Source organism: Hibiscus syriacus, unplaced genomic scaffold, assembly GCF_006381635.1.
Source record: "Hibiscus syriacus cultivar Baekdansim isolate YM2019G1 unplaced genomic scaffold, ASM638163v2 tig00110782_pilon, whole genome shotgun sequence".
Classification (NCBI taxonomy): Eukaryota; Viridiplantae; Streptophyta; class Magnoliopsida; order Malvales; family Malvaceae; genus Hibiscus; species Hibiscus syriacus.
In genome coordinates this window covers 92,825-164,913 of record NW_024062860.1, presented here as the reverse complement: position 1 = coordinate 164,913, position 72,089 = coordinate 92,825, and the positions used below count along the sequence as shown (strand labels likewise).

General features: G+C 34.5%; 6 protein-coding genes across 8 annotated transcripts; 5 read left to right on the top strand and 1 right to left on the bottom strand.

The window, feature by feature from the left end:
- The first annotated feature begins 21,176 nt into the window (after positions 1-21,176).
- On the top strand, positions 21,177-22,001 carry LOC120140177 (ethylene-responsive transcription factor ERF105-like). Its single transcript, XM_039155195.1, has one exon. It carries the CDS (start codon positions 21,208-21,210, stop codon positions 21,817-21,819), a length of 612 nt encoding a protein of 203 aa, XP_039011126.1. The 5' UTR covers positions 21,177-21,207; the 3' UTR covers positions 21,820-22,001.
- A 1,351-nt stretch (positions 22,002-23,352) lies between these two features.
- Positions 23,353-24,201, top strand: LOC120140112 (ethylene-responsive transcription factor ERF106-like). Its single transcript, XM_039155148.1, has one exon. The coding sequence runs from the start codon at positions 23,377-23,379 to the stop codon at positions 23,965-23,967; it is 591 nt and encodes a 196-aa protein (XP_039011079.1). The 5' UTR covers positions 23,353-23,376; the 3' UTR covers positions 23,968-24,201.
- A 5,508-nt stretch (positions 24,202-29,709) lies between these two features.
- On the top strand, positions 29,710-33,836 carry LOC120140118. Its single transcript, XM_039155152.1, has 8 exons — positions 29,710-30,004; positions 30,843-30,923; positions 32,254-32,430; positions 32,526-32,692; positions 32,818-32,942; positions 33,220-33,280; positions 33,518-33,566; positions 33,706-33,836. The coding sequence occupies exons 1-8, from the start codon at positions 29,710-29,712 to the stop codon at positions 33,750-33,752; spliced, it is 1,002 nt and encodes a 333-aa protein (XP_039011083.1). The 3' UTR covers positions 33,753-33,836.
- Positions 33,837-35,830: 1,994 nt separating this feature from the next.
- LOC120140116 (F-box protein At5g07610-like) lies at positions 35,831-36,988 on the top strand. The gene has a single exon (XM_039155151.1). The coding sequence runs from the start codon at positions 35,831-35,833 to the stop codon at positions 36,986-36,988; it is 1,158 nt and encodes a 385-aa protein (XP_039011082.1).
- A 637-nt stretch (positions 36,989-37,625) lies between these two features.
- LOC120140165 (acid phosphatase 1-like) lies at positions 37,626-63,485 on the bottom strand. 3 transcript variants are annotated; one of them, XM_039155186.1, is made up of 4 exons: positions 63,217-63,485; positions 62,775-62,938; positions 62,139-62,348; positions 37,626-37,825 (listed from the first exon to the last, which is right to left on the bottom strand). In XM_039155186.1, the coding sequence occupies exons 2-4, from the start codon at positions 62,936-62,938 to the stop codon at positions 37,648-37,650; spliced, it is 552 nt and encodes a 183-aa protein (XP_039011117.1). In that variant the 5' UTR covers positions 63,217-63,485; the 3' UTR covers positions 37,626-37,647. The 3 variants fall into 3 exon arrangements, with proteins under 3 accessions (XP_039011117.1, XP_039011116.1, XP_039011115.1); XM_039155185.1 differs by having other exon boundaries at positions 62,775-62,961; positions 63,240-63,485; XM_039155184.1 differs by lacking the exon at positions 63,217-63,485 and having other exon boundaries at positions 62,775-63,184.
- A 1,471-nt stretch (positions 63,486-64,956) lies between these two features.
- On the top strand, positions 64,957-68,255 carry LOC120140164 (quinone oxidoreductase-like). Its single transcript, XM_039155183.1, has 5 exons — positions 64,957-65,226; positions 66,264-66,405; positions 67,171-67,397; positions 67,517-67,774; positions 67,910-68,255. Exons 1-5 carry the CDS (start codon positions 64,972-64,974, stop codon positions 68,213-68,215), a joined length of 1,188 nt encoding a protein of 395 aa, XP_039011114.1. The 5' UTR covers positions 64,957-64,971; the 3' UTR covers positions 68,216-68,255.
- Positions 68,256-72,089: the final 3,834 nt, after the last annotated feature.

Sequence of the window (72,089 nt, the reverse complement as noted above, 5' to 3'; positions counted from 1 at the left end):
AAAATTGGGCTAAAATCGCAACCATAGGAATTCGATCCTATCTTCTAGGAAATTTCTTTTATATTGACCCGGAATATATAACCAACGCATTAGGATTTGGTAATGAAGGCTTAGACAATGAAAAACAAACGGTAGGTTCTCATTAAAAGAAGGGATAGTGCGAGTGTATTAGATCTCCATGAACGTTTCCTTCATTAATGATCTCTTGGTGGTTTCGACCATCCGGAGGTAGATACTCTACTCTTCGAGCCTTGGATTTTGGTGGATAAATTGTATCCAAAATAATCTTAAAATAAACCTACCCCAGATTATCTTTGCAAAAGTTTTCGAAACCGTAAACCTTGTTCCTAATAAAAAATATGTTCATCTCTAGTGTTACGGTTGTATTCTGAGTAATATGTTTTCTAAAGTCGAGCTTAGGGTTGGCCTTAATGCCTTTTTTCCTCTAAAAAATCAAATCAATCTCTTTTCCTTAACAAAATCGGGATGAAAGATAAGTGAAGAAACTGGTCAATGGGTTCGTACCAGTGAGCAAACTCTGGGAGCTACTTCGTCATGAGATATTGACGAAGTCGACGATGAGCCAGAGCAGCACGAGGAACAAGCACAACAAGAAGATCAAGTACCTCCACACTTCTGATCATTTTTGGAGAATTTTGATATGAGGTTTGCATCCATCGAATCACATCTAACTGCTAACAACAAAACGATGAATAGTCGTTTCGACACTTTGGATGAGAGGGTCGATGCACTTTCACGTGATGTGGCCAACATTTGGACATGTTTATCTCCTCTTGATCCACCGATGGACGATTAGACCTTATTTCTTGCTTAGCTTTAATAGATATAACTTCGAACTTATTGTTTTAACATTTTGGATGTTTGTGAATGCTTGAATTTGTGGATGTTTAGATTTATTTTGAATATTTTGGATGATTTGAACTTATCTATATATGTGGATTTGCTTAAATTTTTCATTTTGTGCATCATTTACATCATTTTAGATATATGACCAATTTTGTCATTTCACATTATTTTAGAATATTGAATTATGAACTAATGGCTAACGTCTTCTCTTGATTGTGATCTTAGTAGCTTACGCTTTATATATATATATATATATATATATATATATATATATATATATATATATATATATATATAATTGGCTTAAATTTCTAAAACCTTTTTTAAAAACATTTTAGGGTCTTTTTGATTTAACAAAAAGGGGAGAAGTGATAGAGTAAGGGGAGTAATTTTTCAAAACTTAATTTCAATTATAAAATCTTAAAATTACTAAAATGTTTTGTTATATCAAAAAGGGGGAGATTGTTGAAAATATTTTGATGTTTCGATATAACAAATTAAATGTTTTTAGATTTCAAGATTTTATAATCATTTTTTAATATTATTCGATTAAACTATTCGAATATCAAAATATTACTCCAAGTTTTTCAAATGTCAATTTTTGTAACATCCTCAATACCGGGTTAGTGACTAAATTGTAAGGTTTCAAAATTTGGTTATTTAAATTAGAATAATTGAGTGGTTTAAAGACTTATATGAGAAATGAGGTGTAAGATCAAATTGAAAAGAATGAGGAATGAAAGGATAGTATGGTCATTTGTAAAGAAAGAAAAATAATAATAATATATGGTATATATAGATACACGTGGAAGGAAGGAAACAAAGTTTAGAGGTTTCCAGAGTTCCCTTCTTTTTCTTCTTCTTCTTCTTCTTCTTCTTCACGTGTGAAGCCAAGCAAAGGTGAGTTTTCTCTTGAGCTGATTATGTGCTGAAATTTAAGTTTAGTTTTGATTATTAGATGCTAAGTAAGATTACGGAAAGATTAATTTGCTTTAAAACAACAAAATGAAGAGTTTATGAGGATTTAAAGATTTGAAGTTTTTGAATGAAATATTGAAATAAAGTTTATATTGAGAATTGGAAGTTGAATTTGACTTGTCATCAAGTTAATTAAGGGATAGGAAGTGTTAGAATAGGAATTTGAACATGTTGCAAAACTAGTATAATTTTTGCAATTATATAGGAATGACTAGATTTGAAGTTAAAGAAGTGATTAGGGAATAGAAATAAGTTTAAGTATGTGTATTAAAGTTAGGAGTATTAAAGGAAGTCAAATAGGAAGGTTTAAGCTGAAATAAGGTGATTTTCGAGCTCAAAATAGGATTTCTGGGCTAGGGGAATCGGTACCCATTCAAAGGGAATCGATTCCCCCTCAAATGAATATGAATTTCCAGAATGCTAGAGGGGAATCGATACCCCCAGGGGGGAACCGATTCCCCCATAATGAAAAAAAATGAAGAAGAAAGAAGAGAGACTAAACTATTAATCCCTTAAATTGGTAGGCTATTAGAGGTTAATTTCAAGACTTAGGCATCTGATAATCATCTTGAAAATTATGCTTATGTAGATATTGAATGTGACTTTGCTTCAAAGTAATCGAAGGGTTAGAATTGATTCAATTCAAACAAGGCTAAGGTGAGTGCATGTGCATAACATGATTATGTTAGTATATTCAGTTTTAGACTTGCGATAAGTCTAGATTTAATATCTTGATACATGATTCATTCAATATTATTAAATATGATATGAATTCATACCATATACATTATGGGATATACTATGCAGATTGTGGTAAGTCTATTTTCCATATTAGAGCTTATATATGAATGAGTTACGAGATATCTATATTAGGTATATGAAGTGTGTGTGCTGTGTTTGTTATGGTTTATATGTATGAATGAGCATATGTATTGACATGTTACAGTATATATATATTATATGAGTTGTGTAAATATGTAGATAAATGTGTTAAATATGTGAAATAGTTAAAATGATCAATATGATTTCATAAGAATATGAAATAAGAAGTATGAAAAGGACATAAGAAAGAATATGAAAAATATGCTAGTGTGATGGGACCTAGGAACTAGTATACGTGATATATATACATTTATATAAGTTATTGGATGAAAAATGAACAAGAGATAAAAGAGATGAAGGATAATACTATAGGATTATGATAAAAACATAAATGATGACATGTATGTATGTATGTATGTATGTAATGGTTATATGAAAAGGTATAGGTAATAAGATGATCATATGAACATGTGATAAAGAGCTATAGAAAATAAAAATGTGATATGATGTATGAATATGTAATAAGGTAAAAGATAATGCCATGATATGAGTTATGAGAACTGTAAGTATAGTTGGTATGCCAAGAGTCAAAGAACTACCTATGTCTTTCGAGACATATGGACAGTATACCTATGTTCTAAGGAACATATGGATAGTTTACCTAGGTTCTTCGGGACCTATGGATAGTTACCGAGGATCTTTATGACCTCTGGATAGTTACCGAGGATCTTTATGACCTCTGGATAGGTCCTTCGGAACATTCATTGAGCTGTGGTGACAGAATACGTGTGCAAAACCTCATAATACTCGTATCCCTTGGGTTCTCAATAGTATATATGGGCTTAAATAAGACATAACGAGGATGTATATAATTGTATCTTAATATGGTATTATTATGATTTATATTGGCTCATATGTGGTATAATACATGATGGTATGATAGTATAATTGTGTTTGGATAGTAGACGACCTATTTATATTTTAGTAATTCTTTATTATGTAATTATGCCTCACTAAGTCTATGACTTAGCGTGTAAGTGTTTTTACACGTAGGTTTCGAAGAGCAGGAGAATCAAGAATAGGAATTTGCAGATCAACCTATCTCTACTCAGCGATCAGATCAGAAGTAAAGTCACAGTAGGTATTTTGTTGTATGTAGTGTGTTGGCATGAAAGAAAAGTGGTAGTTACAAATGCTCTGATTAGTTTTGTCTTGTTTTGGTTAACTCGTGTACAGTGACAATGTTATTTTAATAGAAGCTTTAAATTTCATTGGTTTTCGTTAAAAGTTAAAAGTTAGAAAAGTCAATGTGACACCTCAGACTTGTATCCGGGTCGGATACGGGTTGAGGGTGTTACAATTTTAATCCTTACTCAAGTTTAAAAGTATGTTTTAATCTTTTAAACAAATTTACAAAGTATTTTGAGCCTTAATTGAGCCAAAAACCTTTTCTTAATAAATCTTAAAACAAAGAAGACAGATCCATCAGAGGGTACCGATTCCCCCCAAGGAGGGAACCGATCCCTGAATGGTTTTGGCTCCAAGAAATAACAGATTACTCAGAGGGTATCGATTCCCCCCAGGGGTACCAATTCCCCCATCTCATAACGGTCGAAATATTTGAATTTTACACTGCAATAATCGATTCCCTATGAAGGGGTACTGATTCCCCTCACGCTCCAAGCTGTTTTATTAATTGTTTTCACACAATAATGGCTCTATTAACTCCACTAATGATCCCCAACGTTCAGAATCAATTGAAAGAGTATTTAAATAGGATTAGAAGTCATTGATCAACAAGAAGAAACAATAAGAATCAAAGAGAAAACATCAAACCTCAAGTTTATGCATTTTTAAGTCTATTTCATTCAATATTCATCTTTGCTTTGAAGAACACTTATTGTACTCAATTGTATCATTCTTGAGTGTTCTTTCTTTATTCTATAATTGTGCAAACATATTTCCTTTTGAGGATTTTCTTGTAAGTTTTCAAAATTTGTATTATTCTTTTTGGGAGAGTGTGTTCTCAAGAATTTGGGGTATAATTCTTGAGGGATTTGTAAGGTTACTCTTTATCCTCAAAAGAAAGACAAATTAGTGAATTTGTGGAAAATCCTTAGTGTGGATAGCTAAGGTAGTGGACGTAGGCTTTGGTTGAGAAAGTCGAACCACTCTAAATCACTGTGCAAATATTTTCAAATTTTTGCAAAAGCTTCCACCAAAATTTTTATTCCCAATTCAGCCCCCTCTTAGCATATTCCGTCGATCGATTAACTCAACAAATATACACAAACTTTCCGTGAAAAATCGTCAATAAAAGTAACATAATACCTAGATCCACCCAAAGACAATATCGTGGAAGGCCCCCATACATCAGAATGCACATAATCAAGAATCCCTTCAGTTATGTGTTTCCCAGTCTTGAAACGAACTTTAGTCTGTTTACCAATAACACAATACTTGCAAAAATTGAGCTTACAACTTTTAACACCATGCAACATATTTCTTTTATATAATTCAGCCATACCACGTTCACTAAGATGAGCAAGACGCATATGCCACAGTTTGGTAGTATTATCACAGGACTCAACAGAATGAACTCCACATACAACAATACTCCCTAACAATCTGTAAATATTCTCTGTAGTCATCTTTCCTTTCATCACAGTCAAAGCTCCTTTAACAATCCGAATGGTTTCTCTATCCTCAGCAGCCTTAGGGATAAAACCATTCTTATGCAAAGTGCTCAAAAAAATCAAATTCTTCTTCAAATCTGGGATATACCGAACTCCATAAACGTCCTAACAAAACCATCATACATCTTAATTCTGACATCACCAATACCAACAATATTGTAACATCGATCATCACCCAAATAAACAGAACCAGAATTAACCGACCTATATGTTGAAAACCATTACCTATTTGTCTCCAGAATCAATAATTCAAGCATCCATCAATTGAGTCGTTGAAATATAGAGCATATCAACCTCACTGCAATCAGAATTATCATCCTCGACCACATTCACAGACTTGGATGAGTCATCATGCTTCTCATCAGTCTGCTTTTTCAACTTCGGACAATCTCGCTTCATATGTCATGCCTCCTTGCAATTGTAATAGTGAATTGTCTTCTTATCCCTAGATTTGGATCTGAAATTCCGCTTCACAGACCCTGCCTTCTCTGGCTTCCATCCACGGTCTCGATTAGCCTTGACATATAAGCTATCAGCTTGAGAGCTTTCCCCTGCATTCTCCTTCCGCTGGTTGTGAGCCAACAAGGTTGCAGTAATCTCCTCAACTTTGATAGTCTCTTTCCCATATGTAAGAGTAGTCACCATGTGTTCGTAAGAAGGAGGTAAATAACACAACAAAATCATCGCTTTGTCTTCATCCTCAATTTTTACATCAAGTCGAGCCAAATCAGAAACGATTTGATTGAAGGCATTCACATGTTGCGCCAAATCATGATCATCCTGCATCTTCACCCCATACAGCCGCTTCTTTAGATACAGTTTAGTTGTTAAGGATTTGGACATAAACTAACTTTCCAATTTCTTCCAAATTTCATCTAGGGACTGACCCATCCCGGGATGACCGGCCACACATGCACGAACGACCAACAAATCCCAACCTTTTCGGGATTCACAACGGCCGGTGGGGGTTATAAAAACCCACGGCCAACATAGATCAGGGGGGACACGGCGGACAGATATCATCGGCCAAAACAGAGCCAAACAACTATCAACCATACCGAGAAACGATCAACACAGCCAACATCATCGAGCCAAAAAATCACAAATCGGTCACAAAAATAGAGAACCACAGTACACCAAAAAAACACCATCACAACCAGAGATCAGTGAACCAACGAGAACAGAAACGACAAACTAAACGGCCAGAAGCCGAAACACAAGTAACCCAAAAACAAAACCATCCACACTGAATCCATCACAGAACCACAACAACCACAAGAAAGCAAAAAAAAAACCAAAACAATCTACAAATACCAAAACAACCAAAGCGAAGCGACCGCAAGACCAAGCCAACGGTCACCGGAAAACCAAGGTCACCGGTTAAAAAGGGTAAAAACCGGAGCTTTGAACTTAGATATACTCCGATCGGTGGGGTTTTTGGGGGTATAGGCTTCGGGTTAGTGTTCACGGCGTGGAGGGGTCATTTTGGTATTCTCAGATTTATTTCGGCCTCCGACGGTAGTGGCCGGCGCGGAGGAGAAACCATCAGGCGGTGGCCGGCTATCGGGGCCTGATTGGGTGAGTTGAGAGAATCTGGTAAGAGAAGAGAGATTATGATATCAGGAAATGGGGAGGAATGAAATGGTAAAGGGTGTTTTGGCCCATTTATATATGAGGGACCATTTTGCAAATATAAGATTTTAAAATCCTCTCCACCGTCCCTCGTACTTTAATTCGCTTTGCAATTCGGTCACCAGTTATAATTTGGCCACTGGATTTTCAATTGATTCAATTTGATCCCCCATTTATATTTCACATTTTTTGCAATCTAACCCCAAAGTCTTATTTTATTTATTATTAGCATGTTTTAATTAGTACTAACATTGTTTATTTTTACTTCATATCGTTTTTATTTTATTACTTTTGAAATAATTTATTTATTTATTTTATATTTTTTTTATTTCTTTTCTTTTTCTTTTATTTCTTTGATTTACTTTTTTAATCTTTATTTCTTGTTTCCCTTTTATTCATTTTTATGTTTTTATTACTATTATATATATATATATTATGTTTTTGCCTTTTTATATTCCTTTTTTTTTATTTTTCTATCTAATATTTTTTCTTTTTCAGTGGCGACTCCAATTCACTCTAACCCAAATTATTCAAGTCGAAGCCCGATTCCGGTGCCCAACCGAAAGACGGTTCCGACAGCTTGGCGACTCCACTGGGGACAAGTAAGTGAGTCAGGTCGAAATTAATTTTCGGTTGTCTTTTTATGCGAAAATGGTAAATTTAAATTTATTTATTCGATTCCAATTATTTATCTTCGATTATTTTTCAAATAAATAGTTGTACTGACTTTTTTTTAATGATTTCAGTGTTTTTCAAAATTGTCATCTCTATGCACTAAACCCGAGCTCCGAACCCGTTTTAAGTGGGGGTGAAAGCGACACATTCGTGTGAATTTATTCACCGCATATGCCTAGCAAGTAGCCTTCGGGATTCATATACCTTATGTCTTCGTGTGAATTTATTCACCGTGCGGGCATAAGGGAATGTTTCCTCTCGAGTTTAACTTAGTCCACACAAGCTTGTAATGAGCTTAGGACTAAGGGTCTGGCAAGCCCAAAGGGGAACCAACAAGGAGAACTCGAGTACCTTTTTAGAACCTAAACCGGGAGAGTATAAGGAATTAGAGCCCACCCCAAAACCTCATTCCAAACCCTAGGCTGCTTTGTTTCCTGCTTTATTTTCTGTTCAAAGCATGCGAACTAGACAAATATGCGGTTAAGATTTGTTTGAAATTAGCATGCGGGATAGAGATCATGTCCGGGTAGGAATTAAAGCATGCGGGGTAGATATCATGTAGAGTAGGATTTTTCATTTTTTTCATTATTTTGATTTACCTCACCAACCCTTTTATTTTTTGTTCTCTTTTATTTTGTGTTCATCATTTGCATCATTTAAAACGATGTGTTGATCCGCCAAAAATGTGTTTGTTAAACATGAATAATCTGCATTAATGGACAAAGGGGTTATAATACAAAGAGATAAAAAGCTCAGAAGTCCAGCCGTGGTCAAAGAATACTCAGAGGCAAAGGTTGCAGGGGCAAGACGAGGAAAATATTGCTGACCCAGATGCTCCTTTTGAAAACTACGATAACAAGTGGCGAAACCCCAGCTAAGCTGCAGACCATTATTGACGAATTCTAGAAACAAGTCGATAAACTTCGGATAGAGGGTTCAAATGGAACTTTCGTTTGGATCAAGCTCGACATAGAGTGAAAGCCGGAGATGCAGTCCTTCGAGACCCCTTTTGGGGCAAGCAGCCCATCACCTGCACAAGTTTAGCCAAAGGAGCCAGAATGGTTCGACAGGATATTCAACCAGTGAAAAAGACGAATCAACTTGTCAGAAGCTATGCAGGATCTGTACCATCAAAAAAGTTTTTTGTCTCTTCAGCCGTAACACTTTTGTCACCAATAAGGGTTATTCAGAATAACAGGCACATTTTTGGATCAATGCCTCGGACATTTCATGCATCATACATTTAGACATTTTGCATTTTTTATTTTCTTTGCATTTTGTTATTTTCTTTGCATTCACATTAACTAACATAAACATGTCTCATCAAAAAAGGGAGCAAATACTGGATACACCGCCTCAAGCGTTGGACACACCCCATCCACATAACACTCGTTTGAAGAAGAAGATGATGGAAGCCAGAATTACACAAATCAAGGAGAATATGTTGAAACTACAGAAAGAGCTAGAAGACAAGATAAACCAAAATAGTCGAAATACTCTAGAAACAATCACAAAGAACCAAGAGTCCTTGGTTGATCAGATCGTTGCCAAGTTAGTTGGCCTACAACAGACAATTGCGCCTGGGGCAGGTTCACCGGAAGGGGTAACTATACAACTTACCCCGCAAGTGGTTATCTCACCTGAAATCTTACCAGAACTTCGAGGGGACTCATCTGCTACAAAAGCAAAGCCCTCGTCCTCTGTATTTAACCCTAAGAACAATCCGGGTTATTACCATGTACCGGATTTGGACGAAGAGGACAAAGCGAGGAAGATGGAGGAAAAAATCAAACAATTGGAGGACCAAATAAAGGTAGTCAAAGGAGACCATGACTACCATGAAATCGATGTCGCAGAACTCAGTCTAGTCCTAGACTTGGTTCTTCCTCCGAAATTTAAGTCCCCGGAATTCGAGAAGTTTGACGGGAACAGTTGTCCATCCGCTCACATCACCATGTTCTGCCGAAAGATGACAGGATATGGAGGAAACGACCAGCTCCTGATTCACTGCTTCCAGGAGAGTCTGTCGGGCTCAGCCATTCAGTGGTACAACCAGCTAAGCCGATCAAATATCAAGACCTGGAAGGACCTGACTAAGTCATTCTTGGAACAATATAAACATGTCAATGACATAAGGCCATATCGAGTTATGCTACAAAGCATGGAAAAGAAGCATAACGAAAGTTTCAGGCAGTACGCACAAAAATGGAGGGACTTGGCTGTGCAAGTTCATCCACCTTTAGATGAAAAGGAAACTAGAAAGTTGTTTGTACAAACCCTGAAAGCACCTTACTTCGGGCATTTGGTAGCAATCACGTCAGGAAGTTTCTCAAATTTAGTCATGGCCGGTGAAATGGTTAAACTGGCCATAAAACAAGGAAAGATTGAAGGAGGTGACTCTAGTAGAAAGCCTCCCATGAATAACAAGGACTGCGAGATCAATAATGTCAACACCTACAACGCTAGCAAAGGTGTTACGATCTCAAAAACAACTGCAGCTGTACCATCTAGTACTTCTAACCAATCTCAGAGAGAACCCAGGAAGGAAAGGGAACATTTCGACCCTATTCTGATGACATACAAGGAACTCTATCAGCAACTTCTTGACCACGTAGTGTCACCATATCCGGTGGAACCCATGAAGCCCCCATACCCCAAGTGGTATGATGAGAATGCACATTGTGAATATCACAGCGGTGTCCCAGGGCACACAATTGAGAACTGTTACGCATTCAAGAGAATCGTACAGAAGATGCGTAACCAGAACTGGATCGACTTCAACAACTTGTGGGCATCCAAGTGAGGAAGATCATTTCATCATTTGAGGCATTCTGTTTGAACTTGTTTTTTTCTCACTTTTTCAAGTTTTGTAAGAACATTTATGTTATTTTAATGATGACGAGCAATGAGTCACATTTTCAAACTTGCAATTCTTTGAATATCATTTGAATTAAGAAACTCTGTGAATAGTTCAAAGTTATGGATCTTTGACAAAGTAACATGTTTTAAAACAAGGACCTTGACCTTACCCAGAATATACCCTCAAACACAGTACCCTGCTCTTACAATTAACCAATACAACCTTTTCCTTTCATAAGGTACGGACAACATGGGGCATCATTTGCATATGAAAATTACTATGTTTTTTTATTTAAGATGTTCAATGACGATGATGATCTTTACAAATGAAAGAGTCGAGTAGGTGAATCTAGTTTAGGTCAATTGCTTGAAAATTGAACTCTAAAGATGAAATTTTTGACTTTCAACAAACACCTAGGCTATAACAGGTTCTTCTTGACAATCTTAAGAAATTAAATCCGTAAAGCTGAGCTATTCCACTAAGGCAATTGGTTATAGAGGAAACTTGAAAGCCTTGGTCTTATGAGTAGATTACGTTCAAACCATGACATTGCTCGGACACTTGGCAATTCGGTGTTTGCTCCACTGCTCTTGTCAGGCTGAAGACTCTGTGATGAAATGAACCCTTCAGTGAACTTGATAAAACTGATTATAATGTTAAGTGGTCCCTCTAAAGCAATTGGTTAAACGCCCCGGCTTTATGGTTCCAGCTTGCCAGATAACGGCAAATTAAATCAAATTTATCTAAGCAAGAAATTTTCGGTAATGTTGGACTAAAGGAGTTAAGGAACACCTGTTATAGTCGACTACACACGAGCACTCAAGAATTTCATTTTTAGACCGATATTTTTTGCACTTCCTTTGTTGGAGGAGCCTACAAAGCTTGAACAAATGGAAGATTTTCGAGGACCGAAATAAAAGGTATAATAATTGATCATGCTAGTTGTGTCATTTTGTCCGCACCCAAATGAAATGCCAAAGCATATTTCGATATTTAAAAAAAATGACATTTTGGGTTACCAAAACCTTAGAAAAGAGGCCAACCTAAAGCCAACTCATCCATTTGAACATTTGTCAAAGATTTGTAACTCTGAAAGCATTAAAAGAGCTTTTGATTCCTTTGATATTTTTTGAACTCACATTTACAATTTGATTCAATTGCGAACAATATTTTACAACATTTTTATCATTTTTCTCTCCTAAAATAAGAAAAAGGAGAAAAACATTTTCAAGCAGAACAGTCTCAGATATGAAAGGTCTGTAAAGCCAAAGCTCGGGAAGCAAATGGGGCACAATCCATTCCAAGGACCAGATTGACAGGCCAAACATGAGACCCCATCCAAGAAATAACACATAATTCATTCATGTTGCATGCATCTTAGACATACTTAGGTGCATCACATTCGTCATTTCGGCATACATGGTTTTTTGCAGCTTTTAGAATCAAGTTTCAACCTCAGGATGAAGGATACTCGATTCATAAGCGTCTTTGAAGAATGATGGTGGTTGCTTAACTCAGTAGTGAGAAGCTACACCTTAACCGACTTGACATATCTACAGATCTCAGAAACAAATTTAGATAGGTTCGAGAACCAATTCAGACCAAATCCAGTTCAACAACTCAACAAAGAACAACATATTTCAAGTTAATGTCTTCAAGCCAGATTTCAATTCCACGATGGAAGATATTCGGCTGACAGAATTCATCAGTGGGCTTTCCCGTAAAAGGGGAGTCATTCAAAGATCGTCTCATTTGGTTCAGACTCGCTCAGAGGAACCACCTGAAGAACTACGACCGACTTAGACCTGTGAAGAGAAGCCATTCTTTTTAAGACAACATTTGTAATATAGCTCAAGACAAGAAGGGCTATTTTCCAACCAAAGACCTTCGAGTTCGACTACGCTCAGCTCAAAGGCACATCATTTGCAGCATAGCTTAAGTCGAGAAGGGCTATCTGCCAAAGACCCCCGAGTTCGATTACACTCAGCTTCGAGGGCATATCATTCACATCATAACTCAAGTCTAGAAGGGTTATCTGTCACCAAAGACCTTCGAGTTCGACTACGCTCAGCTCTAAGGCATATCATTTGCAGTACAACTTAAGTCTAGAAGGGTTGTCTGCCAACAAAAGACCTTTGAGTTCGACTACGCTCAGCTCAACAACACATCATTTGCAGCATAGCTTAAGTCGAGAAGAGCTATCTGCCAAAGACCCCCAAGTTCGATTACACTCAGCTTCGAGGGCATATCATTCACAGCATAACTCAAGTCTAGAAGGGTTATCTGTCACCAAAGACCTTCGAGTTCGACTACGCTCAGCTCTAAGGCATATCATTTGCAGCACAACTTAAGTCTAGAAGGGTTGTCTGCCAACAAAAAACCTTTGAGTTCGACTACGCTCAGCTCAACGACACATCATTTGTAGCATAGCTTAAGTCGAGAAGAGCTATCTGCCAAAGACCCCCAAGTTTGATTACACTCAGCTTCGAGGGCATATAATTTGCAGCACAACTTAAGTCTAGAAGGGTTGTCTGCCAACAAAAGACCTTTGAGTTCGACTACGCTAAGCTCAACGGCACATCATTTGCAGCATAGCTTAAGTCGAGAAGAGCTATCTGCCAAAGACCCCCGAGTTCGATTACACTCAGCTTCGAGGGCATATCATTCACAACATAACTCAAGTCTAGAAGGGTTATCTGTCACCAAAGACCTTCGAGTTCGACTACGCTCAGCTCCAAGGCATATCATTTGCAGCATAACTTAAGTCTAGAAGGGTTGTCTGCCAACAAAAGACCTTTGAGTTCGACTACGCTCAGCTCAACGGCACATCATTTGTAGCATAACTTAAGTCGAGAATGGCTATCTGCCAAAGACCCCCAAGTTCGATTACACTCAGCTTCGAGGGCATATCATTTACAACATAACTCAAGTTTAGGAGGGTTATCTGTCACCAAAGACCTTTGAGTTCGACTACGCTCAGCTCCAAGGCACATCATTTACAACATAGCCCAAAGCAAGAAGCTTTATATGTCAATAAAATAATCGAGTTTGATTCCATTCAGCTCGATGACACATCATTCACTACTGTTCAGCTGCATTCGAGGCTTTCAAGTCGAGAATAAGACTCAGGTTAGCCGTGCCTTAGTGGCAATAAACCGCTTTCCGACAGTATAGCTTAAGTCGATAAAAGCTATCTGTCAACGAATACCTTTCGAGTTCGATTTCATTCAGCTCGAAATCAACCACTGGGTAGAGTCCAGGTACTATTTTCCATTCGAGTTTTAACCAAGGTCTTTAAACTAGGAAGAAGACCGAGGTTGACTGCAATTTGGCAACGAGAAGCCACGTTCTGATTCCGAACTATGACTTCAATTCCATATCATTTCAAGATGGACTGGACTTCACAACGGAGGAGCCATCTGCAACCTAATTCGACAGGGAGTTATTCTTCAACTCCAGCGAGCGAAAATTTGTGTCATTTTATCTTCGTCCTATTTTTTGTTCCACGAAAAAGGACAAAGAGGGGCATCTGTAAACACTTATTTTCGCCCGAAGTTATTTTGTTTTTTTATATATTTTTTGTTATATATATATATGTATATAGTAATATAGTTTGTGAAAATGTTTTTGACAAAATATAATATATAATTTTCAGAAAATGATTTTTGAAAGTTTGTATATTATACGGTTTTTGAAAATATTTTAAAATATATATAATATATAGTTTTGAAAACATTTTGAGAACATTTATATATTATATAGTTTTTAAAATATTTTGAAAACTTATATAATATATAGTTTTTAACACATTTTGAAAACTTATATAGTATATAGTTTTTTAAAAATTTTGGAAAATTATATAATATATAATTTTAAAAACATTTTTTTTGAAAAATTATATTACATATAGTTTTAAAAACATTTTTGAAAAATTATATAATATATAATTTTAAAAAAACATTTTTTTAACTAATATAATATTTTAAAATAAATTTTGAAAACTATATAATATAGTTTTGGAAATTTTTTAATATAATATATAGTTTAAAAAATGTTTTTGAAATATATATATTATATATTTTATGATACATTATTATTATTATTTATCATTATTATTATTATTATTATTTATTTTTTTTTATTTTTTTTTATTTCAGGGTCCACTGTCCAGGTTTAATAGCAGTCCAACAGTTGGGGTCTGAACCAACCCAACAAAGTTAGGGTATTCACATTCAGTTAACACAGGTGCAGCACGACTGGGAAATAAGGAGCCAAACGCGAAACGGCCGACCGACATCCCGGGACTGACCCATCCCGGGATGACCGACCACACATTCACGAACGACCAACAAATCCCAACCTTTTCGGGATTCACAACGGCCGGTGGGGGTTATAAAAACCCACGGCCAACATAGATCAGGGGGGACACAGCGGACATATATCATCGGCCAAAACAGAGCCAAACAACTATCAACCATACCGAGAAACGATCAACACAGCCAACATCATCGAGCCAAAAAATCACCAATCGGTCACAAAAATAGAGAACCACAGTACACCGAAAAAATACCATCACAACCAGAGATCAGTGAACCAACGAGAACAGAAACGAAAAACTAAACGGCCAGAAGCCGAAACACAAGCAACCCAAAAACAAAACCATCCACACTGAATCCATCACAGAACCACAACAACCACAAGAAAGCAAAAAAAAACCAAAATAGTCTACAAATATAGGATGAGTTGAGAGAATCTGGTAAGAGAAGAGAGATGATGATATCAGGAAATGGGGAGGAATGAAATGGTAAAGGGTGTTTTGGCCCATTTATATACGAGGGACCATTTTGCAAATATAGGATTTTAAAATCCTCTCCGTCGTCCCTCGTACTTTGATTCGCTTTGCAATTCGGTCACCAGTTGTAATTTGGCCACTGGATTTTCAATTGATTCAATTTGATCCCCCATTTATATTTCACATTTTTTGCAATCTAACCCCAAAGTCTTATTTTATTTATTATTAGCATGTTTTTATTAGTACTAACATTGTTTATTTTTACTTCATATCGTTTTTATTTTATTACTTTTGAAATAATTTATTTATTTATTTATTTATTTTATATTTTTTTATTTCTTTTCTTTTTCTTTTTCTTTTATTTCTTTGATTTACTTTTTAAATCTTTATTTCTTGTTTCCCTTTTATTCATTTTTATGTTTTTATTACTATTATATATATATTATGTTTTTGCCTTTTTATATTCCTTTTTTTATTTTTCTATCTAATATTTTTTCTTTTTCAGTAATAATCTCAGTCGATCAAAGGTAAATTATTCGAATCGAATGTTTTAAATTTCGATTTAAAATTTCAATTTTCGCACTCAAAGACAACCGGAAAATTAATTGGTACCGAAAAGGCGGTTCAAGGGTGCTAATCCTTCCTTGACCGTAACCTACTCCCGAGCCCGACATGTTTCTGGTAAAACACAGATCATGTAAGATGGTGTCCAACCCACCTAAATTCGTTTTAAAATGGTTGGTAGCGACTCCAATTCACTCTAACCCAAATTATTCAAGTCGAAGCCCAATTCCGGTGCCCAACCGAAAGACGGTTCTGACAATAGGTTTAGGTTACATCTCCTTTTATAATAAATAAACCCTGATACATATTTACAAAAATAACCCTGTACCATACCGCAGAGCCACGACCCCCGCACCCCCAACCCACATAATCGTAACCCCTTTTACGAGACTTTCCTTTACCGGTATATTTATGAGCCAAACCTAATATTTACAAAAATAACCCTGTACCATACCACAGAGCCACGACCCCCTCACTCTCAACCCACATAATCGTAACCACATTGTTAAATATCACTCATTTATAATATTAAGATTGTATTAATATTACGACCGATGTTATATGAACTTATAAGATTATACTTTATGATTGAGTAAAATGATTTATAGTGTACATATTTATAAAAAATAGTCACATCTATATAAATACAAAAATGAAAATGAGACATATAAAGAACCTTTTTATGTAAGGGACTTATTCTTAAGTTGACATGGAGTTTAAGTATATGAATATTGTGATTAATGGGAGGATATGATATCTTTAGTGTCATATTTTAAATTTGTTTTGATTACTTAAAATTAACGATGACAATGATATATTATCGCAAGAAAATATTATATTATCATTGAAAAATAAAAAAATATCATATCAGAATTATTACTGAATAATTAATGAATGATGATTAAAATTAAATTAATATTTTTTTGAAAAATAATTGTTGAATGATTAAAAATTAAACAATTGGAGAATGACCAAATAGATAATTTAACCAAAATATTATTATAACCTTAGTTTGGACCCCCATGGTGACTTCCAGTGCGTATCCAGAAAGCTCGTGTGAAATCTCCATGGCTTCTTCAACTTGCCTTCTTCTTCGTCTTTATATACTCTCTCCTCTCCACTGATGGAATCATCAACCCACAAACAACATTATTCTAATGGCTTCCTTGGAAGAAACATCGGCCTTGGAACTCATCAGCCAATACCTCCTCTATAACACCCCAATTTAGGGGCTAAATTTTAGGAATTATAAAGTATTGGATTTAATTGGTATTTTGAAAGAAATGGTGGATTAAATTGTAAAATTTCAAAGTTGGCATACCATTTTAAGAAGTGAATAAAGTTCAGTGGCTAAACTCATAGTTTAACCATTTTTCTTTAGGAGATAATTATAAACTCTCTCCCTATGTTGGAGATTGCATTTTTCCAGTTTTCCTCTTCCCCTCAACCCCTTTTTGAACTCCGATCTACTCACCGTCTGGCGTCCGATCGATGAACCGAAACACCATCGTGTTCGTTGTCGACCGAGGAACAAAACTCCTTAAACCTTTTGTCGTCAATCAGTGTCGTTCGTTGTTAATTTCAGTCGGAAGTATCGTCAGTAATAATTCGATTTCAGTTGGTTTTTCGTCGATTCACGACGATCTGAAGATCCGTTTTCGACACCTCCCGCACCATCGTGTTCCTTGCATCATTCCGAGTTCATCGGTGTTCTCCGTTTCTCCGTCGTCGCCAGCGCGTGGAGGGGTGAGACCGTCAAAGTTTCCGACGTTTCAGAATCGAGCTCTCCGTCGTTCAAAATTGTGAACCGAGCTTGGTAAGTGTATCAAAATGCCTTAAAATAATTTTTAGCAATTTTTTCGGGAATTTTCCGACACCGTATCACTGTTCACGTGCCCCACGCGCCACCCCCGAGAGTGGGCATCGTTTGGTTGTAATTAATTTATGTTTGGGTGCTATTTGTGTAAAATTCGGGTGTTAGTTTCGTAAATATTTGTAGAAGGTGGCTAATTTTGTAATTAATTTCTGTTAGGGCAATATTTGTATAAAATAGTCGACTGTTGACCGTTGACTTGCATTGACCGTTGACTTGCATTGACCGTTGACCACAGTTGATCAGAACTTAGATCAGCGTTGAATGGGCATTAAACAACCTTTGACTTTGACTGAGTATACCTATCCTGACATTTTTCGACATTCCAAATTCGATTATGCAGTCTGTTTTTCGAAATTCGGACCCGAAGGCCTCGAAATTGCCAGTCAAACCCATTGACTTTGACTTTGACTAAAAATTCCAAATTTTCGAAAAGTCATATTTTATGTTTTCGACGTCCTGAATCCGAATCCGAAGTCTGTTTTGCCAAATTCAAACCCAATAAGCTATTTTTCACTGATTTATCATCTGATTCGATCCGTTTTTCAAAATTAAGCTCCGTTTTATATGTAATTTCTGTTGATATGGATCCGAGGAAATATTGGAAGATGATTTCAAGATTGAGGGCGTTTGAATAGACTTTAATGGTCGATCAGTATTGCACGGAAATCGAGGTAATATTTTACTACCTCTTTATGCTTTATGGAACATGTGAATATTGGTAAATGCATGAATAAGATAATGTTGATCTCATTTGGGTAGTTAATGAATTTCTACACTCGATCCAAACACAGTAGGAATTTGGTAACTGATTATGGTTCAGAGAACTTTTATAAGAAATTGAGGAATTGTTAGAATTAAATTACAAGTTTATGATTAGTGATAAAGAAATCAGTCATGGATTTGTAACTTATATTTTATATCATCAAAGGTCAAATGTTAAAGGTACTCGGATGGGAAATTATGAGAATACTCCGGTAGGGTAAAATTAAGAAAATACCCTTAAGTTGTAAGATGTCAAGAATTGTCTCTAGAAGTTGATTAATAACTCTGAAAGGATATATTGATATGATAAAACTACAAATGTGCATAAGAAATGCTAGTTTGCTTAGAAAATTTGGATAATCGGTTTTCAACCCCAAGAGGGTTTATGCACGATACTAGAAGTCTGTTAAGGAATCATTTCAAGATTTGAGAATGTTCTGAAAAGAAATTAACCATAGGATCTTTGAATTATAGTTATTTTCTTAAAGAGTTAATACTGAAATTATCTGGTAAAGAAATTACGAAAATGCCCTTCAGAGGTAAAATAGTGAATTATAGTTATTTTGAGGATTCGTATTTAACTCGATTAAGTACGGATTTGGTTGTTAAGATCTTGACTTAGTGAATAAAAATTCTTGATATTCCGTTGGTCAAAATCTGAGAAGGCACTTGACCCGAAAATATCCGAGTTTTGAGTAAATACCTGAAGAACAGATTATCGGGGGTGTTCTTTTGTCAGAATTGTTCGAATGGACTGATATAAATGATAAGTTTGAATTCAATAATAAGATCGGACAGAAGAAAATGATTGTAATACGTTGGATCTGTAAAATGACCAAAATACCTATAATGGAAATAACCCAAGAATATCACCAAGCTCAGGAATGATTGGATATCTTCGAGCTCTAAGATGATTGGAATAAAACTGAGCACCAGAATTACTAAAATACCCTTATGGCCTAGACTAAGTAAATGTTTTGGATTAATTAAGGAATCCAAGTAAATATAGGTATTGTATTACCCTTAAAAGTTATTGATCACAAATTAAGTGAGTTAATCAACCTTAATGATATGTCAGTACCTGATTTGCACAGATATTACTTGAATGAGTGTTCATCTATTCAAGTTTGGCTCGATGATAATTTTTGGAAGTATTCCGCTCAGCTCAACTCTAAATCGCGTTAAGCACTAAGAATTGAATATTTGTTCGACAAATCAACCACGAAGACCGAACTCAACAGAAGTACAATATGTATCCGAAATTTAGAGACGTCTAAATTAATCTGAAAAACTCTGAAGTAACTGGAATGGATTTGACTACTAAGTGAAATAATTAACCTCAATAACTAAGATTTTAATAAGTGATTTGGATGAGTCTAGAAACGTAAATGAACATACACGATGTATTGTTCTTCTGAATCATGAACTACAAATCAAGCACGTCAGTATTTCATGATATAGTGGAAGCGTAAAAATGAAATAAAGACATTGGAAGATCTATTCAGTGATGATTCCGAAGATGATCTATGGATAAGCATTTTTGGTATTAAAGTGTAAATACCCTAGAAGGACAACGAAATGACCAGTCGATAAGTATTAGTTCTGGGAACTATTCATCTATGAGTTGTTCGATAATCCGATCAATCGACATAGATTGTAAATGTCTTGAACTTTCAATTCTTTCTTATCAGTCCGTTAGTTATTGAACTATTCCTCTAGTGATTCTAAATTCTGACATTCTATCGGTAAACTGAAGATCCTTATTTCTTTGCACAATAAGATTATCCAGTATCTCTGAAGAATATCTGATAAATATTATGATCCTCTAGTGTGTTCCACATGTACTACATGACAGTTTTATATGTTTCAAATGAGTTTAACGAAAGTATTTATTTATTGGTTTATGAACCATGGCAACATGGTATGTGATCTCCGATTATGGTTTTCATCGAAAAGTATGAATTGTACATGATTTATGAAATAATGAAATTTACTGGTTTATGAATTATGGTTACCTGAAATGTGTTATCTGGTTTCCTGTTTTCACTGGAAAATATGAATTGTTCCTTATTTATGGAATCATGGAATTTAGTAGGTGTGCAGGTGGGTGTAAGGTTCTGTGGAACCTACACATTACGGAGTGTTGGTTGGAGGGAATAATATGGTTTTTAATAAACGTTTTATGGGAGGGTGTTGTTGGAGGAAGTTATCGTTACTGCAGGCTCCTCTGCTTTGTGCTCAGGGTAAATCCTTATTTGGTGTGTAGGTGGGCGTATGGTTATGGGGAACCTACACATTATGGAGAGTTTGGTTGGAGGGATTAATATGATTTTTGAATAAAAATATGTTTTTAAACTACTACCGTTATATTATCATTGAAAAATAAAAAATATCATATCAGAATTATTACTGAATAATTAATGGATGATGATTAAAATTAAATTAATATTTTTTTGAAAAATAATTGTTGAATGATTAAAATAAAAATTAAACAATAAGAGAATGACCAAATAGATAATTTAACCAAAATATTATTATAACCTTAGTTTGGACCCCCATGGTGACTTCCAGTGCGTATCCAGGAAGCTCGTGTGAAATCTCCATGGCTTCTTCAACTCTTCGTCTTTATATACTATCTCCTCTCCACTGATGGAATCATCAACCCACAAACAACATTATTCTAATGGCTTCTTTGGAAGAAACATCGGCCTTGGAACTCATCAGCCAACACCTCCTCTCTGATTTTGCTCACCCCCATAAGTCTTCTCTCAGCCAACGCCGTCCTTCTCTCAACGTCACCATCCCTCCGCCCACACAGGTTAACGTGGCTGCTGACAAGAAAAGGCAGCACTACAGGGGTGTGAGGAGACGGCCGCGGGGCAAGTTCGCCGCTGAAATCAGAGACCCTAACAGAAAAGGCTCCAGGCTTTGGCTTGGAACTTTCGACACCGCCCTTGAAGCTGCTAAAGCTTATGATAGAGCTGCTTTTAAGCTGCGTGGAAGCAAGGCCATTTTGAACTTCCCTCTCGAAGCAGGCGAATCGAACTCGACTCAGTCTGAATCAACTGATGACTCGTTCTCTAAGAAAACAAAAAGAGAGGAATACGGAGAGAAGAGCGTGGAGGGTAAAGCAGTGAAGATAGAAGAGGTGACGGAGATGGAGACGGGAAGTGTGACGACGTCAGCGGTATGTTTAACGCCGTCAAATTGGAATGGGGTTTGGGATTGTGTAGATATGATCATACCTCCGTTATCACCTTTGTCTCCGTTTGGGTATGGACTAACCGTTATCTAGCCGTTACTACATCGCGATAGACATGCTGACGTGGCTGGTTGAATTATCCACCGTATACATGAAGAGGAGTGTAGGGTTCAAAAGCACTGCTGAAACCTAATCTTTTTTGTTGAATTAAAAATTGTTGTATTTGTTTCTCTATTCGTTTATTTAATGAAATTATTATGTTTTGATTTCAAAAATATCTAAATAGATATTATTATTTGAATTCTTATTGAGTTGCTGTAGTGAATCGATGGTATTAATTTGAAATTGGTTTTTAATAATATAAATATTATCATATGAATGTTTTTTCCGTATTATTTTATAATATTTAAATAAGATAACAAAAAATATCTCTTGTTAGGATAAAATACATTCCTCATAAAAATCTATACAAATATTAAGAATAAATTTAAATGAATATAATTTTATAATTTTATAATGACGTGTTAATATCAAAATTATTGATAGTGTGTAAAATTATCTATAATTAATAAAAATATATTAAATTTAAAATTTAGTAAGACGTATTTGAGCATTGAAGCTCATATATATATATAGTTCACTAGTGGGGTGGTGCTGAGGCTGATCATTATTGGCAACAAATACAATCTTGATAACTTGGCACTTTGGGAGAAGATGCATGCATGCATGCATTAATATATGATTTGGAATATGAACGGAAGTAAATTTTATGTTAGGGATATAAATCTTTAAAAGTAATATATTAAAAATTTAAATATATATATAATTATAAATTTCAAAGCAATATAAAACTAAATTATAAAATATATAATAAATACTTAGAAATTAGGATGAAGCTGTCAGATAAAACGACAATCAACTTAATGAGTTGGTTGGGTGTGGATCCCTCCAACTAGTCAATCCATTTGCAAAGAGTTTTACTTTTGTCTCTTGCATGTCGACATCCATATGGCTTGCACAAGTTGGAAGGTCCCAGCAGCCACCGGGTCGAATTGAATTTTGTACGGGTGAGATCATATACGGTAAGTTAATTTTGAGTTTAAAACAAATTTTTTTTGACTTAATTCCATTCGAGTAATAGTATTATTATTTTATATATTTAGAGATAATTCATATAATATTTTTTTTTATATTTTTTAGTAAGATCTCTATTTTATCTAATAAAAATAATTATATATATTAATGTTGAGTTGAATATAAGTTTTAATTAAAAAATTTAGATTGAATCAAGTTTAGTTGAAAAAATATGTACTTCGAGTTAGTTTTGATAAGGTGAAGCATATATATTTTTGAATTAGATTAAATCAGTTTTAAATGATGAATATATGATTTTCAAATTAAATTAATAAAATATCAGATCCTACCGGAACAGTTGTGATCTGTAAGGAGTAAAACACAATCTTTTTCACATATGTTGTGTCTAGTGCCAACTTGAACAACCCTACCCCATCTTGCCCTAGTTTTATTTGTCAATGGATAAGATCATCCTTTCCCAGCACATGATGTTGTGTGAAAACCGTGTGCTCCAACAGTACAACTTCATATATATATGCAGATTGATGCACCAGAGATTGTTGAGGACCTTTAAAAATGGCTACCCTGGAGGAATCAACAACAATCGAGTTCATCCGGCAGCACCTGCTCGGCGACTTTGCCTCTGCCGATGCTTTTATAAACACCCTGGACTTCGGTCTATCTCAGCTACACGAAGCTGCTGAGTTAGAGTCTCCGGGTTCCGTGATTTCGGACTCAATGAGGAACGAGCCGAAGGTGTCGCTTTCCGAAGAGAGGAGGCGCTATCGAGGCGTACGGAGACGGCCGTGGGGAAAGTTTGTGGCGGAGATTCGAGACCCCAACCGGAAGGGAAGTAGGGTCTGGTTAGGTACATTCGATAGCGACGTCAACGCTGCCAAGGCTTATGATTGTGCGGCGTTTAAGATGAGGGGTCAGAAAGCTATATTGAATTTTCCACTCGAAGCCGGGGAGGGTAGCCTGCCACCAGCTGCTACGGGGAGAAAAAGGAGAAGAGGGAAGGGAATTCAGTTGCAGGAAATTGACGTCACGTCGCCGGATAGTATGGCTTGGGATGTGAAGGAAGAAGAGGGTGAGGTAGATGATGATGATGATGATCAGAATGGACTGTCATTATTAACCAGAAAACGTGTTATGGTGACATGTTAATGTGAGCTCTGTGATTTGAGTTAGATTAGAGAAAAATACATCTAGTGAAGTTATAGTATCCCCCACCCCCTTTCCTGGGAAAAGAATCCCAATCAAATGTTTTAGATTAAGTGAAAACCCCCATATTTTTTAGGATGAAATGATGTAAGAATTCAATAACACATTGTACATGAATTGTATGTAAAATTGCAGTTAAAATTTTATGGGAAAGTAATATATGAGTTCGATTTTAGATATAGATATATTTATTATGCATATGTGTATATTAGATTGTTTGAATTGAATTATTTAAAGAATACATGTCATCTTATATCTCTAGGTCTATAAATAAGATGAGACAGATCTTAAGTCATGTTCTTGAGTTTGACTCGATCAAAGCTCTGTCAATATCCAAATCAAATAGACTTGGTTCGAATTTGAACTTGACTCGAGTTTTTAATGAGCTGAAACGAGTTACTTAATACATGACTCAAAAAACTCACGAGCATCTCGAAAAAAGAATATATTAAATTTTTATTTTTTAAAATTAAAATATTAATAATGTTAATATTTATATGTTATTTTAAAAAAATGCAATATAAGATTTTCATGTACTTAAGATTCAAATTTGAGCTTGAATCAAATTCGAGTTCAAGCTTCAATCAAGTTAAGCCTCATATTATTTCAAGTTCAAGTAGAGACCCTTCAGATTCAAATAGAATCATGTTTTTTTACCAACTTAACGGTGATGTTGACGTGACACTATAAGGTAATATCACATCATGTTGACGTGGCACTATAAGGTAATATCACATCATCTTTAAAAAAAATCACATCAGTAGTTTTGTTATTTTTTTAACTGTAGGAACCAAATTGAAACCTAAACTAAACATTAGGTATGATTATGAAAATAAATAAAGTTTAAATACCAAAATGGAACAAAAGTAATATTTTATATACTAGACATGTAGTTTACATAAATTGTAAGGTGACGTGGATAAATCTGGTGCTTGTATTGTGATTGTTTGATCAGTTAATATGCACCGCAAGATCTTCTGACTTCCCCCTCTATGGTTTCTGAGTGTGGTTCAGGGTTTAGGGCTTTGAAAGCTGAAGCAATACTATTTACTACTCAGTATTGTAAAAGGAATCTGATTTTGTTTCTCGATAAAGGATGTTGCCTCGATGGAGCAGAGCTTTAACCCATTTCTCAAAGCTACCATCATTCAATTCATTTGGATCAGGCAAAGATTTTAGTGTGTCGCCAAAGCTATGCTGTTGTGGAACCTGCTGGCTGCTGCTGTTGCTGATTCAATTGGCAAATCTTTGCCTAACAAATCATCGGTAATTTATTGTCTTTTCAAAAACCCAATAAGAATTTATATGTAACATCTCAAACTACGAGTTAATGATTAAATTATAAAATTTTAGAATTTAATGATTAAAATAAAATAATTGAATAGCTCAAGAATTTATTTAGATATATTTGATGAAGGGTTGTTAGTAATTATTAAAGGAAATAAAGGACAAAATGATCATTTGACTTGAAAATGATAAGATAATGATATATATGTATGAGGATAAGGATAAGGAGATATTTTCTCCACTTCTTCATATTCTTTCTTCTTCTCTAACGTGAAGCACCCAAAATGAATGTAAGTTTTCTGATTAGTTGATTATTTGTTGATTTTAAGTATGTGTTTTGATCATTAATTGATACTTAAGCTTAAGGAAAGTTTAAGTTGTCTTAAAATCAAAAGATGAAGAAGTTATGAAAGATTAAAGAGAATGTGTTTTTAAGTTAATTTCTGGAAAAGAGTTGATAAGTTGAATTTGAAACTAAATTTTACTTGTCATCAACTTAATTAAGAGATATGAAGTGATAAAATTGGATTTAGAGTATCTTGAAAATTTGGTATGATTATTGATTTCCATATGAAATATGGAATTTTGAGGTTAAGGATGTATTGAATGAGTAGAAATTAGTTTAAGTATATATATTTGAGTTAAGAACAAAAAGGGAATGAAACATGAAGAATTTTAATAAAAAGTTGTGGAATTTTCGGGTGAAACCAATTTATTATTGACAGGTGCATCGGTACACTATGAATGGGTACCGATGCACTAAGACTAATTTTGAAGGCACATCGATACACACTAGCAGGCATCGATGCATGAAAATTTCAAAGTTATTTTGGGTATCAGTACACTTCTAAAGGAAAAGTTAAAGTTGGTTTATTAAATTAACCTAAGTTATTAATACCAAGTTATAAGGTTTAGGCTTCTGATAATCGTCTCAGAAATTATGTTTATGTAGATATTGAGCCTAAACGAGTTCCGGAACAATTGAAGAATTATGATCGAATCAAAACAAGCAAGGCTAAGGTGAGTGCAATTTAAGTTGTATTTATGTTATTGATCAAACATTGGCTTGCGATGAGCCAGTGACAGAGTTACTATGGTAAGAAGTAACTTCTAAAATGTTATTTGATTTGTAATTGATATGATGCTTATGTATGCATGAGTACATGGAAATGCGTATAGTTGTCATATGTTATTATATGTGACATGATTTACATGATTACGTGTATATGCGATATGTGATACTGAACTAAATGAATATATGAAAAATATGATATCAACTATGTAATATGTCTAATATGTTATTATATGTGCTATGTGATGTATATATGAATAGGATATGACATACGTACATGAACAAATGAGAAATGATATAAGCCATATGAAACGATCTACGTGATTATATGTAATACGTGATTACATGCACTTGTAATACATGTTATATGACATGATATATATGTTTACACATACATGTAATATGTGACAGAAGAGAAGGAACATGTGATTATAAAAGAAACGATATGAATATAAGAATGTTATACTATGATCTATGAGATCATATAAAAATGATACAAGTGATATGAAATGTTATAAATGATAATGCCCATGTTATATGGTAAGAGAGCCATAGGTATAGTTGGCATGCCAAGAGTCGAGGGTCTACGCAGTCCTTCGGGACATATACAATATACAGAGGTCCTTCGGGACAAATACATAGGTCACTCAAGACAAATTTCACATGCCCCGAGTGAGACCCCATACGAGCTGTGATGACAGCAATAGTGCACAACCTCAATGTACTCGAATACATTGAGTTCTCAGTAATATACATAGGCCTATAAAAGATATCAAAAGTGTATGTATTATTATATGTGTTATATGATATACCGAAATGATAAGTACAAGATCATATGATAAATGGGTTAATGATAATGGTAGAGATCGTGATAATGATGATATATATGCATGTATGCATAATGTTATATGAAATGTTCTATAGTTTTATTATATGTTTTATATGCCTCTCTAAGTCAACGACTTAGCGTGTGATTATTTCACACGTAGGTTTCGAGAAGAGGAAGATTGATAAAAGTTATGCAAGACAGGTCAGTTTCTCCTTTCCAAAGATCATATCAGAAAAGAAATGAATAATCTGTATTTTGTAATACTAATTATGGTTGGCATGTAAATAAAGGTTTGAATCCAATATGTTCTAATCGGTTTTGTAAAATCATATGATCGAGTTTCGTAATGTTTTAAACGTATATATGTAAATGTTAAATGTATAGTGATGAAAGTTTAATTTTTTATGAGTTTTATATAATTTAAGCTGAAATTACTGTAGCAGTGCATCGGTACACTGTAGCAGTGTATCGGTACACTGTAGCAGTGCATCGATACACAATTTATATTCACTATTTTTGTGTATCGGTACACTGTAGCAGTGCATCGGTACACTGTAGCACTGTTTACGGTACTGTTCATACCATATATTATTGTTCATAAAACGTTTTTGCCTTAAATTTTTATAATGAAACATAATTCAATAGTATATTATTGTATTTTCTTAATATAAGTCCAAATTTTCTATTATTTTGTAAGAATATTGTTTCAAAAAGTCAATGTGACATCTCGAACTCGTATCCGGGTCGGGTACGGGTTGGGGGTGTTACATTATACGAATATATATCTGGAAGATCTTGTTTTTGGGTGGCTGATGATCTGGGTTTTTGATTTCGAGTAGGTGAATTTGGATAAAATGTTCAGGTAAAAGTAAGACGAGACTAGGAGTAGTTAGAAAGAGAAGCTCCTACTTCTCTCTAAAAGGTTGGGTGTTTTTGGGGATCCCATTAGTTCTCAGGTATGCGTTCTGCCGTCCGCCAATGCTATTCATCGTTGATCGTCGTCCGTCGCCATACTCCGACCATCTTTCGTCGCCATTTTTCTCAGGAAGTCCATCTCGTCATTGTGATTCTACTTTCGAACTTAGTTCTGCGAAAAATCCTTCAAACGACGCAAATCTACCTTTGAAGGTCGTTTCTTCATTTTTGTCGGGGACTTTTGGAGACCGTTTTCTCAACACCGGTGGCACCGAAAGGTACACCGTTCGCCGATCTGCCGATCTAGAAAGCTCGATCACCATTCACCCAGCACGTGGATAACCATTTCCAGTGCCAATTTTCTTGCTGCTGTCTCTGGAGTATTCCGATCATACCCTACTGGAAATTCTACAAAATCCCGCTTTTCAGTTCTAGGAGATTTCAACTTCGTTAGTCCGATAGTACTAAAAGGTTAAGTTTGAATCTGTTTTGTCTTTGTTTTAAAGTTGATTTGTGAAATATGAGTGATCATTTCAATGGGTTTTGGGCTGAAATCAAAAATAATGACGGGAGGAATGACAGTAGTGTCTGGAGGAAGGTTAACAGTTCACGGGAGAAGGAAAAATACATACCAACAAAAAAAGGAAATTAGGGATGGATGTTATACGCTATTTGATGAAAATATTCCTGAGAATCTTCATTGGAAAAAGCTTAGCTCTCTTTCTTGCATCCATGGAAAGGTGATTGATGCTTTCATTTATTCTAAAAAATATATACGAGGGATTCGTTTTGGATTTATCAGATTTTCTTCATTTGAAGAATCCAAGAAAACAATTGTTAAGATGTATGACTCTTTTATTTTTGGACGCAAGATTGGAGTTTCGATGACAAAATATAAGCCCAGGCAATCCTTTTTAGAGAAGAACTAATACATCCTTTCAGCGGAATGATAGGGAGGTAGCTGACAAGAAGAGTTACCTATCCTCGATTAAAGGGGTGGTTGATGAAGATAAATTATGAGTACTATAAAATTGCCTTGTGAGTTGGTGTAGAAATTTTGTCTCAATCTCGAACCTTGCAAGACAAATGCATGAAAAAGGCCTTAAGGGTTTTTCGTTGATAAGAGCTACTGGAAATGTTGTCCTAATGTGTTTTGAATCCTCGATGTTACTGAATAAAATAAAGGTAGAGAATTCGGAGTCTCTGGTAGTGTGGTTTGACAGGGTTGAATCATGGTCAAAAAACTTGATAGTAGAGAGTCGACATATATGGTTTGTTTGCGAAGGTATTCCTTTTCATGCTTGGAGTTGGGATACCTTTACAAACATTGCATCAAAGTGGGGGGGGGAATTATTGCAATAGATGACAAATCCCAATATCTATCGTCATTTGATCGGGTGAAAATCCAAATCTTCAATAATATCATCTCTAGAATTGATGAGGTAGTCCGATTGAAGGTTGAAAGTCAATCGTTTAACGTCCTGGTTCGCGAGATCGTTCCGAGTTTCAAGATTATTCCTTGGGTTCCCGAGAAAGATGAAGAAGACACGATTGTCCCTGACAACGACGAATCAAAAATCCAATGGTGAGTCAAATTGAAGCTCCTCCCACTGGTCGATGTTCCCTTGAGGCTATATCGGGTTCCTCTCCACTTGGATTGATGAAAAACTTTTCGAATCAGATGGGGAAAGAAGTTGTTCCTAGATATGATACCAATGGTGGTGAGATAGGTTTAGCTTCAAGGTCATGTTCAGTTTTGGAGTCTTCCTTATCTTGTGCTCTCGATCGATCAGATCAGAATGTTGGTGAGTCTCATGCCTTGGAAGACGGTGTCAGTAGTGGGGCAATAGGTGATTCTAATTGGTTGCAGGGAGAGGGTCTTCGGAAGGGGTCAAAATACATAAAGAAAAAAAAAACCTCGTTAATCTAAAAGTAGCAAGCAAAAGGCTAAAGTGGCTTAACTGTCTCGGACGAATATTGAGTTTTAGTCTATTAGCGATTTTGGAAGGAGTTTTAATTGATTCGAGTGTGTTGCTTCTCCAAGATATAGATGGTTAGCCATTAGGATTCGGTTGTGTTTTAATCATATTAATGGATTTATGTACTGCTTTTGAAAATTTTTGGTTTTTAGTTATGTGAGGCTTGGGATTTGTGTGAGCGAGTATCATATAGGGTTGACCTTGTAATATTTGAATGTTTAAAGGGGATTTAGAGATTTTATGTTTAGATGTGGTGCATGTATCTTATTAGGGTGTTTTTTCATACAAGGTGTAATGGCTTTATTATTTAATAAATCACGAGGTACTCTTTTCCTCCTTCCAATTTTCGTTGACATACGTTTTAGTAATGTTATCAAAACCGGACCGGACCGACCTGTTCGACCTGTTGCCTGTTCGGTCCGATTAGCCTCCAAAACCAGTTTTGCAATGAACCGCTAAAGAACCAGTAGAACTGGTTGGGAACCAATAAAACCGGTGTGAACCGACGGTTCTATTTTTTTAATTAAACCAAACAACGTCGTTTGTTATGATTTTTTTCAGCCCCAATTTATTTTAGTTTTATAATTATCATAAAAAATGAAGGTTAATTTTTGCTTGTTTATTTTAGTTATATAATTATATTTATTATTTAACATGTTTTACACTTTAACTTTTAATTATTAAGTATTGTTTGAGAATTTAAATTTAACTTTGTATTTATTTATCATATTGTTAGGTGATGAAGATTTTGATCCTGTGGACTTTCAAATTCAAAGTGATGCTATGGAGTTTCAAGTTCAAAGTGGTGATGACGATGGTAGTTCAACTAATGAAGAAGCTTTTCCTAATATTTTGAAATTTGAGGGAATAAATTTCAATGAATATTATAATGATTGATACTTGTATCAATTATGTACTTTTTTTATTTAGTTGTTGATGAATTTCATTAGGTATTGACCTTACATATTATGTTGTAGTTGATTTGAATCATTTTGTTTCACTTGCTATTATGATATTTAACTTATATATGTTATGACTTGTAATATTTTTATAGCTTTTAATATTGTGAACTTAAAAAGAGTGTTATATATATATATATATATATGTTAATATTGTTTTGAATATTATATAAAATCTTAAAAAAAATTATTTTATATAAACCGGTTTAACCCGGATGAATCATTGAACCTACCTTCACCGATTTAAAATCTGGTCCGATTTTAAAATCATTACATTTTAGTATATTGATGATTATGAAGGAGATTTTTAACGAGGCCGGATGGGATAAAGCGAGTGACTAGAGCTCAGAGGCTAGGGGTGTTCATTCGGTTAAAACGGTGGCTGACCGAACCGAATTAACCATAACCGAATTAACCAAACTTTTTTTTTACTTTAACCGTTAACCGAACCGAATTTTTTTTCGAACATATTAACCGAACCGAATAAATTTCGGTTAATTTCGAATTAACCGAATTTTTTTTAAAATTTTCTAATTTATATAAAAATTAAATATTTTTTAATTCAAAAAAAGTTTATAATTAATTTAAATAATAAATAATTATAAAATAAAAATTTTAGATAAAATTTTTAATTAATTAATATTGATTTAAGTTTAAAAGTTATTGGATCTTAAATTATTAATTGATTTTAAATGGTTTAGGCTTAACCCATATGTTATATATAATATATTTAATATTTTTTAATTAAAAAACAGTTTACAATTAATTTAAATAATATATAATTATAAAATAAAAAATTTATATAATTTTTTAATTAATTAATATTGATTTAAGTTTAAAAGTTATTGGATCTTAAATTATTAATTGGGTTTTTAATGATTTGGGTTGAGCCCATATGTTATATATAATATATTTAATATTTAAAATTTAATTTCGATTAATTCGGTTAATTAACCGAATTCGAACCGAATTAACCGTTAACCAAATTCTAAAATTTTTCTTAATCGTTAACCGACCGAATTAATTCGATAACCGAACCGAATTAACCGAATTAATTCAATTCGATCGATTAACCGAATTAATTCAATTCGATCGATTAACCGAATTAATTCGATTATTTGAACACCCCTGCCAGAGGCCTCGCGTTCTTATAAAATAAAATAAAATAAAATGTTCAGGTCCCTTGATCATTGGCTTTACCCCCAGACTCTCCCCTTAGAGTTGGAGACCCAAATTTTGAAGGCCTTAAGCGTATTATTCTCAAGATGATGCTTTTCTATAGTAAACAAAGCAAGTCGATTCGAGGGGCTAATGTGATCTATAGGCGTGTCCTCTCACAATTTGATAAACCTGCTATATATGAAGGTCTCTCTGCTTTATGTTTCGGATTTTCCCTTTGTCGGTAGTAACATCGGCTTTTCGATTGATGTAAATTGAATCCTGTGTCTTTGTTTGTACAGTGTTTAACCTGGAGAAGACCTTACAGACCACGTTTTCTCTGCTTGTACTTCATATGTGGCTCTCTTTACGTCGATTGAAAGCCGAAGGAAAAGAGGGTGTTGAATTAGGACAATATGTGTACGAGATTTACAATCATGATGTTGAGCTCAGAGTATCTAAAGCTGGGGTAAGTCGATATGCTGCTATGGATGAATTAGGATGATAGTTTATGAGGCTTTATTGGTTTGCAAATGAGAATGTGAAAGCTTGAGTAGAGTTTTTGAAGTTAGTTTATTGTCGTTGAAATGGCAGGTTAACTTACTTCTGACGAAATGGATGAAAGAATTGGAGAAGATTTTCTATGGAAATATTGTTGCTTATGATGCTGCCTTGCTGCCGGAGGCTACACGAGTCGAGCTAACAGAGGTTATATGGAGGTAAGATCTTTGTTGGAACTTGTTAATGGCTTTCATGGTTGTCCTCATCGCAACTTCTCTATAAATCCTATGCCCTTGGAAGGAAGATCAGTTTTGTCTAATAATTGGTATGCTTACTATTTGGAATTGTATTAATTGCATGTAATTTGTTATACTGAAACTTGGTGATTTACCTGTGGCCTAAAGCCCTAAACCATGTATGATGGCCACGAAATTGTGATGCAATAATTAAACGCAGTGATTCCCTCATGTTCAACATTGGTTTGAAAATTTTCAGGAATATCTTTTCTGATGATGGTACATCCAAGCCGGATGCTGCTGCGTTACGTACGGTGCAGGCATGTACTTATCTTTTCTTATGGCGTTGTAATTTACAACTATTTAAGATGTGACGTTGGTTCATTTTTTTCTGAGGTATTTTCTTTAGATCCATTTTGAAATGTCAACGTATAAACCTTTCAACCTTTTGGAGAAGACTGACTCTACTGATAACATGAAATACAGTATGAACACCATAAGTTTGTGTTGAGTTGAATGGTCACTGTACGACTGAGTCTTTTCGCTTTTGTCTGCAGGCAATGGAAAGGTATGTCCGTCGTGAAGTTAGTTGCCTCTCATTAACTGGTAGGTTTTGTTTTGTCAGTTCAACAGATGGTGATTGTTTCAAACATCATGGACTCCGAGTTTCGGATGTTGAATCCTTTAGTGATTGTCAAATTCGATGTCTTTAAGCTTAACCCGAAGTTTGGCATCTAATATGCAGATAAAGAAGCTATGTTTTCTGGGAACATCATGTTCACCCCATTGTAGAATAGCTCACCTGATCTAAGGAAAAGGTAGAAAGATGGACGAAGCTGATGTGCTAATTTGAGTTTCCCAGAGTTGCTTCTTGGGAAAAAAGATGGAAAATACTTAAAAGAAAGAAATAATGGTGTCTCATGCTAATTTTTTAGCTGACTCTATTCCCATATGTAATGGGGGTAAGGGGGAGGTAGTACAGTAGGCTGCCCCCAACGCCAGGTTGAGAGCAGCTTCCGTGGGAGACCTCCGGCAGTTAGAAATTATGAATTGCCGTCCAGCTCAGTTGGTAGAGCGCAAGGCTCTTAACCTTGCCTCATGCTAATCTGATATTCTTATAAAGGCTTCATATCATAGTTAAAGTAATTGTTTGCCAGCATTTGTTTATTTTATATGGCAATAGGGGTGATGAACTCGAAATCGATGCATTCTTGTAGCATTAATTTCAAATTATGCAACAAAGTTTGATCGTAACGCCCTTTAATATCTGAAATTCTGTTTGTTCTGGCAGAAATTAGATTTTTTAAAATGATTTCTGGAAAATGTTGGTAGTGGTCGATGGCTTCGAGATTCCCCGAAGCATATACACTTTCTCTAAGGTCTTCCCAGTCATTGGGACTCGGAAGCATCAACATTTCTCCAAGTTTCTCGTCATCTACTTGAAATATGGAGAAGTATTACCCCATGAACTAAGCCAGTGAATGGCACCATTGCAGAACACCCCACCTTCAAATCTAGTGTTAACATAGGCAATGAAATGCTCACCGAAGAGTCTCCAAGAACGAGTCTGAGACGGGTTTATATGTCCATCTGTTTGGTCACACAGTTCGAGTTTGGTTCACATCCCCATTGTGGAGTCATGGGCCAGGGTCTGTTTGGTCATACAGTTTGAGTTTGGTTCACATCCCCACTGTGGAGCCATGGGTCAAGGTCTATTTGGTCATACAGTTCGAGTCTTATTTATCCCTAATGTGCATTAATCTTGGGTCAGGATCTGTTTGATCATACGGTTCGAGTCTGGTTCATTCCCAATGTGGAGTCATGGGTCAGGGTCTGTTTGGTCATACAATTGAGTCTTGTTCTTTCTCAATGTGGAGCCATCTTGGGTCAGGGTCTGTTTGGTCATATAGTTCGAGTCTGGTTCATCTCCAATGTAGAGCCATGGGTCAGGGTCTGTTTGATCATATAATTTGAGTCTTTTGTTAATCCCCAATGTGGAGTCATCTTGGGTCAGGGTCTGTTTGGTCATACAGTTCGAGTCTGGTTCATCCCCAATGTAGAGCCATGGGGTCAGGGTCTGTTTGATCATATAGTTAATTCATCTTCAATTTAAAGTTATGGTTCAGGGTCTGTGTGATCATACAGTTGGAGTGTATGTCCATATGTTTGGCCATTGACTTGCAAGGAATATAAAAACAATGTAGAAAACGGTTGGTTCCTAATTAAAAAAAATCTGGAAAATCCATTAAGGAATATGATTCTTATTCATTATCTGTTGCAACAGACTTGTCTTTAAACAGGTTGCTTTACAAGAAATTTCTCAGTTGGTTTACGTGAAAGTGCTCAACAATTTCAGAGCCAATTTAAAAAGGTTTCTTAATGTTGCTGATCAATACTTTGAATTGGTCAGATACTACACACAGGTAAAGGGACTGATGGGTGCCTTGTCAGGGAAGAAATCAAATAAACTCGGGTGAAATGTTATCTACGATCGCGAGATAGTGAAACAATTAAGCAAAAGCAATAAATGTAAAAAAACTTTAAAAAAAATAAAGGATAAAATAGATAAAATCTACTATATCACAAACCTGACACAATATGTACAAAATCTTACATAAAGCTAGAATCTGGTGGAACCCTTTTCTTATTTGCTTGCTTGCTGCAATTTATGCCAGTTTCGTGCAAGAATCTGGTGGTCAAATGATCAACATGCTGATTTCATGGCTACCTAGTTTTCTTTTCTTTTATAAGCACATAACCTTCAGATAATTGCTTGGCAATTGCACAACAATTTCCGGTGACCTTTATTAATCTTCTAAGCAACTCAAAAGAGAATCCAATCACACTGCATAGACACCACATCGGCTGAAATGGAAGACAACTACAACGATATTCACGCTAACATTCTTGCTCATCTCCCAGAAAAGTCCCTCATTCGATTCCGAGCCGTGTCAAAACACTGGTTTTATCTGATCTCCAGCGCTTATTTCTCTCATTGCCGTAACCGGAGCTTGATGTTTCCCACTGGCATCTTCTTGAAGATGCACTGTTCTTCAAACAAACCCAAATACCACTTCCTTGCGCTGCACGGAAAGCCAGTTCGTGATTCTTTTGGATCTCTAACGTTTGTTGATGATTCAGCAGGCATTAAGATTTTACAGTCTTGCAATGGCCTATTGTTGTGTTGCAGCAGCCGTCGTATCGGAGAAAACAACCGGAACTACTATATTTACAATCCTACAACCGACCAATACGCTACCATCCCCAAGCCTGGTAATAGAACTCCGAACACTATTTTCGGTGTTGTTTTAGCTTTTGACCCCTCTAAATCGCCTCACCTCAAAGTCGTTTTCGTTCGAAGTTCACGCGCATTTCATCATCTGTATCAATTGGAGATATACTCTTCTGAAACTGGCCTTTGGAGTTACTCTAGTGAAGTTCCCGAGTTCAATTACAGTAAAGGGGCCTATTGTTCTGGTTTCATTCATTGGATGACCTACTCCGGTGCTTCGCTACGCTTCGATGTCGTTCAAGAGAGATTTCAAGAGATACCACTGCCTGATGATTGGAACCAACATGCCGATATCCGATACTTCAAGGAATCCGGAGGGCGGCTGCATCTTATCTTGACAAATAGTAGGCATAGTACCAGGCAGTTTGATGTTTATGAGATGGAAAAAGACGGTTCGAGGTGGTTCGTGAAGTATAGAGTCGACCTCGATGCACTTATATTGGAATACCCAGAGATGATCCGTAGCAACTCGGTCCCTTCCGATTGGGATTATCATGCATTTAGAGTACTGGCTGTTGTCAGTGAAGAGAATAAAGGGTCATTCATGGTGTTACATGTACCAGGCAAGGCCATCTCGTACAATTTCAAACATCAAACATCAACCTTACTCCATGATTTCGCCCCCGGTTGCACACACATCGACGGCTGTGTAACAATAGAAACCGACGACTCTTTTCCCTACTTCGGAACTCTCGCGACGGTACGGAGTCTTGGGCTTGATCGAAAAGATACATAAAAGTAGGCTCATATGTTCTATCAGTCCATGATTGTATCAGAATTGACTAGGAAATCTGAACCTAATTTAATACATATGCCTAATATGTCGGAACATCCAACCCTTTATAATTGATACATTGTGTTCGTCAAAAGATATACATTATCACATCAACAAATTAAATTGTCACGTCAATATGATAAATTGAATTGAATTAAACTCGAATAGCTCGCTATTTGTCATGTCTCTTTTAAAACCTTAAATCAAGTAGGACATTATGAGATGTTCCTTTCTATATTTTTTTTTTATCAACATAAACTTTAGTTAAGAAAGTATGAAATGAAACTCAATGGGTAGTTTCATTGACAAATGATAACATTTTTTTATAGGTGATTCGGATTTGAGCAACATTATATGTTATGTGTTCGTGAGTTTATACAATTCCCGAGGTAAGAAAGATTGTGAGGATAGGGATCGATCTTTTTCATGGAAACAAATCATATTTCGAAAATATAATAACATACCAACATTCACTCTCTTTTTTGTTAATCAAATGTCAAACAGTCTTTTATGGTACAGTTGCATATGTGCATGCTTTTACAAGCTACAACACTAACATCCCTGCTGGGTACACCACAATTATTCCGGCAGGGTACCTGAAACAATCATAAAGGGTTTTACTAGGGAATGTAGTACATAGGATTCGGTAACTTGAACGAACGACTCGATGGGGCGGCACCCAATAAATCGCTCCATTGATCTCCGGAGTTGCCCAGAATTCTATACCCTTCTTCTACCATCTCACTCCTTTTCTCCGACTTAAACGCCATTGCTAGCTCGCCATGGTGTTCGGGGTCTCTGCATAGAAAGATAATACAGGGATCAGTTCGTGATTAACAGCATCGGTGATCACGACACCTGCTGGATAAAGAAAACATTCCGAGAAGCAAAAATACAGAAGACATTGCTTCATGAAATGAAAACTAAGCTAAGAAGCAAAGACGCTACTGAAAATCAGATCAGCTGCGTATAACAAAAGCTGATAACCACAATTATGCTACAAAGAAGCACTAGAAGTATAAATAAAACGATTTCGAGCCTTCCCTTAAATTCCATTGCCAGAACACGAAAAAAAAACATGCTTTCGTATAGTTTGCAGTGAAACCAGTGATAGATAAACCTAAAGTTAAATGTCTCTCATGATATGCAGGAAGGCGCAAACATACTCTAAAGCATAACATAGCATAGAAACTAGTATCACATAACCGACAATTAGAACTCTATGCAAACCACTATATAAACACCATTGCAATCCAACAAGCTCAGCAACAGTAAAACCTTCCCCTGAATTCCATTGCCGAAACTCAAAAAAAACATGATTCCATAGTTTGGCAGTGAAGTCAGTGATAGACAAACCTAAAGCCAAATATCTCTCATGATTTCACTTCGTGCAGGAAAGCGTGAACATATTTTAAAGCATAACATAGCAGAGAAACCGAAAATTAGGGATCTTTGGAAACCACTATATAAACACCAATGCAAATTTGCAATCCAACAAGCTTAGCAACAGTAAAACCTTCCCTTGAATTCCATTGCTGAAACTCGAAAAGAATACGGATTCGTGGTCTAGCAGTGAAGCCAGTGATAGATAAACCTAAAGCCAAATGTCTCTCGTTATTTCAATCCATGTAGGAGCCAGGAGGACATGAACAAATTGAAAGCATATCATAACATAGAAACTAGTATCAAAGAACCGAAAATTCGAAATCTATGAAAACCACTATATAAACACCATTGCAATCCAACAAGCTTAGCAACAGTAAGAACTTCCCTTGAATTCCATTGCTGAAACTCGAAAAGAATTCACATTCGTGGTCTGGCAGTGAAGCATGTGATAGATAAACACAAGGGCAAATGTCTCTTATGATTTCGCTCCATGTAGGAGCCATGAAGACATGAACAAATTGAAAGCATAAACAACATGGAAACTGTTGAAAACATTTTGACGTTTCGATATAACAAATTAAGTTAAATGAATTTTAAGATTTTACAAATGATTTTCTAAGTATATTCGATTTAATTACTCGAATATCAAAATATTACTCCAAGTCTTTCAAAGTTCAATTTCGATCCTTACTAATGTGTAAAATTGTGTTTTATACTTAAAATATTTTTGAAACAATTTTCACAAAGTATTTCGAACAAAAAACGAGTCAAAAATCAAATTTGTGAAGGGATGCACCGATGCACTCATTGATGCATCGATGCACTCACCATATCGAATGCATTTTATGCATCGATGCACTACCATGCATCGACGCACTCAGGTTTTATGAAAACATCGAATGCATTTTATGCATCAGGTTTTATGAAAACATCGAATGCATTTTATGCATTGATGTACTCTTAGTGCACCGATGCACTAAGGGTCCAACGGTCGAAATATTTAAATTTTACACATAGTGTACCGATGCACTAGCCTTATGCATCGATGCACTAGACGCTCCCACTGTTTTATTAATTGTTTTTCACACTTAAACGACTCTATTGACTCCACTAATCATTTATGACGTCTAGAATCAATTGAAGGAGTATTTAAACAAGCTTAGAAGCCATTGATCAATAAGAAGAGATAACAAGAAACAAGAATCAAGAGAGAATCAAAGAGAAAGCATCAAACCTCAAGTTTGAGCATTTTCAAGCCTATTTCATTCAATATTCATTTTTGCTTTCAAGAACACTTATTGTGCTCAATTGTATTATTCTTGAGTGTTCTTTCTTTGTTCTAGAATTGTGCAAACATCTTGCCTTGTGAGGATTTTCTTGTAAGTTTGCAAAATTTGTATTGTTCTCTTTGAGAGAGAGTGTTCTCAAGAATTTGGGGTATAATTCTTGAGGGATTTGTAAGGTTACTCTTTGTCCTCAAAAGAAAGACAAATTAGTGAATTTGTAGAAAATCTTTAGTGTGGATAGCTAAGGTAGTGGACGTAGACTTTGGTTGACAAAGTCGAACCACTCTAAATCGTTGCACAATTACTTTCACTTTTCTGCAAAAGCTTCCACAGAAATTTTTAATTACCAATTCACCCCCTCTTGGCCATATTCGTCGATCGATTAACTCAACAATTAGTATCAGAGCCTCACTTATTTGAAGGTTTAATCGCCTCTTGAGTCTATTCGGGAAGAGTTACATCGATAATCAAGTCATCCATGGCATGTACTTCAAACTCCGACTTCGGTCTTGATTCATTGCCCGTTAACAAGCCTCCTTTCTTCAATGGAGCTAATTATGCTTATTGGAAGAATAGGATTGTAACATCCTCAATACCGGGTTAGTGACCAAATTACAAAGTTTCAGAATCTGGTGATTAAAGTAGAAGAATGGATTAGTTCAATGATTTATCTGAAAATAAATCCTAAAAGATGTTAGTAATTATAAAAGGTATTAAAGGGCAAAAGGGTCATTTGACCAAGAGATGAATTAAATAATGATATATATATATGGATAAGGATGAGAGATTTTCCAGAAATCTCTTCTCTCTTTTCTTCTTCATTTTATTTTTCCTCCCGTGAAAGCTCCAAGGCAAAGGTAAGATTCCTTGTTAGCTGATGATTTGTTGATTTTAAGAGTGGGTTTTGATCCTTAGGTAATACTTAAGATTATGGAAAGCTTAGGTTGTCCTAAAATCAAAAGATAAAGGAGATAGAGAAGATTAAAGATTAGTGGTTCTTGAATGAAATCTTGAAATAGAGTTTATAATAAGAATTGAAAGTTGGATTTGACTTGTCATCAATCTAAGTAAGAGATATGAAGTAATATAATTGGATTTGAAACAAGTTGCAAAATTGATGTAATTATTGAATTACATATAGAAGATAGGATTTTGAGGTTTAAGATGAAATAAATAAGTATAGATTGCTTTAAGTATGTGTACTAGAGTTAAGAATGAAAAAGGGGATGAAACATGAAGGATTTAATCCAAAATGAATGATTTTCGGGTTCAAAAAAGAGGATTCTGGGCAGAGTGCATCGATGCATATTCATTGTGCATCGATGCATCAAGGTTAAAACCCAAAATTTTGTTTGAAGGTGTATCGATGCATAGGTAGTGCATCGATGCACTCTTTTAAAATAGAAACATCGAATGCAATTAGTGCATCGATGCATAAGGCATGCATCGATGCATCCCAGTGATAATACAACATCGAATGCATTTTATGCACCGATGCATCAGTAGTGCATCGATGCATACTTTCATTGAAAGATGAAATTGGCATTTTTCTTAGTCTAAGGAGTGAACCACTAGAGTATATTAGTTATAATACTGATATAGATCTATGAATGATTATGTAGATATAGAACGTGATCCCATTCAGAAACAATTGAAGGATTAGAATCGAATCAAAGCAAAGCTAAGGTGAGTGCAATTTATTTTGTACTTATTTTATTGAATTAACATTGGCTTACGATGAGCCAGTGATGGAGTTACTATGGTAAGAAGTAACTTCTAAATTGTTATGTGATTACCATGTATGCATTAATACATAGAAATAGATGGATGCTATGTTATATGATTTATATGCTTAAGTGAAAATGCAACATATGATATATGTTATTTGACATGACATGCATGGTTACATGAAAGAAAGCTATGTGACTACATGTATATGTGAAAGAAGCTATAAGCTTATATGCACATGTGATATATGTGATATGAATTACATGAAATGATTTACGTGAATACATGTATATATAATACATGTGATATGATATGAGATATATGGTTACACATACATGTGGTATGTGACAGAAGAGAAAGAACAAGTGATACGAGATGTATAAATAAATGCCCATAGTATATGATACGAGAGCTATAGGTATAGTTGGCATGCCAAGAGTCGAGGGTTTACCTATGTTGAAAGGAGCATATGGATAGTTGCCGAGGATCTTTATGACCTCTGGATAGTTACCGGGGTTCTTTGTAACCTCTGGACAGGTCCTTCGGGACGAATACTGAACGAATGTTCGGTGCCCCATGAGGGAATTTATACGAGCTGTGGTGACAGCATTAGTGCACAACCTCAATGTACTCACATACCTCTATTCTCAATAATATACATGGGCAATAAAATTGAAAGACAAATGAAAGTGAAAGTGATACAAGAAGGTAAGTTGCATGTGTGCATGACCTGATTGTATATTGTTATCATACAATAGATTCATGCATATTGATATGTCATGATTCAATGATATGAATGCACATACATGAATTATATGATGTTATGTGTGTTTATGGGTATAGTGATATATGTGTTATATGATGAGTATATGGTAAGTGGAAAGGATTATTGATAGTGTTTGCATATGTATGTCTTTTATTTATATGAAATGATATATGGTTATATTATATGTTTTATATGCCTCACTAAGTCTATGACTTAGCGTGTAAGTGATTTACACGTAGGTACCAAGAAACGAGAAGTGAAAGAATAGAAGTGGCAAAGACAGTATCACTACTAAAAGATCAGATCAGAAATATTTTGACAAAGTATGTATTTGGTTATGTATAAAGTGTTGGCATGTAATAAGTCATTAAGTACGAGCACTCTGATAAAGTCTGTATTTTGTTTTAAATAAAGTTTTAAATTTCCCGGGATTTTTCTTAAGAGTCAAGGTTTGAAAAGTCAATGTGACACGTCGGACTCGTATCCGGGTCGGATACAGGTTGGGGTGTTACATTTAATGGTATCAGAGCTATGGTTTTAGCTGATCCTAGGCTTAAACCGAAGTCAAATGAGTTTTTAAAATGTGTACATGCCAATATAGAGTGAAAATTTCTGATCTGATAGGGTAAGGAGTGTGCTGTCTTGTTATGTTAAATAAGATATGTGAATACCAGAGAATGATTTATGAAATTTATATATATGTTTATATGATATGATGGATGATATGTGAACATATGCAATTGACATATGTTATATAATATTAATTGGATGAGCATATGCACACGTGATATGTGATAGAAGAACTGATATGAGCAAGTGAAAATATGAGAGTTTCCAAAGTGAAACACAAGGCAATAGACTGAAGGTAATAGCATTCACCTGCCCTGGCCAGGCAGGGAGAAGAGCGAAAAACCTCAGGGCGTGCCTGTACAAGATTAGAAAATGTTTTATGATGTTAAATGATATTATGATGTGTTTTAATTTTATACTTCTATAATTCATAGAATTAATGTATCGAAAAGAGTTGAGAACACCTGAGTTCAAGGATGAATTTGAGAAATAATCCATTGTTATGGAAGGATTGAAGAACATAAATCTCCAATGATTAAGAAAATTAGTGCTTCATAGAGTTAAGCACCGTCACAGAAAGCTAGAGATTCTAGTTTTCAACTTTAAACCAGATATGAATTAGTTGTATTATCCGCCAGGGAATTAAATTAGATGAGAGTCCAATAGACTCAAGAAGTAGGGTTTGATCCTGAAAGATTAAACAAGGAGTTAATTGATAATAAGTCAGGGTTAAAGACAACCTTTGTGAATTTGGTTAAAAGCTCTGTTAGAAGTTATAAAAAAAATTAAAGCATGAAAATTATTTTAAAGGAATAAGATGAGTATTGAAATCAGGTGATTGGAAACAAGTGGAGAAAACATAAGTATAAGAATGATAAAGAATAAGGTTTTGTGCAAGTAAAGTTGACTACCAAAGTCATGAAAATGTGATAAGAAGTGAGAGTTAATGATAAATATATGTGATATAAAAGGGCATGGGAGTATGAAAGACATGATATGGTTTTGTTATGTATAAGACAAAGGTAAATAGAATGGTTGAATTTGAACCAAAGGAATTTTATTATGGACAAATGCGAATGAAGGTTTGATAAGTGATGAAAATAGTGAATGAATTACTTTGACGGGGAAGAATAAATATAAGGATAGTTTGATGAAGGTTTATGTTTTGATTGAAAGAAATAAGTTAAATAATAAAGTAGTGTGATAGTAAATGTATTAAGTTAAAGGATTTGTATGTTTGACGGAAACTAAGGATTGATTGAGAAGTTAAAAAGATAAAGAAGGAAAGTATAATGATATGAAAGGAATGTAAAAGCATAAGGAAAAAGGTGATGAAAGAATTAAAGTAATGAAGTGAAGTTTATGATAATACGAAAGATTTATTGAAGAGGTGATACGTAAAAAGGAATAGTAGATGTGTAAATAGTATTGTATATAAGCAAGAGAGTGAATATGATAAGTGATTTGCATTATAAATGGAAAGAGTTAGCAATGGCTTACAAAATTAGGTGATGGAAATGTATTGGAATTATAAGATATTGTCAGGTTATGATAGCCAAATATGAAATGGATTCGAATACAATGTATATTTTAATTATGTAATGTGATGTAGTGAAAGAGATAATGATTTGAATGTTCAAGAGAATATAAAGAGTAATAGAAAAGTGTGAGAATGAGTATGTCGGTGAACAATTTATAAGACAAATGAAGTTGCAATGTTTGATTTTGGAACAGTTGAATAATATTATGTGCGCATAAGATATAGTTAAGGGAAATTTCAATGGAAAAAGAACGTATAGGATCAAGTTGATAAGGGTCGTAACCTAGATTAAAAGTTGAGGATTGTGTTCAAAAATTTAATGTGCAATCGGATAATGTTAGAGGATCTCTACTATTTCAAAGTGGAAAAGTTAGATAAAGTAATTTAGTTACTATGCGGTGGAATTAAAATATGGTAAAAAAAATTTAATATATATAATTAATTGAGTAGGGCGTGTGCCCTAGATTGAACAGTTGTTATTGACTAGCTGTAAGAGTAAAGGTGATAGAGTAATAAGATTGGAAGAAAAGATAAAGTGAATTAATCAAGTATGACATGGATTTGAAATATGGTTAGGTATTTGGAGCATATAGATATGATGAAGTTAATGAGAAAAGTATTTACAGGTTCAAAAGGGAGTTTTGAGGAAGAAAATAATAATAATAATAATAATAATAATAATAATAATAATACCAAGTACAAAAGATGGTAAAGAATGAGGTTCTGTATAAGTGAAGCTGCTTATCAAAGTTATTAAGATGTGATGAAGATTGATAATCAGGGATAAGTATAAGTAAGATAGGAAAAAGTATATGAACATGAATGAAAAGATATGTTCTTATTGATTTGTTCAGTGAAAATTCGAGGACGAATTTTCTTTAAAGGAGGGGAGATTTGTAACATCCTCAATACCGGGTTAGTGACCAAATTATAAAGTTTCAGAATTTGGTGATTAAAGTAGAAGAATGGATTAGTTCAATGATTTATCTGGAAATAAATCCTAAAAGATGTTAGTAATTATAAAAGGTATTAAAGGGCAAAAGGGTCATTTGACAAAGAGATGAATTAAATAATGATATATATATATATATATATATATATATATATATATATGAATAAGGATGAGAGATTTTCCAGAAATCTCTTCTCTCTTTTCTTCTTCATTTTCTTTTTCCTCCCATGAAAGCTCCAAGGCGAAGGTAAGATTCCTTGTTAGCTGATGATTTGTTGATTTTAAGAGTGGGTTTTGATCCTTAGGTAATACTTAAGATTATGGAAAGCTTAGGTTGTCCTAAAATCAAAAGATAAAGGAGATAGAGAAGATTAAAGATTAGTGGTTCTTGAATGAAATCTTGAAATAGAGTTTATAATAAGAATTGAAAGTTGGATTTGACTTGTCATCAATCTAAGTAAGAGATATGAAGTAATATAATTGGATTTGAAACATGTTGCAAAATTGATGTAATTATTGAATTACATATGGAAGATAAGATTTTGAGGTTTAAGATGAAATAAATAAGTATAGATTGCTTTAAGTATGTGTACTAGAGTTAAGAATGAAAAAGGGGATGAAACATGAAGGATTTAATCCAAAATGAATGATTTTCGGGTTCAAAAAAGAGGATTCTGGGCAGAGTGCATCGATGCATATTCATTGTGCATCGATGCATCAAGGTTAAAACCCAGAATTTTGTTTGAAGGTGTATCGATGCATAGGTAGTGCATCGATGCACTCTTTTAAAATAGAAACATCGAATGCAATTAGTGCATCGATGCATAAGGCATGCATCGATGCATCCCAGTGATAATACAACATCGAATGCATTTTATGCACCGATGCATCAGTAGTGCATCGATGTATACTTTCATTGAAAGATGAAATTAGCATTTTTCTTAGTCTAAGGAGTGAACCATTAGAGTATATTAGTTTATACTGATATAGATCTATGAATGATTATGTAGATATAGAACGTGATCCCATTCAGAAACATTGAAGGATTAGAATCGAATCAAAGCAAAGCTAAGGTGAGTGCAATTTATTTTGTACTTATTTATTGAATTAACATTGGCTTGCGATGAGCCAGTGATGGAGTTACTATGGTAAGAAGTAACTTCTAAATTGTTATGTGATTACCATGTATGCATTAATATATAGAAATAGATGGATGCTATGTTATATGATTTATATGCTTAAGTGAAAATGCAACATATGATATATGTTATTTGACATGACATGCATGGTTACATGAAAGAAAGCTATGTGACTACATGTATATGTGAAAGAAGCTATAAGCTATATGCACATGTGATATATGTGATATGAATTACATGAAATGATTTACGTGAATACATGTATATAATACATGTGATATGATATGAGATATATGGTTACACATACATGTGGTATGTGACAGAAGAGAAAGAACAAGTGATACGAGATGTATAAATAAATGCCCATAGTATATGATACGAGAGCTATAGGTATAGTTGGCATGCCAAGAGTCGAGGGTTTACCTATGTTGAAAGGAACATATGGATAGTTGCCGAGGATCTTTATGACCTCTGGATAGTTACCGGGGTTCTTTGTAACCTCTGGACAGGTCCTTCGGGACGAATACTGAACGAATGTTCGGTGCCCCATGAGGGAATTTATACGAGCTGTGGTGACAGCATTAGTGCACAACCTCAATGTACTCACATACCTCTATTCTCAATAATATACATGGGCAATAAAATTGAAAGACAAATGAAAGTGAAAGTGATACAAGAAGGTAAGTTGCATGTGTGCATGACCTGATTTTATATTGTTATCATACAATAGATTCATGCATATTGATATGTCATGATTCAATGATATGAATGCACATACATGAATTATATGATGTTATGTGTGTTTCTGGGTATAGTGATATATGTGTTATATGATGAGTATATGGTAAGTGGAAAGGATTATTGATAGTGTTTGCATATGTATGTCTTTTATTTATATGAAATGATATATGGTTATATTATATGTTTTATATGCCTCACTAAGTCTATGACTTAGCGTGTAAGTGATTTACACGTAGGTACCAAGAAACGAGAAGTGAAAGAATAGAAGTGGCAAAGACAGTATCACTACTAAAAGATCAGATCAGAAATATTTGACAAAGTATGTATTTGGTTATGTATAAAGTGTTGGCATGTAATAAGTCATTAAGTACGAGCACTCTGATAAAGTCTGTATTTTGTTTTAAATAAAGATTTAAATTTCCCGGGATTTTTTCTTAAGAGTCAAGGTTTGAAAAGTCAATGTGACACGTCGGACTCGTATCCGGGTCGGATACGGGTTGTGGTGTTACATTTAATGGTATCAGAGCTATGGTTTAGCCGATTCTAGGCTTAAACCGAAGTCAAATGAGTTTTTAAAATGTGTACATGCCAATATAGAGTGAAAATTTCTGATCTGATAGGGTAAGGAGTGTGCTGTCTTGTTATGTTAAATAAGATATGTGAATACCAGAGAATGATTTTATGAAATTTATATATATGTTTATATGATATGATGGATGATATGTGAACATATGCAATTGACATATGTTATATAATATGAATTGGATGAGCATATGCACACGTGATATGTGATAGAAGAAATGATATGAGCGCGTGAAAATATGAGAGTTTCCAAAGTGAAACACAAGGCAATAGACTGAAGGTAATAGCATTCACCTGCCCTGGCCAGGCAGGGAGAAGAGCGAAAAACCTCAGGGCGTGCCTGTACAAGATTAGAAAATGTTTTATGATGTTAAATGATATTATGATGTGTTTTAATTTTATACTTCTATAATTCATAGAATGAATGTATCGAAAAGAGTTGAGAACACCCGAGTTCAAGGATGAATTTGAGAAATGTTCCATTGTTATGGAAGGATTGAAGAACATAAATCTCCAATGATTAAGAAAATTAGTGCTTCATAGAGTTAAGCACCGTCACAGAAAGCTAGAGATTCTGGTTTTCAACTTTAAACCAGATATGAATTAGTTGTATTATCCGCCAGGGAATTAAATCAGATGAGAGTCCAACAGACTCAAGAAGTAGGGTTTGATCCTGAAAGATTAAACAAGGAGTTAATTGATAATAAGTCAGGGTTAAAGACAACCTTTGTGAATTGGGTTAAAAGCTCTGTTAGAAGTTATAAAAAAAATTAAACCATGAAAATTATTTTAAAGGAATAAGATGAGTTTTGAAATCAGGTGATTGGAAACAAGTGGAGAAAACATAAGTATAAGAATGATAAAGAATAAGGTTTTGTGCAAGTAAAGTTGACTACCAAAGTCATGAAAATGTGATAAGAAGTGAGAGTTAATGATAAATATATGTGATAGAAAAGGGCATGGGAGTATGAAAGACATGATATGGTTTAGTTATGTATAAGACAAAGGTAAATAGAATGGTTGAATTTGAACCAAAGGAATTTTATTATGGACAAATGCGAATGAAGGTTTGATAAGTGATGAAAATAATGAATGAATTACTTTGACGGGGAAGAATAAATATAAGGATAGTTTGATGAAGGTTTATGTTTTGATTGAAAGAAATAAGTTAAATAATAAAGTAGTGTGATAGTAAATGTATTAAGTTAAAGGATTTGTATGTTTGACGGAAACTAAGGATTGATTGAGAAGTTAAAAAGATAAAGAAGGAAAAGTATAAATGATATGAAAGGAATGTAAAAGCATAAGGAAAAAGGTGATGAAAGAATTAAAGTAATGAAGTGAAGTTTATGATAATACGAAAGATTTATTGAAGAGGTGATATGTAAAAAGGAATAGTAGATGTGTAAATAGTATTGTATATAAGCAAGAGAGTGCATATGATAAGTGATTTGCATTATAAATGGAAGAGTAGCAATGGCTTACAAATTAGGTGATGGAAATGTATTGGAATTATAAGATATTGTCAGTTATGATAGCCAAATATGAAATGGATTCGAATACAATGTATATTTTAATTATGTAATGTGATGTAGTGAAAGAGATAATGATTTGAATGTTCAAGAGAATATAAAGAGTAATAGAAAAGTGTGAGAATGAGTATGTCGGTGAACAATTTATAAGACAAAGGAAGTTGCAATGTTTGATTTTGGAACAGTTGAATAATATTATGTGCGCATAAGATATAGTTAAGGGAAATTTCAATGGAAAAAGAATGTATAGGATCAAGTTGATAAGGGTCGTAACCTAGATTAAAAGTTGAGGATTGTGTTCAAAAATTTAATGTGCAATCGGATAATGTTAGAGGATCTCTACTATTTCAAAGTGGAAAAGTTAGATAAAGTAATTTAGTTACTATGCGGTGGAATTAAAATATGGTAAAAAAAATTAATATATATAATTAATTGAGTAGGGCGTGTGCCCTAGATTGAACAGTTGTTATTGACTAGCTGTAAGAGTAAAGGTGATAGAGTAATAAGATTGGAAGAAAAGATAAAGTGAATTAATCAAGTATGACATGGATTTGAAATATGGTTAGGTATTTGGAGCATATAGATATGATGAAGTCAATGAGAAAAGTATTTACAGGTTCAAAAGGGAGTTTTGAGGAAGAAAATAATAATAATAATAATAATAATAATACCAAGTACAAAAGATGGTAAAGAATGAGGTTCTGTATAAGTGAAGCTGCTTATCAAAGTTATTAAGATGTGATGAAGATGATAATCAGGGATAAGTATAAGTAAGATAGGAAAAAGTATATGAACATGAATGAAAAGATATGTTCTTATTGATTGTTCAGTGAAAATTCGAGGACGAATTTTCTTTAAAGGAGGGGAGATTTGTAACATCCTCAATACCGGGTTAGTGACCAATTATAAAGTTTCAGAATTTGGTGATTAAAGTAGAAGAATGGATTAGTTCAATGATTTATCTGGAAATAAATCCTAAAAGATGTTAGTAATTATAAAAGGTATTAAAGGGCAAAAGGGTCATTTGACAAAGAGATGAATAAATAATGATATATATATATATATATATATATATATATGAATAAGGATGAGAGATTTTCCAGAAATCTCTTCTCTCTTTTCTTCTTCATTTTCTTTTTCCTCCATGAAAGCTCCAAGGCGAAGGTAAGATTCCTTGTTAGCTGATGATTTGTTTTTTAAGAGTGGGTTTTGATCCTTAGGTAATACTTAAGATTATGGAAAGCTTAGGTTGTCCTAAAATCAAAAGATAAAGGAGATAGAGAAGATTAAAGATTAGTGGTTCTTGAATGAAATCTTGAAATAGAGTTTATAATAAGAATTGAAAGTTGGATTTGACTTGTCATCAATCTAAGTAAGAGATATGAAGTAATATAATTGGATTTGAAACATGTTGCAAAATTGATGTAATTATTGAATTACATATGGAAGATAAGATTTTGAGGTTTAAGATGAAATAAATAAGTATAGATTGCTTTAAGTATGTGTACTAGAGTTAAGAATGAAAAAGGGGATGAAACATGAAGGATTTAATCCAAAATGAATGATTTTCGGGTTCAAAAAAGAGGATTCTGGGCAGAGTGCATTGATGCATATTCATTGTGCATCGATGCATCAAGGTTAAAACCCAGAATTTTGTTTGAAGGTGTATCGATGCATAGGTAGTGCATCGATGCACTCTTTTAAAATAGAAACATCGAATGCAATTAGTGCATCGATGCATAAGGCATGCATCGATGCATCCCAGTGATAATACAACATCGAATGCATTTTATGCACCGATGCATCAGTAGTGCATCGATGCATACTTTCATTGAAAGATGAAATTGGCATTTTTCTTAGTCTAAGGAGTGAACCATTAGAGTATATTAGTTATAATACTGATATAGATCTATGAATGATTATGTAGATATAGAATGTGATCCCATTCAGAAACAATTGAAGGATTAGAATCGAATCAAAGCAAAGCTAAGGTGAGTGCAATTTATTTTGTACTTATTTTATTGAATTAACATTGGCTTGCGATGAGCCAGTGATGGAGTTACTATGGTAAGAAGTAACTTCTAAATTGTTATGTGATTACCATGTATGCATTAATACATAGAAATAGATGGATGCTATGTTATATGATTTATATGCTTAAGTGAAAATGCAACATATGATATATGTTATTTGATATGACATGAATGGTTACATGAAAGAAAGCTATGTGACTACATGTATATGTGAAAGAAGCTATAAGCTTATATGCACATGTGATATATGTGATATGAATTACATGAAATGATTTACGTGAATACATGTATATAATACATGTGATATGATATGAGATATATGGTTACACATACATGTGGTATGTGACAGAAGAGAAAGAACAAGTGATACGAAATGTATAAATAAATGCCCATAGTATATGATACGAGAGCTATAGGTATAGTTGGCATGCCAAGAGTCGAGGGTTTACCTATGTTGAAAGGAACATATGGATAGTTGCCGAGGATCTTTATGACCTCTGGATAGTTACCGGGGTTCTTTGTAACCTCTGGACAGGTCCTTCGGGACGAATACTGAACGAATGTTTGGTGCCCCATGAGGAATTTATACGAGCTGTGGTGACAGCATTAGTGCACAACCTCAATGTACTCACATACCTCTATTCTCAATAATATACATGGGCAATGAAATTGAAAGACAAATGAAAGTGAAAGTGATACAAGAAGGTAAGTTGCATGTGTGCATGACCTGATTGTATATTGTTATCATACAATAGATTCATGCCTATTGATATGTCATGATTCAATGATATGAATGCACATACATGAATTATATGATGTTATGTGTTTCTGGGTATAGTGATATATGTGTTATATGATGAGTATATGGTAAGTGGAAAGGATATTGATAGTGTTTGCATATGTATGTCTTTTATTTATATGAAATGATATATGGTTATATTATATGTTTTATATGCCTCACTAAGTCTATGACTTAGCGTGTAAGTGATTTACACGTAGGTACCAAGAAACGAGAAGTGAAAGAATAGAAGTGGCAAAGACAGTATCACTACTAAAAGATCAGATCAGAAATATTTGACAAAGTATGTATTTGGTTATGTATAAAGTGTTGGCATGTAATAAGTCATTAAGTACGAGCACTCTGATAAAGTCTGTATTTTGTTTTAAATAAAGTTTTAAATTTCCCGGGATTTTTCTTAAGAGTCAAGGTTTGAAAAGTCAATGTGACACGTCGGACTCGTATCCGGGTCGGATACGGGTTGGGGTGTTACAAGGATGATGTATTTCATTCAAGCAAGGGACATGGGAGCATGAAATATTATAGAAGATGGATATATCAAACCCTCCACTCACTCAAGATTGTGGAGTGAATGAGAGACAAGAATGTTTCAGCTCAACTCCAAAGCTATTCATATCATCTTTTGTACTCTTGGACCGGATGAATACGGGAGAGTTTCATCTTGCACAACCGCCAAGAAGATATGGGAAAAACTACAAGTCACTCATGAAGGCACAAACGAGGTAAAAGAATCTAAAATTAGTCTTCTAAATCATAGCTATGAAAATTTCAGGATGAAACCGGATGAAGATGTCAAAGCTATGACAGATAGATTCTCCGCGATTTTCAATAGTCTCAAATCATATGGAGAAATCATTCCAAATGACAAGCTTGTTAAGAAGTTAGTTTACTCTCTTCCAAAAGCTTGGTAATCAAAGAAGACGACGATCATCGAGGCTAAGAACTTAAAATCCTTGACCCTCGATGAACTTATTGGCTCTCTCCTCACGCATGAAATGATGCTTAAAGAAGAGGAAGACCTTGAGAAAAGAGACGAGCCAAAGAAGGAGACGAAGAAGAAGAAGAACGTGAGAGTTGCTCTCAAATCAACAAAAGATGAGAGTGATTGGATGAAGATGACGATGACAAGGAAATGACACTGTTTTCCAAACGGTTCAGAAAAATGATAATGCCTAACCGAGGAAGAAAATTCAAAAGAAATGAAGGCTTCAAAAATGAACCAAAAGAGAATGACCCGATCATTTTCTATGAATGCAAAAAACCGGGGCATGTCAAATATGATTGCCCACAATTGAAGAAGAAGGGTCAATCAAAGATTAAGCACAAGGCTCACGTGGCTACATGGAGCGATGAGGAAGGTTCCGATGAAGAGTAACAAGAAGTAGCAAACTTGTGATTGATGGCATTCGGGGAAGATTCTAAGGTAACCTCTAACTCATTTGATTTAGATGATTTATCTTATGATGAGTTATTAGAGGAATATAATAGGTTGGCTTCGGACTATGATAAATTATTTTTAAAATATAAAAATGATATTTCAAAATTAAAAAAATGAAAATAATCTCATATCCAAGGCCAACAATGATCTTGAAAGTAAAATAAAAAATTTGCAAATCAAACTAGAAGAGTTTGAAAAGAAAATTTCTGATTTGCATAATTTACTTTCAAAGGTCAATGATGATAATAAAAAAAATTGATGATCTTAAAGCTTGTTTTGATAAAGTTGGAACAAAACGTTTTCAAAAAGGAGAAAATTCAAAATCCAACTTTGTTAGAAAAAGTTTTAAAAACTACAATCATAGAGATCCCCGAAGAACCTCTAATGGAAAAATCGTTAGAAGTATATGGGTTCCTAAAGAACTCATCACTACTAAAGATAATGATATCCTACACAAAAGGATACCTAAGGGGATTAGAATTTCGGAGACTAATGAGTATGGACCCAAAAGAATTTGGGTACCAAAAATTATAAATTAATCTATGTTTGTAGGAAAATGAGCATTGCTACAAGGCAAGAGAAACAAATTCAAATTCATGGTACCTTGATAGTGGATGCTCAAGACACATGACCGGAGACAAAAGCCGGTTCATAGAGCTTAACGCCAAAAATGGAGGAGAAGTGACTTTTGGTGATAATTCAAAAGGTCACATTGAAGGTATAGGTACAATAGGTAATACCTCTTCCATACAAATTAAAAATGTTTTATATGTGAATGGATTAAAGCATAATCTTTTGAGTATTAGTCAATTATATGATAAGGGATTCAATGTCATGTTTGAAACTAATGGTTGTAAAGTTATTGACATTGCATCTAATCAGATTATGCTTGTTGGTCATAGAATAGGAAAAATTTACATGGTGCATTTAGATTCCATATATATGACTAATTTATGCCTAGTTGCTAAGGATGAGCATGATAGTTGGTTATGGAATAGGAGACTAGGACATGCTAGTACGAGTGTTTTGCAACGGTTAATTCAAGGAGATTTAGTTCGAGGGTTGCCTAAACTAAAATTTGATAATGATAAAATATGTAATGCTTGTGCTAAAGGAAAATAAAATCGAATTTTTTTAAATCCATTAATGAATATCTACTAGTAGAGCATTACAATTGATCCATTTAGATCTTTTTGGGCCATCTAGAACTACTAGCTTGGGTGGAAAACAATATGCATTTGTATTGGTAGATGAATATTCTAGATATACTTGGGTTCTATTCTTAACTACAAAAGATGAAGCATTAGAAAAATTCATCATGTTTTCAAAAGTAATCCAAAACGAAAAAGGTTACTCTATAACTAGTGTTAGGAGTGATCATGAAATTGAAATTGAAAATCTTGGATTTACTGAATTTTGTAATTCTAATGGTATTAGCCATAATTTTTCAGTACCTAGAACCCCTCAACAAAATGGAGTTGTTGAAAGGAAAAATTGAACTTTAGAAGAAATGGCTAGAACCATGCTTTGTGAAAATAATTTGCCAAAATATTTTTGGGCGGAAGCCACAAATACCGCTTGTTATGTTATTAATCGAGTAATGATTAGGCCTATTTTGAAGAAAACTTCATATGAACTTTTTAAAAATAAAAAGCCTAACATTAGTTATTTTCATCCGTTTGGATTTAAATGTTTTGTTTTAAACAACGGTAAAGACAATCTTGGCAAATTTGATGCTAAAAGTGATGAAGGAATTTTTATGGGTTATTCCTTAAATTCTAAAGCTTATCGAGTATTTAATAAAAGAACTTTGATTGTAGAAGAGTCTATACATAATATTTTCGATGATAATCCCCTTCCGAGGAAGGATTATTGTTTGAATGATGATGTAGGTACTATAAACACAAATGACGTTGGAGAACCATCATCAAATGAAGAAACGAAAGATGAGGAAACTCATGATCCTCTCGAGAATCCAACCATTGAAGAAAAGGAAGTATCTTATCCAAGAGAGTACAACTATGTCAAGGATGGTGAAATAATAGGTGATCCATCCAAAGGGGTAACAACTCGATCTTCTCTTAGAAATATATGTAATTATGTTGCATTTATCTCATGCATCGAGCCTAAGAATATTAAAGAAGCATTAAATGATGAACATTGGATTATGGCTATACAAGAAGAGTTAAATCAATTTGAGAGGAGTACAGTATGGACATTAGTTGAAAGGCCTAGTAATAAGTCTACTGTAGGTACTAGATCGGTATTTAGGAATAAGCTTGATGAGAGTGGTAATATAGTAAGAAACAAGGCTATACTTGTTGCTCAATGGTATACTCAAGAAGAGGGCATAGACTATGATGAAACATACGCTCCCGTAGCTAGGATGGAAGCAATTAGAATGTTATTAGCATTTGTATGTTCAATGAATTTAAATTATATCAAATAGATATTAAAAGTGCATTTTTAAATGGTTTTATAAAAGAAGAAGTGTATGTGAAACAACCTCCTGGTTTTGAAGATTCAAAATTTCCAGATCATGTTCTTAAATTGACAAAAGTGTTTTATGGTTTAAAACAAGCTCCTAGAGCTTGGTATAAAAGATTATCAAACTTTTTAATTGAAAAAGGTTTTTCAAAAGGAAAGGTTGACACTACATTGTTTTTGAAGCATAAAGGTAAAGATTTATTAGTAGTTCAAAATTATGTTGATGATATAATATTTGGTTCTACTAATGATGTTTTTGGCCAAGAATTTTCTAAGCTAATGCAAAGTGAATTCGAGATGAACATGATATGATAGGGAAATGGTGGCGGGTTGTTGAACGTTGCTCTTGTTGAAGAATCAAACCTAGAAAGCTCTAGACTCGATGAAGAACAAAGGTGATGAATATGGGAATGTGGCGGCAGTCGCTAGGATTGTTTAGGGTTTCTTTTATGTGCTGGAATCAAGACAACACGATAAGAATAAAATAAACAAAAGATAAATAAATGAAAGATGAAATAAGATAATAAAGAAATCAAAAGATCTCTCTTATGAAGGTGAACGGTAAAGATGATTGACGGTGCGGATGGATTTGTGGAAAAATAGATGGATAAGTGTCCTATCGAGCCCTCCTAGTCGCAATGAAAAGGCAAACACGATAAATGGCTCTAACCAACCCTCCTAGTCGCGATGAAAAGGCAAATTGGAGTGTAAAGATTAATCTCCCTCACAAGAACTTGAAAGAACTCCAGGAGAAGAAGCTTCGAAGGCACAAGGCAATCAGCACTTGCAAAAACGAACTCTCGTTGTATTATTAATCAAAGAAATCTTAATTACAAAGTTGAATGAAGCCTCCTTTATATAGGGACTGAGTTCTAAAGGTCCTAGATAACTAATGAATAAAATAATAATAAACTAAACATGTTTTAACTCTAATTCCTAATAATAATAACTAAAGATAATATTTTAACCCAACCTTAATTCCTAATAAAATAATAAATCTAATCCTAAAAGATAATGCATCATCCTATATTAAGTTATATTACAAATAATCAATATAAATATTGAAAATTCGTAATATTTACAAAATCTCGTATTAATCCCGTATAGGATTTCCTGCACGCACCGTCTTCAGTAAAATGACCATATCTTGAGTTCCCGATATCGGATTGATGCGATTCAAGAACCGTTGGAAAGATAAGAGACAGAAGGTTGTATCTCCAGAAGACATATCGACCAAATAAGATCAGGATCCCATTCAAAAAGTCGTCGCAAGTCTGCTGCTGTTCTGATCTTCTTTTCCAAAGCTTGGACGAGTGGATCATTTGGAAGAGTTATTACTTCTTCCTTTGATGTGAACCTTGTGATGAATGTATCATGATAGGGGAGCTCTCATTTTTCTTGGGACTCCAAATCATGCAAAGAAAAGATGTCATCTTCATTAATCAAGCTAAGTACGTCAAGGATATGCTCAAGAAGTTTGAACTGGAAAATGGGAAACCTCATGACACTCCAATGAGCTCATCAACAAAGCTTGACATAGATGAAGGAGGTAAATGTGTGGATGTTAAATTATATAGGTCAATGATTGGCTCTTTGTTTTATCTAACCGCAAGTAGACCGGACATTATGTTTAGTGTTTGCTTATGTGTTAGATTTCAATCATGCCCTAAGGAATCACATTTACTAGATGTTAAGAGAATCTTTAGATACCTTAAGGACACTCCTAGTTAGGACTTTGGTATCCTAGAGACTCTAGCTTTAGCTTGCATGCCTTCTCTGATGTGGATTATAGAGGATGCAAATTAGATAGGAAAAGCACCTCCGGTACTTGCTAATTCCTTGGAAATATGTTGATTTCTTGGTTTTCAAAGAAACAAAATTGTGTTGCATTATCTACCACTGAAGCGGAATACATTTCAGCCGGTAGTTGTTGTGCACAAGTTTTATAGATGAAACAACAACTTTTTTATTATGAAATTGAAGTAGGTACCATTCCTATCAAGTGTGACAATACTAGTGCTATTTGTCTCACTAAAATCTCATCCAACACTCTAGAACTAAACACATTAAAATTAGACATCACTTCATTAGAGACCATGTCACTAAGGAATATGTAGTTCTAGAATTTGTTGATACTTTGCACCAATTAGCAGATATTTTTACAAAACCTTTAGATAAAGAAAGACTTTGGACACTTAGAAGAGAATTAGGTTTAACTGATATTTCCTCACTTAGTGTTTAAATTAATTTTAGCACTTTTAAGAATAAATGAAAAATGCTTATAATAATAATTTTTTATTGCATTCTTTGTTATTAGTTAGGGGGAGTTTATGTTCTTTGGTGAAAATTAATTTTATGTTCAAATATAGTTTAAGGATTAAATTGATTGATTGAACATGATTAATTTTCAATATATGAATTGCCAGTACCACTATAGCTAATTAATTTAGCATTTTGAGTGTTTAAAACGAATTTTTTGACATTTTTGTGCATAATGCATCAATACACTGATAGTGCATCGATGTATCCCTTTGAATGTGCATCGATACATCATGAAGATGCACCGATGCACTCCTTGAGTGTGCATCGATGCATCCGTCGGGTTTTGGGTTTAAAAGCCTAATTGTATCCATTTTTCTCAATCCCTTAACCTATTAAACTCTCTGTCGTCGCTCCTCTCCCTCACTTCTCTCTCAAAACTACTCCATAACCTTCGTTTTTTATCGGAATTCATTCATAATTCAACTCCAGTCATGCTAACATCATTAAATCGTGCAAAACAATATCACATTCCACTCAATCCGAATTTTTCAAGGTATTTTTCCAAAAATCTCTAATTTATCAAATTTTGATTTTAGAACTAGTTTAGATTAGTTCTAGGATGAACATTATTACAATCAATTTCGTCAAAAACAAACAATTTTTCAACATTGTCTATAAATTTTCGAAAAAAAATTATTTTTGAAACTTATTGATGTTTTTGATTTAATTGTATTATTTTCATGAAAACTATATGTATTATGATATTTCCAATGTTATTTTCAAATAGTTTCAAAATTATGCCCATTAGGATTTGATTTAGAGAACCTTGAATTATTGAGGACTCAATTGAGTTTTGGGATTGATTATTTTTCATACATGTGTTTTAATTGCATGTTACATTCCTAATTCCAATTCCTTAAACCATGTCAAACCCTAAACGCCCTAATACTTCTTCAAGTCATTCTAACCAACCTCCTAATCATATTCCCCCTCAACCTCCACATCCAAATGATCCCAATATGACTATTCTAAATTCCCGTTTTAATATGCCTGGTCGTCATAGAGAAGAACTCTACCATAGGTATATGAATTCTTTCCAATCATACAAAATTCGGGAATAACGTATTCCCTCTGTTCAAGCAATGGTAGATATCAACTTTGAATATCTACCAACTCTCAAATTCTGGAAGTTTGATAAACTGTTTCACCTTAAACCTATTGTCTATCATCAGTTGGTCCGCATTTTCTACTCTAATGCGGTATGTATTCAAAACGAGAGTTAATGTGGGACTATAGGAATCAGATCCTACCTTATAGGACAATATATTCATATTGACCCCGACGCTATAGCTAAACAGTTTGGGCTAGATGACAATGGTTTATATAATGAGAAAGAAACAGTGACATATCCCTATCTTCCTAATGCTAATGTTAATACCTTATGTACACACCATGATCATTTTCTACATTTAATGATCTCTTGGTGGTTTCGATCATCCGAAGGTAGGTACTCCACTCTTCGTGTCAGGGATTTATGGTGGATGCATTGTATCCAGCATAATAGAAAAATAAATTTGCCACACATCATTTTTAGTGAACTAGTAGATATCATAAATGTAATCCCATCCAAACATGTAGAAACTTTAGTTTATGGGTGTCTACTTAGTAATCTTTTTATCAAACTCCGTCTTAGAGTCTCTCTCGACAATCCAATTCCTCTTCAAAATCAAATCAATCTCACCTCTTTGAAGAAAGTTGATTGAAAACAAGACGAGGAAACTGGTCAGTGGGTCTTTCGACCCAATAAGCAAACTCCGGGAGCCAGTTCGTCACGAGCTCCTTCTGCTCCTAGTTCTTCTCGTGCTCCACCTCCTCCGACTGCAGACGATGATCCTGAACTTCAGCAGCTCATGCAAGATATTGATGAGGAAATACCCAACGATGATCCTCTGGCACCGGAACCGGCACAACATGAGGGACAAATGCCTCCATATTTTTGAACATTTATGGAGTCATTTGATCTGAGGTTTGCTTTCATGGAGTCTCAGCTGACTGAATTCCAACAGGAGATGCGTGAACGTATGGATGCTCTTACGCTTGAACTGCGAGCACATTATCCTCCTTCTCTCGATCCTCCTATGGACGACTAGATCTTGTCTTGTTTTGATTTTGTTTGAGTTGCATTTAGAACTTGGTTTGATAAACATTTTACTGTTTTTGGATTGTTTTACTTTGAATGTTTGAATTTGTTTGGAATTATGGTTTGGATGCTTGAATATTTGAACTTATATTTATATATTTGATTGTTGAACTTATATTGGTTTATTAGTTTTTTGCATCATCTAGCATATGACCAATTTTTCCATATCACATTCGTCTATTTATGAATATTAAATTATGAAACTAATGGCTAACATTTCTCTCGATCTTTGATCTTAGCAGCTTAAGTTATAATCAATTGGCTATGCTTTTCAAAACATTGTTCCAAACGTTTTAGAATCTTTTTGATTTAACAAAAAGGGGGAGAAGTGTTAAAGTAAGGGGGAGTAATTTTTCAAACTTGATTTCAAAATCTATTTTGAATTAGAAAATTATAAAATTACTAAAATGTTTTGTTATATAAAAAAGGGGGAGATTGTTGAAAACATTTTGATGTTTCGATATAACAAATTAAGTTAAATGAATTTTAAGATTTTGCAAATGATTTTCTAAGTATATTCGATTTAATTACTCAAATATCAAAATATTACTCCAAGTCTTTCAAAGTTCAATTTCAATCCTTACTATTGTGTAAAATTGTGTTTTATACTTCAAATAATTTTGAAATAATTTTCACAAAGTATTTCGAACCAAAAACGATCCAAAAATAAAATTTGTGAAGGGATGCACCGATGCACTCATTGATGCATCGATGCACTCACCATATCGAATGCATTTTATGCATCGATGCACTACCATGCATCGATACACTCAGGTTTTATGAAAACATCGAATGCATTTTATGCATCGATGCACAGACCATGCATCGATGCATTCAGACTTGTTTGAAACATCGAATGCATTTTGTGCATCGATGTATTCTTAGTGCACCGATGCACTAAGGGTCCAACGGTCGAAATATTTGAATTTACACATAGTGTACCGATGCACTAGCCTTATTGATCAATAAGGCTCTATTGACTCCACTAATCATTTCCAACGTCTAGAATCAATTGAAGGAGTATTTAAACAAGCTTAGAAGCCATTGATCAATAAGAAGATATAACATGAAACAAGAATCAAGAGAGAATCAAAGAGAAATTATCAAACCTCAAGTTTGAGCATTTTCAAGCCTATTTCATTCAATATTCATTGTTGCTTTCAAGAACACTTATTGTGCTCAATTGTATTATTCTTGAGTGTTCTTTCTTTGTTCTAGAATTGTGCAAACATCTTGCCTTGTGAGGATTTTCTTGTAAGTTTGCAAAATTTGTATTGTTTTCTTTGAGAGAGTGTGTTCTCAAGAATTTGGGGTATAATTCTTGAGGGATTTGTAAGGTTACTCTTTGTCCTCAAAAGAAAGACAAATTAGTGAATTTGTGGAAAATCCTTAGTGTGGATAGTTAAGGTAGTGGACGTAGACTTTGGTTGACAAAGTCGAACCACTCTAAATCGCTGCGCAATTACTTTCAATTTTCTACAAAAGCTTCCACCGAAATTTTTAATTACCAATTCACCCCCCTCTTGGCCATATTTGTCGATCGATTAACTCAACAGAAACTAACATCAAAGCACCAACAAGTAGAACTCCATGAAAACAGAATGGCAGTGCAACAACAAGTCACCTAAAATGATGTATAAGTGAGCAATCAAAAGAGGTAAGATGTTTACCTTAATATAAGCTTGTCCCATCTTCGAAACCCTGCTTTTGTCAAATTTTCAATCGTAATCAATCTGTGATGTTCACTTCGACCGATTAGTAAAAACACTTTAAACCCCAAATCTAAAACTTTCTCATAAAACTTGAAGCTGGGTTCTATTACTGGTGCCATTCCCCTTTGAACCCACTTATCAAACTCTATAGGATCAAAAACCTCCAAGTTGTAAAATTGTCAATGAAACTAACAGTGAGCAAAACTCGATTCAAAAAAAATCAAATTTTTGACTCAATGTTGAAAATTCGATTTGACTCAAAAATAAAATTCAAATTCGAGTCAGGTATAAAATAGAACTAAAATATTTCAAAATTCAAGTCTCAACTCTATATGATATATGTACATCACATATGATTATAATTACATTTAAACATCAACTCGAATTACATAAACTTTAACTTGAGTTATAATTTTCAACTCAACTCGAAAATTTTTAATTTGATTCGATCAAATAATCACCTTAAATGAAAACCACCATTTAGACTCGCACAAACGCAACACAACATTGTAAGGAAGATTACCAATCTCTTAGCAACCAAACAAGTTCATGAAAATTGGGAAAGAAAGGAACCCGACCAAATTAAAAGCTTATCAATAACCATGCTCAACGTAGTAAGGGAGATTGGATAACAAAGTATCATCAATATCGAAAATCCAAACATCTTTCCCATCTCCACTCAGCTCCAGGCTCTTGGCGTAAACTCCTGCCTCGTCTGAAACCCTATCGATGTCCATTTTATAGCCACGACCAGTCATGTAATCTTTAATATACCCCAGACATTCCTCGGGAATCGTCTTCCAAGGACTCAAATTGTTGACTTCAACAGAAAATCTCCAGCTCGTACACGGTAACTTGAGCTCATCTTCGAATTCGTGAATCTGGGTCTCGATACCTTCTGGGTATTGAATGATCAATGGTCTGGGGAGAAGATGGGGGTTGAAGGTGGTATCGTGAGAGAAAGTGGAGGAAAAGTTTGAAGAAGAGCATGAAAAAACAGTGAATTGAAGTCCATTTTATAGCCACGACCAGTCATGTAATCTTTAATATACCCCAGACATTCCTCGGGAATCGTCTTCCAAGGACTCAAATTGTTGACTTCAACAGAAAATCTCCAGCTCGTACACGGTAACTTGAGCTCATCTTCGAATTCGTGAATCTGGGTCTCGATACCTTCTGGGTATTGAATGATCAATGGTCTGGGGAGAAGATGGGGGTTGAAGGTGGTATCGTGAGAGAAAGTGGAGGAAAAGTTTGAAGAAGAGCATGATAAAAACAGTGAATTGAAGAAAAAAGAAAGTCTGGGTATGGTATTGAATTGAAGACGGAGAACCAAAAAAAGGGAAGGAAATAGAAAAAAAGTACGTTTCTTGGGAGATGGGAGAGGGGAAAGGAAAACCTGTTGAAACAATAACCTTCGAAGAAGAAGGCAGTAACGTGTTGTTGGAAACAGAAAAGGTAATGTTAAAATTAGGTGTTTGATTAGACATTTATAAATAAAGTAAATTATATTAAAAGAGTCACTTAATTTCACAAAATTTAATTTAAAATAATCAATTAATAATAGGTACAATATATAAATGGTTCATTGATTATAAGATATCATTTTGTTGAGTCCTATAATTATTAAAAATTATAAAATAGTCTTCTAATTATAAGACGATTTTTTATTGAGTTATCAAACTATTAAAAGTTATAAAATGATCACACAATTATTCATATAATCTAAAATAATCTTTTTCCTTTAAAAAACACTCGACTGAGTTGTATGTTAACTTATTAATTGAGATATGATAAAATCATATTTGAATGATGTCTACTGGCACCGTTGTTGCTTTTAAACACTAATTCGTTAGTATAATATTTTAAGCACTAGCTCGATCACATAATGTAAATGGAGATTCGATACACAAAACACAACTAAAATAATTTTAGGATCATATTTTATCATATCTCAATCAACATGTTAACTTCTATATCAAATATTCTCAATTTTTTAACGAAAAAGGATGAATTTATAATATACAAATAATTGGACGATCGTTTTGAAACTTTTAATAATCAAAGTAATCAACAAAGCAATATCCGATAATCGAAAATTATTTTATAACTTTTAATGGTGAAAAGTAACAAAGTAATGTCAAAAATAACAAAGGAAGATAATAGTTGCATCATTATATTGTTAATAATTTAATAATAAAAAAAATCAAAAATTTTGATAAAATTTTTTTATAATTTAATGATCAAAATAAAATAATATTTAAAATTAAATAACTAATGATATAATTTTATCCTAAATGGCTATGTCATCTCCCATTATTAACTAAGAAGATGGAAAAGAAATTAATAAATTAAATATTGAAAAAAAATACTATTCTAGTATCTAAACTATTATTTTTGTTCTATTTTAGTATTTAAATTTTTTTTTGAAATCATACTTAATATTTAGTTTAAGTTTTAATTTGGTACCATTCGTTAAAAATTTAACAATGGTGTTGATGCTTCACTATAAGATAATGTCATTTCGTCATTGAATTTTTTTAAAAAAAAATACCACATATTTCTGATTTTTTAGCAATGAGTATCAAATTAAAACCTAAATTAAAGTTAGGCATTGTTTTTAAAAAATAAGGTTAGATATCAAAACGAAATAAAAATAATAATTTAGGTATTAAATATGTAATTTACTGTGTTCGTTTTTAAAGTTTAAACCTATTATAATTGCTACGGCGCTTTGAAGACGACAGGCATTATGTAAGCTAAACGAGTCAGACTCACGAACGTCAACCTAATGGGCCACTTAAAACTTGGGTTCCAGAATCACCGCTTGCATTTCCTTCGCTTTATTCCGCATTCTTTCAATGTCTCAACAACAACATTTTGGGTGCTAAATCTGACCACCACCACCGTACAGAACTCAGCTTTATCTTACACTCCCAGGAGCAAATCGGTAATAGCCAAGGCACTGACTACTGAAGCAGCAGCTAAAGTACAACCGGCAAAGATGGTCAAAGCTATCAGGGTTCATGAACTCGGTGGACCTGAGGTCTTCCTTTCTTTCCCATACTAATGCTTTATTAATTTGCTCTTAGAACTTGTATGAGTTTGATTGAATGGATCTTTTGAAAATTAAGAATCTTTGCTGTTGTTGTTTCTCATTATTTGCTACTTGCTCCTTCTTGCTTCATTTCGATTGAATTATTCTGGTTTTTTTCTAGAAAGTTAACTCTTTGATCTTCTCATTCTATTAGAATTTGTAGGAGTTTGATTGAATTGTTCTTTCATCAGGGGATTGAAGATCTTTGCTTTTGTTGTTTTTCATTATTTGCTACATGCTATTTTGTCCTTCTTTTTGCTTAATTTCGATTGAATTATTATGGTTTTTTTAGAAAATTAATTGTTTGCTCTTCTCATGCTATTAGAATTTGAACGAGTTTGATTGAATTGTTCTTTCATCAGGGGATTGAAGATCTTTGCTATTGTTGTTTCTCATGATTTGCTACTTGCTATTTTGTCCTTTTTTCTTAATTTCGATTGAATTATTCTGGGTTTTTTTTAGAAAGTTAACTGTTTGATCTTCTCATGCTATTAGATTTTGTACGATTTTGATGGAATGGTTCTTTCATCAGGGATTGAATATCTTTGCTTTTGTTGTTTCTCATGCTTAGCTTCTTGGGATTTTTGCCCTTATTTTTATTTAATTTTGATTGAATGTTTCTGGGTTTTTTTTAAGAAAGTTAACTGTTTGCTCTTCTCATACTATTAGAATTTGTAAGAGTTTGATTGAATAGTTCTTAATCAGGATATTAAAATTTTTTGCTTTTGTTGTTTCTCATGCTTAGCAGCTTGGGGTTTTTGCCCTTATTTTTATTTAATTTTGATCGAATGATTCTTTGTTTTTAGAATGTTAAGTGTTTGATAAAGATGGATCATTATCTTATTGTGAATGTTCTTTATATCCTGAGAATTTATAATTTGAGCTCTTTAGGTTGGACTGTTTACAAATATGATTTGCTTGAATTGATTCAATGGAAACTCATTTGTTTGCCATTTTTACTTATACTCTACCCACGATGATGATAGGTCCTTAAATGGGAGGATGTTGAACTTGGGGAACCCAAGGAGGGAGAGATTCGTATTAAAAACAAAGCTGTTGGACTTAATTTCATCGATATCTACTTCCGGAAAGGAGTTTATAAGGCTCCTACCATGCCCTTCACTCCAGGTTTGTTTGAATTGTGTGAAAGTTTACGGTACGAGAAGAGCAGAATTTTCCAGGCTGATGAGATATAAGATGTGTTTTGTAGATTAGTTAATATGCAGGTGGCCTTTGTAGTTTTGCTTATTGAGTATTATCCAAATTATATCCCTTTGACTCTTTTCACTCGAATTTTAGAGTTACTTTCTTTGAACAGATTATGCAATTGCAAGACAAATAGCCAAGTTAACATTTAACCGGAGATGAAGAGAGTAGCATAGAAGTTTGTAAATTCTCGTGCATTACTCTTATGATCAGTTGTTAATCTTATTCTGTTATCACGATTTCATTTACTCATCTAACTTTACCATAGTTGTCAAAGATTTATAATTTCGGTCTTCAATATGATGATCAACACAATTAATCTTTAAATTCAATCTTTAAACCCAAACTCTCCCTTTTATGGATCGGGAATATGTTATGACTATTTTAACCAATGGAACTTTTGATATCAGAAGCAATCTATATAAAACTTGTATTCAAATCTGAATTCAAAGGTTATGAAACGTCATTCTGCGTTAGTTTTAGTCGTCAACTTTGAATAGCATGAAAGTTTTCTGCATCTGTAGGATGCACTAATTTACCTCTGAATTTGAAGTGAGATTTTCCCCATTCAATAGCATAGTAGCCGACCCCTTGGATTGGAAAAAGGATGTGTTTACAATGTTAGTACGAATCTTCGCCCGTAATAGTTATTACGGAAATAATTTTTCTTCCCTTCTTTAATTACAGGTATGGAAGCTGTTGGAGAGGTGATTGCTGTGGGACCTGGACTTACCGGCAGGAAAGTTGGAGATATTGTAGCTTATGCTGGTAATCCTATGGGTGCATATGCTGAGGAGCAGATTCTTCCAGCAGACAAAGTTGTGCCAGTTCCTCCTTCGGTTGACCCTATTATCGCAGCATCCATCATGCTGAAGGGTATGACCGCCCATTATCTAGTACGTCGATGCTTCAAGGTAGGCTGCATGGAAATGAGTTGTTCATAATTATAATCATGGTATAGAGTTGATCGGTTGTTCTCTTTATCTTGACAATAATCCTCGATTTCTCTTTATTACAATATCATGCAATACAGGTTGAATCTGGACACACGGTTCTTGTTCATGCAGCAGCTGGTGGGGTTGGGTCTTTATTATGCCAGTGGGCAAACGCACTTGGTGCCACTGTCATCGGAACTGTCTCAACCAAAGAGAAGGCGGCTCAAGCAAAGGAAGATGGATGTCACCATGTCATAATTTACAAGGATGAGGACTTTGTTGCCCGTGTCAATGATATAACATCAGGCAAGGGAGTGGAAGTTGTCTACGATTCTGTAGGAAAAGATACCTTTCAGGTAATCACGGTTTTCATTCCTATACCCGTAATTGAATATCAATTTTCGTATTATAAGGTGTGCCCTTGAACTTCGATTGCTCCTTCGAGATGATGCTCTATTGTCTAGTCACTACTAAAAGTTATATTTTGTTAGGGATCCTTGGCATGCTTAAAGTCTCGTGGCTATATGGTGAACTTTGGACAGTCTTCCGGTACACCGGATCCGGTTCCATTGTCTGCACTTGCAGCTAAGTCTTTGTTCTTGACTAGGCCTTCCCTGATGCAATACACGGCTACTCGGGATGAGCTGCTCAAAACCGCTGGGGAGGTGTTTGCTAACGTTGCATCGAGTGTTTTACGGGCTCGGGTGAATCACAAGTATCCTTTGTCACAAGCTGCGCAAGCACACGAAGACCTCGAGAATCGGAGAACATCTGGATCAGTTGTGCTGCTTCCATGAAAGCATCAAAAGAGCCCCTTGTGTGATGTTGCAAAAAAAAGAACCTTTAACGTGTGCGATTGTGGGATTGTGTTAGAGCTTGTTGAAACCGCACAACTTATATATGGTTGAATAAATAAACAATGTTAATAATGAGAAGGGGATAATGAAAAAAATGGTGTCCGTATTTTGACTTAATGTTCAATATGGTACATAGTTGGTTATCCAGTTTGAGAATGTTTTTTGGTAATGAAAAAGTGATATTTTTTATCCCATAAACAATGCTGAATATCCAAAAATTGATTTAAAATCATAGTTGAAAAAATGATTTTCTAACTTAATTTCAATGGCTTAAATTTCTAGTTTTAAAAGTATTTGCTTATAGTACTTTTTAAAAAATCATATTTTAAAATTAATATCAAACAGGTCAACGAATAAATGGAAACCTTCACCTACTGGCAATAATAGAGAAAATCGCCTCAGTGACCAAAAAAAAGTTATAATATACGATTTTAACCAACTTTTTTTGGATTTGCCAAAATGACCAACAAAATCGCAACGCGATCCCCAGAATCGCAAATCAGTTTCCAAAATCGCAACGCGATTCTTGAAAATCGCAATGCGATAGTACAAATTCGCATTGCGATTTTCCAAAATCGCAACGCGAATATGAAAATCGCAACGCGAACACATAAATCGCAACGCGTATCCGTAAATCGCAACGTGTATCCGTATATCGCAACGCGTATCCGTAAATCGTAACGATAATACATAAAATCGCAACGCGTATCCGTAAATCGCAACGCGATATTTAAAGCGCCATTATAATCGCTACGCGTATTTTATTTTCAAATTACAAAAACGAATATTAAGACAAAATCCCGTAATCGCAACTCATAACCTAAAACCTAAAATCACAACTCAGTCCCATCTCCATCTCTCACTCTCTACGGAGAAGAAATCCGTCCCCATCTCCGAAGATTTCCGTCCCCATCTCCGGCGAAATCCCTCACAACCATTCACGGTCAGAAATCCCTCACAATATTCAGAAATGGAAAATCAACCTCCGAGGGTTAGTTTTTTTAATTATTTTTATTTTGAAATGTTTGCATTATTGTAGGTTTTTCATATTGAAACTGATGATAAGTTTACTGGTCATTTCAATAATAGATTAACCATTTCACTTAGATTTCATTTCGCGTTACGATTCTGTCGTTGCGATTTTCATTTCGCGTTGCTATTCTCTCGTTGCGATTTTCAAGTTAGTATTTGTCTTTGTCTTTGTTCTGTCTTTTGGTTGAAGTAATGCAATCCATTCAAGTTTCAATTTGCAGAAGAGTCGCAACGAGATAAATGAAAATCGCAACGAGAATGACTGTCGCAACGAGAGAAATGAAATCGCAACGAGATAATCGCAACGCGAAATGAAAATCGCAACGAGAGAATCGCAACGCGAAACCAAAATCGCATTGCGATTTTCATTTCGCGTTGCGATTCTCTCGTTGCGATTTTCATTTCGCGTTGCGATTCTCTCGTTGCGATTTTCATTTCGCGTTGCGATTCTCTCGTTGCGATTTTCATTTCAACCAAAAGACAAAACAGTGTTGCAAATTTTAGTTTCAAGAATAAACTACTACTTTTTATGTTTATTGTTTTTGGTATATCTTCACAGTGTAGTTTTTGGTATATCTAACTTGGTATGTTTATTGTTTTTTAGAAATTTTTTCGGCTCAATTGACCTTGAGAAATAAAGTCAGCCTGGCCACTACAATTGCTTCGAAGCTTTCACCTGCTCAAAGACAATTGTTTGAGGAAACCTGCTTCGGGCCATGGCTGAGAGTACAGCATCCGGGTGGAGATGCTAATTTGACCCATTTGTGGCTTCAGACCATGACATCAAATCTACCCGACAGTATACAATGTGGTGAGGAAGAGATATGGTTTCATTTTCCACCAGCGTATACTTGTTTTGGGCGGAAGGAGTTCTGCTTAATCACTGGTCTACGATTCGGACACGATGATGTAGGCCGGTACACTCGTCATATCGCCCGCCCATCATGGTTATCCCGGGTTTTTCCGGATGAGTCAATGGAGAAGCCGAACCTACATGTCGACGACCTGAAGAAATTGTTTAATAAGAAAGCTGGTTTCACTCGGATGGATGACGTCGATGTTGTCCGAGTATGCCTTCTACTACTTGTGTATGCCGGCTTTTTAGGCAGAGAGGCCAGACAACCTATTCATCGGGAGCTAATAATATTGGTAGAGGACCTGAATGCATGGAATCTGTTTCCGTGGGGTTCGTATATATGGAAAGCTACCTGGACTAAGTTGTCGTCTGCCTTTGATGACCGCAAAAGTTTGCGGGGCGATGGGTCCAAATACACTTTGTCAGGCTTTGTTTGGGCCTTTAAGGTAAGAATTTCTATATAATGTTTCTAAAATTATAATTAATTATTTAACAATTACTAATTTTGTTATTATATTGTTTGTAGATTTGGATATTCGAGGCTTTCCCCAGCATGCATACATATGCAATAAAAACGTCAAATGATATTCCCAGGGCTATTTCCTGGAAGAGGAAAACTCTGTTGGATTGGGAAGACTTAATACCATATGCGACAATAAATAATGTAAGTTAACACAAATACTTTCATATAATATATAAACAAGTTTTAATAGTAGACGTTTAACTTTGTTTGAGTTTTTATATTTAGGAGGCCAACATTCCATTACAAAGACTGACACCCACGGAGGAAGAGCTTGCCACTGATTGGTGGCAAGCTAGTCAGAGTTTTTTTGATGGCACGGATGATGAGCAGCATCCACTTCCTCCAATTCGAGAGCCATCACCTCACCTAGAGCCATCACCCGATCGACCCGACTATACACCTCTAGAACGAGAGCCATCACCTATCCCGTCACATCATCGAGCCTCTTCTCCACCATCACCTCATGATAGGCGACCGGCAAAGATGCCACGACTCCTATCTCCCTGTTCTCCACCTCCACCTCAACGGGATGAGTCAAGGGAGTTACGTGATGAGGTCAATGCCTTGCGTGAGGAGATCGGTACTCTACGCGATAACGATGGTGCATGGCGTGTGGAGGTGTCAACTTTACGTGGTGAGGTTGCCGCTCTACGTGAGATGATAGTATCGTTGCAGAATGAGGTTCATACTCTACGCAACGAGGTAAGTTTAAGATTTTCCATATTTAACTTAATGATAAATTTACTCGTAATTTCACTTAGATTAGCCATTTCACTTAGATTGCTTAGTAAATTTATTCGGTTGCTGCCAATTCTGCTAAACTGTGTATTCTTTAACACTGTGAAATAGTATTTGTCTTTGTTTTGTCTTTTGGTTGAAAGTAAATTTGTTCGGTTGCTGCCAATTCTGCTAACTGTGTATTCTTTAACACTGTGAAATAGTATTTGTCTTTGTTTTGTCTTTTGGTTGAAAGTAAATTTGTTCGGTTGCTGCCAATTCTGCTAAACTGTGTATTCTTTAACACTGTGAAATAGTATTTGTCTTTGTTTTGTCTTTTGGTTGAAAGTAAATTTGTTCGGTTGCTGCCAATTCTGCTAAACTGTGTATTCTTTAACACTGTGAAATAGTATTTGTCTTTGTTTTGTCTTTTGGTTGAAAGTAAATTTGTTCGGTTGCTGCCAATTCTGCTAAACTGTGTATTCTTTAACACTGTGAAATAGTATTTGTCTTTGTTTTGTCTTTTGGTTGAAGTAATGCAATCCATTCAAGTTTCAATTTGCAGAAGAAGAAATAGTTTACTTTCGCAACACGAAACTTAAAATCGCAACGCGAAACCAAAATCGCAACGCGAAATGAAAATCGCAACGACTGAATCGCAACGCGAAACCAAAATCGCAACGAAA

Coding starts and splice junctions, on each gene's coding strand:
- LOC120140165 (XM_039155186.1), bottom strand. CDS start 62,938: ATGACTGGTCGTGGCTATAAAATGGACATCGATAGGGTTTCAGACGAG. Junction 62,349..62,774: donor TACGTTGAGCATGGTTATTG/ATAAGCTTTTAA, acceptor ACAATTTTACAA/CTTGGAGGTTTTTGATCCTA. Junction 37,826..62,138: donor TGGGACAAGCTTATATTAAG/GTAAACATCTTA, acceptor CTTTCTATGCAG/AGACCCCGAACACCATGGCG.
- LOC120140118 (XM_039155152.1), top strand. CDS start 29,710: ATGGTGAGTCAAATTGAAGCTCCTCCCACTGGTCGATGTTCCCTTGAG. Junction 32,943..33,219: donor CTAACAGAGGTTATATGGAG/GTAAGATCTTTG, acceptor GAAAATTTTCAG/GAATATCTTTTCTGATGATG. Junction 33,567..33,705: donor TAGTTGCCTCTCATTAACTG/GTAGGTTTTGTT, acceptor TCTAATATGCAG/ATAAAGAAGCTATGTTTTCT.
- LOC120140116 (XM_039155151.1), top strand. CDS start 35,831: ATGGAAGACAACTACAACGATATTCACGCTAACATTCTTGCTCATCTC.
- LOC120140177 (XM_039155195.1), top strand. CDS start 21,208: ATGGCTTCTTTGGAAGAAACATCGGCCTTGGAACTCATCAGCCAACAC.
- LOC120140112 (XM_039155148.1), top strand. CDS start 23,377: ATGGCTACCCTGGAGGAATCAACAACAATCGAGTTCATCCGGCAGCAC.
- LOC120140164 (XM_039155183.1), top strand. CDS start 64,972: ATGGGCCACTTAAAACTTGGGTTCCAGAATCACCGCTTGCATTTCCTT. Junction 65,227..66,263: donor ATGAACTCGGTGGACCTGAG/GTCTTCCTTTCT, acceptor CGATGATGATAG/GTCCTTAAATGGGAGGATGT. Junction 67,398..67,516: donor TAGTACGTCGATGCTTCAAG/GTAGGCTGCATG, acceptor CATGCAATACAG/GTTGAATCTGGACACACGGT.